The sequence below is a fragment of the Pelodiscus sinensis genome, chromosome 29 (genome assembly GCF_052426305.1).
Source record: "Pelodiscus sinensis isolate ZL-2025 chromosome 29, ASM5242630v1, whole genome shotgun sequence".
Lineage (NCBI taxonomy): Eukaryota > Metazoa > Chordata > Testudines > Trionychidae > Pelodiscus > Pelodiscus sinensis.
Window position 1 is genome coordinate 8,166,325 of NC_143080.1, and position 60,948 is coordinate 8,227,272.

Genomic DNA, 60,948 nt, shown 5'->3' on the forward strand with positions numbered 1-60,948 from the left:
ACGGAGCCTGCCTCAGCCTAATTTTGAGGCTTCCCTGTACAGGCGGCCCCTGACTTGTGGCGCAATCAGTTCCTGGGGAAGGGTCGCAAGTCGGGGGTGTTGCAACACGAACCCTTATTTACGACAGGCGTCGTGCTCCGTCGTAAATGCGGGCCAAGGATGTAAGTCGGGGGCTTTCAGCCCCTTCTGCACTTACAAAAATGGGTATAGGTGCATGGGGGAGTCACAACTTGGGCAGTCACATCTTGGGGGTTTCCTGAAGTGTGGACATGCCATTTTGATTTTGTTATTTGGGGAGTTATTAAATCAATTTTAGTTATTTCAAAATAGTTTCCTACTGTAGACATGCCCTGAAGGCCCCTGGTCTGCTTCTGACCCTACACAATCACACAGCAACACACACACTGGGAGAAGATGGATAGGAGCTAGCACTTAATCTCAAATATTGCTGCTGACTGTTCTGTGAAAACTCTACTGCGCAGCAAAGAAACAAGCCCTCCACTGCAGATGTGTAATGGAAACAGGTACCGCAGGGAGCAAACCTCCCCCAAAGCTTTCTGCACTGGACAGGAAGGGAAGCTTAAACGGTCATTATCCAAAAAGGAGATGTCCTCTCCAGACTGCGAGCCAGGAGTTTTGTGTGGTACAGCTCAAGTTCAGGATTTCCTATTATGAGGTATCCCAGACTTGAGGCTGCATTGCAAAAACATTGTCTAATTTCCTTGTCTGAACAGCTCTTTGAATGCTGGGCCCGCATCTCTGTGATAAAAAGAGCCATTGTCCACCTCATGAAACTTTGGCATCCATTCCACAGAATAAACGGCCAGAGGAAAGGGAACTCAGGAAGGGCAGGTAATTTAATGTTGTGTCATATGACTGTAGCGTGTCCAGACTTATTGTGCTGAGTAGGAAGGGAATAGTTATCTGCCCCAGAAGGATCACAAATTTACTTGGATAAAGAACAGTGGTTCTGGCTGAGTGGATGCTACGGATACACTCCCCCTCCCCCGCCCATCCCGGCACATTTTGTCTTGCTCGCTAGTCTTTAGCACCTTATTCCTCCCTCCCTTGCAGGGTCCTCTTGGGAGGATGTGTAGAAGACAGCTCAGCTTTCCCGCCGCTCACAGCAAGCAGGTTCAGACAAGTTTACCGTTGTGGAGAGGGAATTCTGTCTGAGATCTTCGCCCCTCGCGCTGTCAGGGAAAAGCATGAGCAGGTGGGCTTAAGAAAACACCAGCGAGGCTGTGTCTTAGGGTTTAAAAAGTGTTTGACGGGAAACGGAGCTGTTACTTTCAATTTTTCACTCGCCCGCCTCCCTGATGACATTCAGTCACATCCACTTAAGTAACGCCTGGAGGAAAAGGAAGGATCGTGTTTTTATTGGACACCTTTATTACCCGGCTTGGCGAAGAGTGCGGCGGTGAGCAGGTATCCGTTCCGCAGGCTTTTCACCAGCTTGCAACCTCCCTCCGAATGCGGGAGTCTGAGTTTCACAGCAGAAACGATGGGCTGTGGAAATGGTTTAGGGCCGTGAGTGGCAGAGGAGGAGTTACAATGGAACGTACCGTGCCTTGGCACAGCCCCCCCCATGACATGAGGCCCCCCAGGGAGGGCAGTCCAGCTTTGTGGGAGGGGCAGTGCCCCTGTAGAGAGGGCTGGGGGGAGATGGGCTTACCTGTAGAGCTGTCAGGAGGTGGCGAGCAGCGCAAACACAGGTGGAAAGCTTCCGAATAGCACCACTTCTCCTCAGCCACCGGCTGTGTGGCTATCCAGAGCTCCTCTGAAGTCTTTCAGCCCGTGTTCGTGCTGCTGGCCGCCACCTGGCAAATGGGCGAGGAGGAGAGCTTCTGGGAGATGGAGAGCCTGGGGCAGGGGGTGGGGGAGAGGCTCATGTGGCCAATAAAATTGTGCCCCCCCCCCCCGCCTTTAGGTAGAGCACATGTGAGTCTCTGCCCACTTCTCTAGGCCAGGCAGCGCAGGGCCACTGGGGCACCTGAGTAGGATTGCCAGGTGTCCCGTATTGAACCAGACAGTCTGGTTTTTGGACTTGGTATCCGGTAAACAAATTGAGAAAATACCAGACATATAAATGTCCGGTATTTTCTAATTAAGCAAGTGTGACGGACCAGGCCGGGTGTGGGCACAGCTGAGGGCGTCTGCTCAGGGCGAATTGCTTAAATTCAGGGCTCCTTATAGCCCTCAGACTGGAGACCTTCCCAAACAGGCCACAAACCAGTCCCACAGAGCGCTTCAGCTGCCTGCCTGAAGCCTCACGAGCAAAACCTTCCGACATCCCAGCAATATCCGTGCCCCAGATGGCCCCAGGCCTCATACACTGGTGAGGGATCTTACAACCCAGTCTCACCTACCCCGAACAAGTTCTGTCCGGTTCCAAGAAACCAGCCACAGATCCCTGGTGAATTTACCCTCTGGACCTTACCCATAAACCACGCTGAGCCAATCCTTTAGCATCTAACATCTAAAGGTTTATTGCTGCAAGAAAGAAAAGCATGAGAGTAAGTTTGCTAAAGTATCATACATTACATGCATCAAATCTCCCAGTTTTAGATGCAGGCTCTAGCAAAGATGTTACAGCTGCTGGCTTAAAAGTCCTTGTTGCGCTGGGCAGGGGTGGCACCACGCATGCTCCGTGCACCCAGGGCGGTGCCACGCATGTGCTGGGTGCCCAGAGGTGGTGCCACGCATGCGCCACGTGCCTGGGGGCAGGGCCACGTATGCATTGCACACCTGGAGCCGTGCATGTGCTGGGCGTCTGGGGACGGGGGGGCGCCGTCCTCCCAGGGGCGGGGCCACGCATCTGTTGCACTCCTGGGGGCGGGGCTGTGCCCCCGGGGCCCGGGGCTCATGAATAGCACGGGCTGGCCATGCTCCCGATTCCCACCCAGGTCTCCCTGGTTACTCCACGTGATTTTTTTTTCTCATCGACAAATTTTTATTAAATTTTTATCCAGTATTTTTTTTTAAACCATCTGGCAACCCTACAACTGAAGCTGTCCTCCATGGCCATGGAGATTATGATTTTTTTTTCTACAAAGCACTCTTCTCCACAGCACTTTCCAATAGTTAGGTCATGCTACAAACCATATTTGAAAAGATCCTTAAGTGGTCCTTCAGCAATTTTCTAGTGGTCTGGGGGAAAAAAAGTTAGACTGCAAAAACAGCCAAGGCACCTCACTTTCTTTTCATTTACTTCTTATTACTTATAATCTAGAAGGAGGGTGAAGAAAAAAGAATGAAAAGGGGAGAGGCAGGAAGAGGGAATCTCCTTTGTCTTGGCTGAGTTCCCAGGAGGGAGAGGGGTCCCAAAAAGGAAGCTGAGCACAGGGCCCCCCTAACTCTAAATCTGCCACTGGTGAGTGGCCCCTCCAGGCCCAGGTATAATTCAGGAAGGCTGATGCTACAGTGTGTGCTTTTAGGGTACGTTTAGACTGCACTTTGAAATCGATTTTGATTTTATTTCAAAATAGGCTATCAAAATTTGGCATGTCTACACGGCGCCAAATGTCAAAATAAAGCATTGTTTCGAGACATCCCTTATTCCTCGTGGAATGAGGTTTACAGGGATGCCAAAATCGTGCATCCGTTATTTTGAAAATTATTTCAAAAAAGCGGATGCGTTCCTTGGACACGGGGTAGCTATTTTGGGATATGTCCAGTATCCCGAAATAGCCTTGCTGTCTCGATGATGAGGAGAAGGCTGGACATTGCTTGTATTAATCCACACTGAATAATAAATCTCTCCCGTGTTAGTCTGTAACTTTAAAAAATGAGTGGTCCTGGGGCACCTTAGGGTACGTCTAAACTACATGACTCCATTGATGGAGCCATGTAGATTAGTGTTCTCGAAAACGGGAAATTTACATCAAAATGGCTGCTGCACTGTGCGGATCACCTGTTTGGCGGCACAGCGCGGTAGTCTGGACACTCCGCGGTCGACAAGAGAAGCATAACGGAGGCATTGTACGAGGCATAATGGGGCAGTCGACAATGGCTTCCCTTGTCGACCGCGGAGCATCCAGACTACCGTGCTGTGCCGCCAAACAGCTGATCGGCACAGCGCGGCAGCCATTTTGATGTAAATGAAGCGGCGATTATTTAAATTGCTGCTTCATTACCCCGTCTAGAAACCTAATCTACATGGCTCTGTCGACGGAGCCATGTAGTCTAGACATATCCTTAGAGACTAACCAAAATATCTAGAATCATGGGCAAAACCCACTTCATCAGATGAATTGGAGTGAAAATAACAGAAACCACAATATATATATAACAGCAGAAGTACCTGTCAATTGTAGGACCCGTGTTAATGAGGCTAATTAAGTGGGCTGGATGTGTCTTATACATAACTTTTGATGTGGAAATGCAGATGTTAAAGGTGGGAGAAACGGGCTTTGTAATGCACCAACCAGTTAACCTTTTTGTTCAAGCCCAGGGTAACTGTGTCAAATCTGTAGATGAATTCCAGTTCTGCGTAATACTGGATAATAACAATCTCTTATTCTTGTACACAGAGGAAATTAACTAGAACTTATTTGTCCACTCCACCTTGAACAGCTTGTGTCTTGTTGGTTTGTTTGTGGCCAGCCTTGACCAGGGCAGTATTTCTAAGGAATGGATTGAAAACATTCTTTTGAATCCGGAATTCCAAACACAACAACACAGGTCTCTGCATGATAATATTATAGCTATCACCTCCTTAGAAATGCTTTTGCCGAGGCTGAGCAAGAGTTAATGATGATTCATGCAGGCATCATGACTTCTAGAGAGAGACTGTGCTTCATATTAGAGTAATAAACTCCCTGCTCTGGCCTAGACAGATTTAGCTACACTCTCTGGTAATTTATTACTACCCTTATTGGTAATTATTCCTGTGGCAGTCTAACAGGGACCCCTTATCGGATGGTGTCTTTTCTCACCTGAAACAAAAGCTCAGGCTGGAGATGGCCTGTGGGCTGGGAGTTTGTCCTAGATTGAGCCAGGCTGTGCAGGAGCAAGTCATCCGCGTGGACAATGAAAACACCGCTGGGACGTAGCAGGGAGTGCATTTTGGGGACTGCATTGACTCTGTTTGTATTCATTCTGTTTGCCTTTTGGTGGTGTGTGTGGTGCTGCTGTCCTGTGCTGTTCTGTAATAACTCTATGTGTGTGTGCCTCAGTTTCCCTGGGCATGACAACACTATCTGGACAGGGAGGGGGAGGTTGGGCATGACTCACTGTGGAGGAATGTGCAGGGCCAAGAGACAGCAGAAGCACCTCTGGCCCTGGAAAAGGAAACAAAGGGAGTAGGCGGGGCTCACTTCAGGCTCGGGGGACGGGGGGAGAGGGGAAGGGGATGAGTCAATATCTGCTGGTTTTAGGATGAGAGAGGGGGTATAGAGCAGAGGAATGGGCCCAGAACCCCTTCTCCCTGAGAGGAAAGGTACTAACGGTTCCTGGTTTCTGTGTTAACAGCGCTGTGCCCCTGGGAATCAATCAACCTGTGGAACTCCTTGCCAGTGGATGTTGTGAAGACCAGGACTTTAACAGGGTTAAAAAAAGAGCAAGATAAATTCATGGGGGACAAGTCCATTGATGGCTGTTAGCCAGGATAGGTAGAAATGGTGTCCCTAGCCTCTCTTTGTCAGAGGCTGGGAATGGATGACAGAGGAGGGATCACTTGATTCCCTGTTCTTGTTCATTCCATCTGGGGCACCTGGCATTGGCCACTGTCAAAAGACAGGACACTGGTCAGACTCAGTGTGGATGTTCTGATGTTCTTATGTTGGATGGAAAAGATAAGAGGAATATTGGTGCACATTCCTGAGCTTGGACGGAGATCTCCGTTCCTCCTGGGTCTCGTTGAATAGGCCTATTAGGGGAAGAAAGTCTCATTTCCCTGCCTGCATGCATTTCCTGGAAAGGAATCTAGACACCAGTCTCAGGCCTGCCAGATTCGTCCTACGGCTTGCGGGTGATTGTGCCGATAATTTACTGAGAATCAAGCAGGGGAAACTTTTCTAGGCATCCCTACATACTTCACTTCCTTTCCATGAGGAGAATCAATCCTGGTGTGTATTTCTCAGAAAAATAACTGCCGGCCAGCGCTTTTGCTCCCAAAGGACTGACTTTGCCTGAAAGATTCTTGGCACCAAGGGGCCAAGGGTCACACGCTTTGATGTCAGGAGTGAAATGTTCCTTCCCCAACCACTAAAATTGCAGCGTGAGCAGATGGTTTTGTGCGGAAGCTCCAGCGTCAAGTGGGGCTGACTCGCAGGTGACCTGTCCTGCATGTCTCACGGGTCACTCCACGGTGGGAGCTGTGATTTAGGGCACACACCAAGACCCCGTTGATGCAATTTATTGGGCTGGAGTATTGGAATCCAACCTACCACTGCGGGCTGCTCCTGCGTGTGGGAAGATTTACTATCCGCTTTGCTCTTTGGTTTGCCTTGCTCTGTCCCCAGGCAGCCCCTCCCCCCCAACAGACTTCAGCACAGAACTGGCTTTGGATGCAGTTTAGGAATAAGAACATAAGAACGGCCGTACTGGGTCAGACCAACGGTCCATCTAGCCCAGTAGCCTGTCTGCTGACAGTGGCCAGCACCAGGTGCCCCAGAGGGGGTGGACCGAAGGCAATGATCAGGCGATTTGTCTCGTGCCATCCCTCTCCAGCCTCTGACAAACAGAGGCCAGGGACACCATTCCTACCCCCTGGCTAATAGCCTCTTATGGACCTAACTTCCATGAATTTATCTAGCTTCTCTTTAAACTCTTTTATAGTTCTAGCCTTCACAGCCTCCTCTGGCAAGGAGTTCCACAGGTTGACCATGTGCTGTGTGAAGAAGAACTTTCGCTTATTAGTTTTAAACTTTCGCTTATTAGTTTTACTCATTAATTTCATTTGGTGTCCTCTAGTCCTTATATTATAGGAACTAATGAATTACTTTTCTTTATTCACCCTCTCCACACCATTCATGATTTTATAGACCTCTATCATATCCCCCCTCAGTGTCCTCTTTTCCAAACTGAAAAGTCCCAGTCGCTTTAGTCTCTCCTCATATGGGATCTGTATAAATGGTCCAAACACAGTTATGGGGGGTGGGAGTTGAGGCACATAAGTGCTACTGCCTTTGCAGCTTGTGGGGAAATAAAAAGAACATATGTGCACCATATGGCTTGTGCCTTTCCTTTGAGGGTATGTCTACACTGCAGAGTTTTTCCAGAAAAACAGCCGTTTTTCCAGAAAAACAATACGTATGTCCACACTGCTCTTGCATTCTTTCAACAGAAAGTCAAAAGAACGGAGAGGATTTTTCCGATGGTGGTAAACCTCATTCCCAAGCCTTTTTCCGAAAAAACTTCTTTGGAAAAAGGCATGTGTGGACGCAGAAGAGAGCGTTTTTTTGAAAGAAGAGACCTCCAGGAAAAAGCACAGGTGCCCTGGTGGCCACTCCATCCACAGTAATCACAACTGAAATGCGAGATAGCGTCCAATGAATGTGGATGCTATCTTTTGAAAAAGCACATCACTTTTTCGTTGCGCTTTTGCTGTGTGGACGCTCTCTTTCAAAAGACGTTTTTCCGGAAGATCTCTTCCAGAAAAGGTTCTTCCGAAAGAAGCCTGCAGTCTAGACATAGCCTGAATGAAGATGACATGTGTGTCTAAGGTCTGGGTCTTCACTACCAGAGGAAGTTGACCTCAGATTTGTAACTCTGGCTATGAGAACAGAGTTGATGTAACTTAAGTTGAATTTCTGTGATGTCCCCACTGCGGACAGTCGACAGGAGAAACTAGATTAAAAAAAGAGCTAGATAGATTCATGGAGGTTAGGTCCATCGATGGCTATTAGCCAGGATGAGTAGGACTGGTGTCCCTATGCTCTGTTTCTCTGGAGATGGGTGACAGGAGAGGGATCATGTGAGGATTCCCTTTTGTGTTCACCTCCCCTGGGGCATCTGTTATTGGCCACTGTCGGAAGACAGGTTACTGGGCTAGATGGACCTTTGGTCTGACTGAGTATGGCCGTTCTTATGTTCTATTGTTGACCTCACTTACTCCTCACGACCCGGTGCAGCGGTGGGGTCAACAGCGCCACCATCAGCAGTTGATTTATTGGGTCCTTACTAGGCCCACTAAATCAAATCCTGGGAGATTGATCTCCCAAGTGTCGATCTAGAGGTAAATGAAGATAAGTCCTATGGTACGGAGTTAAATAGCCCAAAGACCTGGACTATCCTCTGGGAATTAACCTCTTAGGAGAGTTTGTTAATCAAATGCTCACTGGACGTGGCATCATTAACCGGCACTGCCAAGCAATGAAGAGCCTTAAACAGAAAGAGCTTTCCTCTCAAGAATTTGTTGGGAGTTTGAGTTAAGCAGGTTGTAACTCAAACCACCTACTAAAAACACCTTTAAAAAGCCACCTGCTAAGTTTTAAGCAACCATGGAGCAGGACGGGCCCTGGACAGGTTACAAAACCAGCCCCTTGAAGCTGGATTAGGAAGCTCCCTGCTAACTTGGGTTCGCTCTTCATTAGTGAGTTCTTGTCTAGGCTTTTAAGCTGAGTCCTTAGCGCTGGTTTCTGGTGGTCTTTAAACCATCGGGAGCCCAGCTCTTTACTCCTGCGACATACAGTTTTCCGCCTACATGACAGAGACGTAGCCACGGATGGGCCTGAGTGGACAGGGCCCACCCACTTTGCATCCAGGCCCACCCTGCAGGCCCCCATGGCTCTTCTTATGCCCCGGCTCTTGCCCTGCTCCACTGGCCTTCTCAGCACTCCAGCCAGCGAAAGGGATGCAGGGGAGGAGGGGGGAGCCAGAGGTAACCCCACTCCCCCTGGCAATGCAGCTGGGGAGTATATAATCATAGAACACTAGAAATGGAAGGGACCTTGAGAGGTCATCGAATCCGGTCCCCTGCCCTCACAGCTGCACCAAGCACTGTCGACCAGTGTTTCTCAACCTTTTTTTTTTTTTTATAAAGTACCCCTTTAAAAAAATTATAGGTACCCCCAGTACCTACAGTTTTCAGATAGACAACATTTTTTTTCTACCATTGCAACACATTTGTTTAAACAAGTTAATCGTAGCTGGACGGGTGATGACATTTTTGGGTGTAAAAAGTACAAAAATAATAAAGCGCCGTAAAACTGAAAGCAAAAATTCCGTTCTCTCCAAATTTCAGTTGTGTTTACGTACCCCCGCCCCTCCCCCCGACTTCTCTCGAGAACCTCTAAGCGTACTCGTACCACTGGTGGAGAAACACTGGTCTAGACCATCCCTGCTAGATGTCCATCCAACCTGCTCTTAAATATCTCCAGCGATGGAGATTCCACAACCTCCCTAGGCAACTTATTCCAGTGTTGAACCACCCTGACAGTTAGGAAGTTTTTCCTAATGTCCAACCTAAACCTCCCTTGCTGCAGTTTAAGCCCATTGCTTCTCGTTCTATCCTCAGAGGCCAAGGAGAACAATTTTCTCCCTCCTCCTTGTAACACTCTTTTAAGTACTTGAAAACGGCTGTCACACACCCTCTCAGTCTTCTCTTTTCTAAACTAAACAAGCCCAATTCCTTCAGTCTTCACTCATAGCTCATGTTCTGTAGATCTTTAATCATTCTTGTTGCTCTTCTATGGACCTTCTCCAGGTTCTTCACATTTTTCTTGAAATGTGGTGCCTAGAACTGGACACAGAATTCCAAGTGAGGCCCAATCAGCACAGAGTAGAGCGGAAAAATGACTTCTTCGGTCTTGCTCCCAACACTCCTGTTAATGCATCCTAGCATCACGTTTGCTTTTTTGCAACAGCATCACACTGTTGACTCATATTTAGCTTGTGGTCCACTATGACTCCTAGATCCCTTTCTGCAGGACTCCTTCCTAGACAGTCGCTTCCCATTCTGTGTGTGTGAAACAGATTGATCCTTCCTAAGTGTATTTGTATTTGTCCTTATTAAACTTCATCCTATTTATCTCAGAGTAGGGTTGGGGCACTGGAGCTGACTCCATTGCACCCCGTGCTCCAACCAAAGAGCGGGGCCAGGGCCCAGCCACCCAAAGGTGGGGTTCAACCAACTGGACCCTTCTGTACCCCACAGCTACAAGATCTCAGGCAGGGTCTCTTCTCATAAATAGACAAACCATCCAACAACTAGTCCACACAAGCCCATCCGCAGGAAAGAAGTCAGAAAAACAGTGAAGCTGGTATTTCAGTTCAGGAGTCATCTGACATCAGAACCCGCTAGCTAGTGCAGATGTTCCCTTCATGGATAAAGATGCTAGTGGAGAAGACTTGCTGGTCCATGACTACAATATAAAATCCTTTTTGTGTCCTGTGAAGAGGAGATTTTTGGGGTGTGTGGCAAGAGTGCCTTGCAGATGGAGAATCCCAAACCAAGAATCTCCAGATAGATGCCGTTTGTGATTGGACATCTGTCCACCTGGCTGAGAAGTGACTTTGAACACCCCTCTGAACCAGGGGACTCACTGGGTGTGTTTGGGTAAGACTGGAGGCCCATGAACACAGCAGCACTCTGGGCCACAGAGTCAGCTCTGTGATGCTTTGGTTGTCTTTGCTTAGGAGGTCCGGGAATTGTGTGCATGGTACCAATAAAATGGACTAGGAAAGAACATCCTGAGATGGTCTTGGGATGTTAAATTTAGATTAATCGGCTAATCGAACAATCAGTGCAATTGACTAGTCGACAAGGGCATCTCCGCCTTTGAAGTATACCAGTAGCCCCAGGGCTGTTGCTGCATCTGAAAGGCCAAAGCACTGCAGAGAGCACGGTGCCAGTGGGGGATTCAAGCAGCTCCCCGTTGGGCCCGTGCTCCCTGCGGCATTTCAAAGCGGCAGCGCCGCATGGAGCCCGGGGTGAGCAGGAGAATTCCTCCCCCCACCCCCCGCTGGGCCTGTGCTCCCTGTGGCATTTCAAAGCAGCAGTGCCGCATGGAGCCCGGGGTGAGTAGGAGAATTCCTCCCCTCACCCCCCGCTGGCTCCAGACTGCACACGGTATTTCAAAGTGGCAGCACTGCGTGGAGCCCAGGGTCTGGCCCCAGGCTCCACGCAGCACTGCTGCCTTGTAGCCCCCCCTCCTCTTCTCCCACCCACCTGCCTCTTTCTGATAAAGGCAGCAAGATGAGGGAGAAGTGATTAGTCAACTAGCGTGTCGACTATCCGATAAGTGACTAGTCGACTAGTCGTTCACATCCCTAAGATGGTGTGCACTCAATGTCTCACTGGGCAAAATTCAGCCAGCACGAGGACTATATGCCACTTACATCCTCAAACCCGGGGGAGAGGGGGGAGGGGGGAGGGGGGAGCGTGGCGCCAGGAGATGTGGTCATACCTCCAGCTGATACTTTTAAGGATTTTCATGAACGCCTTGAGCATCCCAGGCCATTATTGTCGCGTGACATGCCTTTGTCACCTCTTGAAAGCTGGTGAGGTTGTCAATCATCTTCCTTCTTCAAGCATACAGGAGCAGTCTGGCTAATGGAAAGCATGCAACTTTGGTGTAGCCTTTTCGGTCCCAGGATATGGGAGAAAGGTAGGTGAGATATTATCTTTTATTGGACCAATTTCTTTTGGCGAGAGGGATGCACTTTCAAGCTTATCCAGGGACTGCTCTCTCCAAAGGAATTATCTCACCCACCTTGTCTGTTGATTAATGGAAAGGAAAGTTTTAACAAAATTTAAAAAGTTTTAAAGAGCTTTTCAAAGTGTTCAACATAAAAAATATCCTCTCACGTTTCTATACAGACCTATGGGCTTTATTGTCAGAAGAGGAAAATACTGTGTGTAACTTTTTCCCTCGCTAAGTTATTTTATTTGAAAAATCATTATGCACAACATTATACATGTTTTAGCTTTGGGCATTGTCATCCGTCATGCAAAAATCGGATCTGTTAAAAGAAAAGGGCGCTGAATGGGAGCCATGATAATTCTCACCTCTGGAAAAGGATCTCAGACTCTTTACTTTCACTTTTTTATTTCTTTTGCGGATCTTTTTTGCAAAGTGTAACATGGTTATAATTTTTAAAACGGATGGTCCGGATATGAAACGTGGTGTCCGACCATTTCTGCAAAGCGTATACACAGGGAATGGAGAGCAGAGAAGAGACTTTACTAGAAGATTTCGGGTCTGTTGTTAACAGTGCATCAGAGTAAAATCAAAATGAAAACCGTATGATACTGGCTTGCGAGTGTGTGTAAATAGCATGACACAATCTGTTAGCAAATAGTTACTGTCACATGTTTAAACATGAATTTCAGTCCTTTAAAAAGTCACCGTTTCATATATCATTCTAAGAGAGATTCTGTTACAATAGCAAAGCAGTACATTAGACTACATTAAACAAAAGGAATTGGACTTTCTAGAAACTGACACTATATTTGTTTCTAAAACTATTTATAAATTGCATATACTGCAAACTTTGGTGAAAAGGGGCCTTTTTTAGGTGGCAGAGTTGGGACTGCTTGGGGCTGTGGGAGCATATATGGATCCTGAGACAAAATCAGAAACGTGTATTGGCAACTTTAAGAGGATAACTTGGCAAAGACCTGTATGAAACGAGGAGGTGCTCAAAACATTGAGAAACACTTCCAGGCAGTTCTAGATGTGGCAGCGTTTCAAGACAGTTCTGGCTTGGAATTCGATTAGTACCTTTGTAACAAAACTGTTGCAACAGGTGTTTTATAAACTCAAGTGAATAAGGTCCTAGCCAGTGTTCCCTGTAAGCTGAGTGTTTGTGCATCCACTCAGGAGAGATTCCAATACCGCTGCCCACTGCTGGGTTTGTGTTTCTCCTGGTGGTGCACATTCAAGCACCCCTTAGTGCACATAACAACATTTATTCCACACATATATGGAAAAAATCTGCACATGGGTGGAAAAAATTAGAGGGAACATTGGCCCTAATCGCATCTGTTCGGGGCTCTGTCTTTGTACCCACAGACCTTGCCAGAAACGGCACCTTCTTCAAAGTGCCTGGCAAACCCAGAGCATGCTAGATGGACTGTGTCATGGTACAGGAAGGCAGCAGTCTCTTGCTTCCCTCCAGAGCTGGTCTTTGCTGATTAAAATGAGATGAAACAGGCACCACGGATGTCAAATTGCCGTCTGGTTTCTAGACGGTTTTGGCTGGATCCTGTCCTCAGACACATCCCGTGAGATCAGCTGGGTTCCTAGGGCTCCGTCTGAGATCAGCAGTGGTCACAAAAGGGGCCTGTTTCTTGCTCATTTTCAGTGTCTAACTGAGTGCTCAGATTGGTAATGGCGTTTAGCAGCCAATGTGTACCCGCCAGGCTGAGCTCTCTGCAAAACGTAGCTGCTTCTTGTGATGCCTAAAGAGAAGCTGGGCTTGTCTCAATTTCCTTTCACGACTGGCTCTGTATGGCACTGATGGGCAACCGAGGCTAGTGGGTGGGCCGTGGGAGTGGTCCTCCTTCGTCTCAGTGGGCCGCAAGATGGGCATTACCATGGCAATAAAGTAGCTTTGCTCACTGCCTAGAATTTGCGGGGGGGGGGGGTGTGGGGGGGGGAGGAATTGAACCGTAGCAGCGCTGTGATTGGAGGCAGAGGGAGCGCCCAGCTCACAGCCAATGCAGTGTGCAATCGGCACACACCTCACTTTGCGTGCTCTCACTTAACACGCGTGGCACGTAGGTAATCGTGAAAACAAAACAAAAACCCCACACAGATGGAACCCAGCAGAATGTGGCAACCTCGAGCATGGGCAGTGGTGAAGTGAATGTCTCGCGGGCCACACATAGGACCTGATAGGCTGCATGCAGCCCTTATGCCACAAGCTTCCCACCACTGTTGTATGGTTTTGTGGGGTGGGTAATAGACCTGGCTGAATACTGCAAAACAACGTTCCTGGACTTTCATTTGAGTTCCATGCCGGTGGTCAGCTTGACTGTCTTTGCACACCTCTTTATTCACTGTTGGTGAACATTTGTGCGAACAGTGTTTTGCTTGCATGGCTGTTCTTCCTACTAGCACCTGGATTCACATGCTGAAGTGGATATGCCCAAACAAGAGCATTAGTGATTCCATGTTTCCTTTTCTTCTTTTGTGCTTTGCTAGGCTCCCTTGTTTTAAAAAAGTTCTGTCATCTAGGAAGGAAGCAGACACAATACCATCCCACCAAGGCAACCAAGCACACAGCACCAATGGCATGTCTACACTAGAAAACTATTTTGAAATAACTAAAACCGACTTAATAACTCCCAAAATAACACAACTGAAATAGAATCATAGAATAATAGGACTGGAAGGGACCTCAAGAGGTCATCGAGTCCAGCCCCCCGCCCTCAAGGCAGGACCAAGCTCCGTCTACACCATCCCTGACAGATGTCTATCTAACCTGTTCTTAAATATCTCCAGAGAGGGAGATTCCACCACCTCCCTTGGCAATTTATTCCAATATTTGACCACCCTGACAGTTAGGCATTTTTTCCTAATGTCCAATCTAAACCTCCCCTGCTGCACTTTAAGCCCATTACTCCTTGTCTTGTCCTCAGAAACCAAGAGGAACAAATTTTCTCCTTCCTCCTTGTGACACCCTTTTAGATATTTGAAAACCGCTATCATGTCCCCCCTTAATCTTCTTTTTTCCAAACTAAACAAGCCCAGTTCATGAAGCCTGGCTTCATAGGTCATGTTCTCTAGACCTTTAATCATTCTTGTCGCTCTTCTCTGTACCCTTTCCAATTTCTCCACATCTTTCTTGAAATGTGGCGCCCAGAACTGGACACAGGACTCCAGCTGAGGCCTAACTAGTGCAGAGTAGAGCGGCAGAATGACTTCACGAGTTTTGCTTACAACACACCTGTTGATACAACCTAGAATCATATTTGCTTTTTTTGCAACAGCATCACACTGTTGATTCATATTCAACTTGTGGTCCACTATGACCCCTAGATCCCTTTCCGCCATGCTCCTTCCTAGACAGTCGCTTCCCATCTTGTATGTATGGAACTGATTGTTCCTTCCTAAGTGGAGCACTTTGCATTTCTCTTTATTAAACCTCATCCTGTTTACCTCTGACCATTTCTCTAACTTGCTAAGGTCATTTTGAATTATGTCCCTATCCTCCAAAGAAGTCGCAACCCCACCCAGTTTGGTATCATCTGCAAACTTAATGAGCGTACTCTCTATCCCAATATCTACATCATTGATGAAGATATTGAACAGTACGGGTCCCAAAACAGACCCTTGAGGAACTCCACTTGTTATCCCTTTCCAGCAGGATTTAGAACCGTTAACAACAACTCTCTGACTACGGTTATCCAGCCAATTATGCACCCACCTTATCGTGGCCCTATCTAAGTTATATTTGCCTAGTTTATCAATAAGAATATTATGCGAGACCGTATCAAATGCCTTACTAAAGTCTAGGTATATGACATCCACCGCTTCTCCCTTATCCACAAGGCTCGTTATCGTATCAAAGAAAGCTATCAGATTAGTTTGGCATGACTTGTTCTTCACAAACCCATACTGGCTATTCCCTATCACTTTATTACCTTCCAAGTGTTTGCATATGATTTCCTTAATTACCTGCTCCATTATCTTCCCTGGGACAGACGTTAAACTGACCGGTCTGTAGTTTCCTGGGTTGTTCTTATTCCCCTTTTTATAGATGGGCACAATATTTGCCCTTTTCCAGTCTTCTGGAATCTCCCCTGTCTGCCATGATTTTTCAAAGATCATAGCTAAAGGCTCAGATACCTCCTCTATCAGCTCCTTGAGTATCCTGGGATGCATTTCATCAGGACCTGGTGACTTGCTGACATCTAACTTTCCTAAGTGATTTTTAACTTGTTCTTTGTGTATCCTATCTTCTAAACTTTCCCTCTCTCTGCTTGTATTCACTACGTTAGGCACACTTCCAGACTTCTCGGTGAAGACCGAAACAAAGAAGTCATTGAGCATCTCCGCCATTTCCAAGTTCCCTGTTACTGCTTCTCCCTCCTCACTAAGCAGTGGGCCTACCCTGTCCTTGGTCTTCCTCTTGCTTTTAATGTATTTATAAAAGGTCTTCTTGTTTCCCTTTATGCCTGTAGCTAGTTTGATCTCATTTTGTGCCTTTGCCTTTCTAATCTTGCCCCTGCATTCCCGTGTTGCTTGCCTATATTCATCCTTTGTTAGTTGTCCTAGTTTCCATTTTTTATATGACTCCTTTTTTATTTTGAGATCATGCAAGATCTCCTTGTTAAGCCAAGCTGGTCTTTTGCCATATTTTCTATCTTTCCTACACAGCGGAATTGTTCACACTATGGGGAAGCCACAAAATTAGTCCGAGGCAGGCTCCGTTCATGGACACGTACTACCTCGGACTCAGAACCCCAAAAAACACTGGGGGGTAATTAGTTTGAATTACTCTAGGGAGTGGTTATTTCGAGATAGCAGCTCCCTGAGCGTCCACACGACCGCTATTTCAAAATAATGGCCTTGGTAGTGTAGACGTGCTGCTTATTAATTTGACCTAAGGGGGGTTATTTCAAAATAAAACCCTAGAGCAAACTAGGGCCAACAGTAAAAACAATGAGAAGTCCTGTGGCACCTTAGAGACGAACAAATTTATTAGGGCATAAGGTTTGAGGTGTTTAAGTCTCGGCTTGACAAAGCCCTGGCCGGGTTGATTTAGTTGGGATTGGTCCTGCCTAGAGCAGGGGGCTGGACTTGATGACCTTCTGAGGTCTCTTCCAGTTCTATGATTCTATGATTCTATGATAAGGTTTATTAGGGCATCTGTTTATCTTTAAGGTGCCACAGGATTCCTGGTTGTGTTTGCCGAGACAGACTAACACGGCCACCCCTCTGAGACTTTGCACCACCAGTGAAAGCGAACCATTTGCAAGCAGTCCACAGGCTAAAATTTATTTGCACAGACTGTTCAAACAATTGCAAACAGTGAATGTGTTCACAAAAACCAGCCCATCTATGGAAAGCTTGGAAACAGAAAAAAAGGGCTAAATTGGTTAGATATTTAATTACTAATTTGATTAGCCTGAGTACTGATTCGTGGTGCAGGCATAGTATGTTTTTATCCATAGAACATTACGGACACATATAGTCATACATAATTCACATATACATTCTTGCAGACCGACTGGAAGACAATTTGGATCCCGGGAGAAAAAGAAACAAGAAGTTAAGACTGATCGATTCAGCGCATCATTTCACAGGACATTGGTTTCAGCTCGGCCAGTCTGAGTTGTAACAGAGGGAAGAGCAGGTAACACTGAGAGGCATTCCAGAAACAATCGCGAGAAACACATCAGAAAGGAGAAGCGCTCTTTCAGAAAGAAATAACCAGCTATAGATCAGTGACCAGAGCAGAACAAGACGCAATCCCTAGCCGCCTTACACTCGGTTTGATACATGGTAGCGGTGGGCAGGAAAATATTCCCTGTGCGAGTCCATGTTGCTTCCCTAAGATTAATTCCACAAACCCGCCATCTCTCATTCCCACGGGCGTATCCGAGAGGTATCTGTCCTCTCGGAGCCCTCGCGGCAGAGCTCTTTGTCCTTGTGTCCAAAACTGGTGGCCAAAGGCCTATCTAGAATTTGGGGCTACAATTTGTTTGACGTGCCTGCGGCTCCCCCCCCCCCCGACTCGCTCATGACACAAGAAACGTCCGCGGATGCCAGAGCGGGCATTACGCTTGGCGTGATGCACGGAGAAAACCCGTCTTTGGCATGCTCGAGTCCTTTCTGGTTTGACAAGCGGCAGGGGCCGAAGGAGAGATGCTGGACATGGTCACAGGTTGGGGGCATTACTGCCCACGGAACCGGAACCTGGTGCCTCTAAGCTACATCTTCTGAGGACTCAAAGACCACTATGGGTTCTTTATGGCTCCAGCAAGCTGTATTGCTGTCTCCGAGTCAGTGGATTTAGTTACTGTTTGGAAGAAATACTGGCGAGAGTTCAGTCCAGGGAGACCCTGCTCTGGATTTTCCTGGGGGCCCTTTATAGTCCCCAAGGCATCTTAAGGCCCCCTGCTTCCAGAGTCACAGGAGAATGAGATGATTTGAGCCGGGCGCTCATGGTGCAGTGGCGGCGGCTCTGGAAGGCGTCAGTTCTCCGACAGAACAACCCTTCCTGCCTTCGACCGCCCGCGCATTACTGCGGGCGAGGAGCTATTCCGAGCTCAGAGAGGCAGCCGAGTCCACGTCTTCCGTGTCCTGCTCGGGGGGGGACACTGGCTGCCCGCCCTTCACACGCTTCCACTTCATCCGGCGGTTTTGAAACCACACCTTCACCTGGAGGAGAAGAGGAAGGAGTTAGGCCTCGGCTCCCCAGGAGCTCTGTCTCTGCGGGCACCTACGCGGCGTGGTCCTAGCTGCGTTGGTCCCAGGGTATAAGCTGGGTGGGGTCGTAGCCCTGGGCAGTCAGTGCAGCTATGGTGGAGGGAGACAAGCCCTCAGCCCCACCTACAGCCCCGCCCCCTCTGCTAAGGCCCCGCCCCTCACCACGGGGGGGGGGGGCGAGCGTGCCCCAGAGAGGGAGGAGGCCGCGCGGCCTGAGCCTCCTCAGCCCCGGAACACCGGGGAGGGAGGAGGCCAAACGGCTCCAATCTTCCCAGCCCAGAGCACAGGGAGGGCAGGCGCTGGGGGCAGCAACACTCCTCCCCCAGAACACCTCCATTGGGTGTTCTGGGGGTGGGACCAGGCCTGGCGGTTTGGGAAGGCAAAGCCTTCCCCCGCCTAGGATACAGGACGCCTGTGGTCATAGCTTTTATTGGAGCAACGTCCGACAGCGAGAGAGACGCACTGGGGCTCACACAAAGCCCTTCTGAGGAAGACGAAGGCCCGAGGAAGGACTCTGTGCAAGCTCAAAAGTGTGTCTCTCTCCTGGACAGCGGTCGGGCCAGTAAAAGGTGTTATCATAAGAATGGCCAGACTGGGTCAGACCAAAGGTCCATCCAGCCCAGAGTCCTATCTGCCAACAGTGGCCAATGCCAGGTGCACCAGAGGGAGCGAACCCAACAGGTAATGATCAAGCGATCTCTCTCCTGCCATCCATCTCCACCCTCTGACAAACAGAGGCTGGGGACACCATTCCTTACCCAGCCTGGCTAATAGCCATTAATGGACTTAATCTCCATGAATGTATCTAGTTCTCTTTTAAACCCTGTTATTGTCCTGGCCTTCACAACCTCCTCAGGCAAGGAGTTCCACAGATTGACTGTGCGCCGTGTGAAGAAGAACTTCCTTTTATTTGTTTTAAACCTGCTGCCCATTAGGTTTCATTGGTGGTCTCTAGTTCTTATATTATGGGAATAAGTAAATAGCTTTTCCTTATTCACTTTCTCCACAGCAGTCATGATTTTATAGACCTCTATCACATCCCCCCTTAGTCTCTCCTCTTTTCCAAGCTGAAAAGTCCCAGTCTCTTTAATCTCTCCGCATATGGGACCCATTCCAAACCCCTCATCATTTTAGTTGCCCTTCTCTGAACCCCGCCCTCTGTTTCTCTCTGCATGCACCTATCCATTTCCCGCTCATATTTCTCATAGGCCTAGCTGAGCCAGCTACGTACATACCATCCATGACCAGGTGGGCGGTTGTATTTGCTCGGTTCGCGTTCTTATACTGCATGTGATTTCTACTGTCCTGTACTGTTCTGGAGTAACTCTGGGTATGCCTCAGTTTCCCTAGGCACTGCACCGGTGCCTGGATGAGGATGGGACCACTTGCTGAGTGTGTGAGTTTCTGCTGGCTTAGGATACAGGGAGGGGGCCCAGGGCCTTGGCTCTGGGCCCCCTTTTCCCTAAGATGGATGGTACTGACGGCTTCTGGTTCCTGTGCTAACCAGTTTGTATCCCTGTGAACTAAGAAGCCTCCAGTTTCCCCACTGGCTGAGGGTGACATCTGGCTGCGGAAGAGGGTGCCGGGCCTGGTGATTCTCCCCCCCCCCCCCCAATGACACCATGTATTTCCCTTTCTTTACTTGGTTAATTCCTTTATTGCCCACGGGCAGTCGGTGAAGGCAGGGTTGGGGGAAGCAAGCCCCATCTCCAGTTCCGCCCCTTCTGCTAGGCCCCGCCCCTTCCCCCGCCACCGGGAGGTGGGGCAGCGTGCTCCCTTCCAACCACAGGGAAGGGAGGGGAGTCGGCGCGCACTCACAGCAGCCTCTCCCGCCTTGGTGGGAGGTGCACAGCACCGTGAAGCCTAGCCGAGTCCAGCCCGCTCTCTGGAACACCAGGGGAGGGAGGAGGCTGGGCCGGGCCGGGCCGGGCCAGGCTGCACGTCACTGCACGTACTGCCTCCTGCTCCCTCCAGTGCTCTGGGGCTGAAGGGGCTGGACCGGGCAGCATGGAGCACCAGGGAGGGAGGAGCCAGGGCGTGCTGTGCCGTACGGCCTGGCCTGGCCCAGCCTCTCCAGCCCTGGAGTATCCCCAGTCCCGGAGCACCCGGAAGGCAAGCGCCGAGGGCAGCAACATCTGCCCCCAGAACGCCTACAGCAGGCGCTGTGGGGGCAGAGCATGGACGGTGCTATGCCTGGCAGTTTGGGATGGCGCCTTCCATCCCCCACGCCCATGTTATTAGCCAGGCCTTGATAGGAGAACCTTCCTAAGAGCAGACCAGGAAGCGGAGCATAGTGACTCTCAGAAAGTCCTCTCTCCCCTCACTTCTCTCCTCCCTCCTTCGTTCCCACCATCCCCTTGGCCTGAAAGAAGAGCTCATCAGACAAGACTCTGATATCCCCTTGTTTCATCTGGCACAGCGCTTGTGGGCCTCGAAGGCTTAGCTCAGTCCTGATTATCAGGCCCTAGGAGGTGCCATGCCACCCAGCCTCTCCGCTTTTTGGTTTGTGGGAATGAATGGGACCAGTGATCGGAAAGCACCCAATCACTAGCCATTCAGAAATGGTTTTTGCCGCTTAAAACTGCTTTGATCCATGTATCTTTTTAACCAAACACCAGAAACCAGCCTTTTGATTATCTCCAGGTTAAAATGCACGTGTTGGATTTGCGACCCACGTTTTTTTTTTCAAGTTGTGTACAAATATTTGCATGTTTGCCAATGTAGAAACAGGTGCAGTGTGACGATATAGTGCCTTTACCCTGCACTCCTCGCAGGGATAGCCCCAGTGGGGAGGGACAGCTGGAAAGGCAGCTATTCCAGAGGTACCTGTCTCTCAGTGAGGTCCAGATTCACAGCGATCTCGTATCTCCGGAGCCTTGTCAAGTAATTGTGGTGAGCAAATTCCGCTTCTAACTCCCGCAGCTGCTCCTTGGTGAAAGCCGTCCTCTCCTTCCGGGCTTTGCTGCCGGCTTCAGGCTTGCTGCCGGAGTCCTGGGTTTCTAAGAGGCAAAGGTACTTTTTGGGTCAGTTGCCAACACAGCGTCTACCTCAGAGCGTCTTGGTTTAGGTCCCCAGTGAAGGTCAGTTTCATGGCCCGGTTCCATTCCCCTCCCCCTTGCAGCATCTGTCAAGCGGTGTGAAACTAGTGTCAGTCCCAGGCTATGTCTACACTGCCAAATTCTTGTGCAAGAATTTTTTATGGAAGAGATCTTCTGCAAAAATTTCTTGCGCAACAGCGCATCCACACTACCATGTGCCTTTGTGCAAGAGATGTGCTTTTGCGCAAGAGCATCCATGGCAGTGTGGCCGCTCTTTTGCAGAAGAAAGCTCTGATGGCCATTTGAACCACAGGGGTTTCTTGCGCAAGAAACCCCTGTTGCCTGTCTACACTGGCCTCTTGTGCAAGAGCTCTTGTGCAAAAAGGTTTATTCCTTTAGAAAGAGGAATAACTCTTGTGCAAAAAGCCCTGTGTTCTAACGATTTACTGTACTTTTTCTTGCACAAGGACACGCTTGTAGTGTGGACGCGCCGCAAGTTTTTGTCAAAAACAACTGTTTGTGTGCAAAAACTCTGCAGTGTAACATAGCCCCAGGCAGAGCACTGTTGGGAAGTTGGGTGCATTGGCTGAGGGTTGGGAGCACCGGGCTGGACAGCACAGGCTGGGGGACAGGACTGGGGGGCATTGGCAGAGCTGAGTGGAAGAAGCTGGCAAATCCCTTGGCTGCACCATGTCTAACTAGTGCCAGGAAACCTTCCCTTTCACTGTTTTTTTTTCAATATGCACTCATAATCACCTACCTAGGCTGCTGTTGCCCCATCTCCACCCCCATGCTTTCAATAGGCAGTGACTAGGAATGTAAAAGAGTCGCCGATTTGTCAATTTTTCTGTGCAGTGCCCAAAGGCAAAGGCCACACCCCTTCAGATGGGAGCTAGTTGTATAAGTCCGAGCACTGAGACGGGAGCTGACTGGGTTCAGTGGAAGCGAAGGAGGTTTTGTAGCCGGCAGGGTGTTTTGTCTGGTTGTAAGGGGTCAGTGGTTTTTTTTTAAATCTATAATTGTTTAATGATGCCATTTTCCCATTGTATTTCCATCGCTGCTTGGAATGAACAACTCCACACATTAAGGAGCATCTGGTTACTTTGGGGGGAAGACCAAAATGCTGGTCATGTTGGAAGGATGAAGAGGAGGGGAAGGGGATGGAGAGGGGTGGGGCTCAGGGCAGGAGGTGGGGACAGCCAATGGCTGCTCCCCATGGTGAACCCAGGACAGTGGGGGCCATGCAGCATGCCTGCCAGCGTCTCCCGGGTCTGGTCCAGGACAGAGGGGGCTGTACAGTCCTCTCACCAGTTGCTCGCCAGGGCAGCAGGGGCCACATGAGCTGACTGGTGAATGCTCCCTGGAGCTGGGGCGCTTGCTGCCCTCTGTGGTCATTCTGGGGTATAGGCAAGGCTCGACAGTTACGGCAATCTACTCGCCCGTGGTGAGTAGATTTTAGCCCGGCACGGCACCATAGTGCAATCAGCGCATGTGCAGCATGGTCTGCGCATGCACAGCGTGCCAAACCGTGCAGCTGGCAAGCGGGGCTTGCTGCTGCTTGTCAAGCCCTGGGTATGTGTCCCCTGTGCATGCTGCCCCCTGTGGTCATTTGGGAGTATAACTGTCCCTGCTATCACACCCCTCCCATTCCATTTGCTGAGAAACAATCCCATTCCACGCATAGCCCAAACACACAGTCCTGGCACAACCAAACCCTGACCTTGCTGTAAGTTATGATAAGAGGATGCTGCCTACAAATTTACAAATAATAGACACAATGGATGTATAATGCAACAGCATTTGCCAAATACTTCATTTGTTTGTCAAAGGAAACCAACTGGAATAAGCAAAGAGGTTTACATTTAGGTTTCGTAATGTGTTCGCTCTTACGACTGCCCATCAGAAATGGAGAAATGTTACACACCTCCCATTCACAATGATTTCTGCCAGGAACTGCCGGTATTAACTGGCGAAATCGTCTTGGCTACCTTTCCAAACAACGGTTTTCATTTGTAATGATCAGTTCATTGTAGTTTGACCTTTAACCTGCCTCCCAACCAAATAACAAAGTAAGGGGGAAAATCACCCCCTTAATATTCCATCCAACAAACACCAGTGCAGAAGGATCCTTCATTTTGGCAAGTCCCTGAGTAAACAAACCAGTCTGACATCATTCTCAATGGCCAAGTTTGGGGGTTGCTGGAACAACAGGAGAAGGCAAGTTTTATAGCTGAGGATCCCTGCTGAGAGCAGCTGGCCACTAGCTCCTGAGAGTTTCCAGCTCAGGGGATTCCCAACAGCTGTTTGCTCTCTAGGGGTAGCAGCAGGAAGCCTGCAATCTCTACAGTGGCTCAGACCCAGTCATGCTAGGCTGTAGGGACTGACTTCAGTTACACAGTTGCATCTGGAAGCAAATTAGTAGCCAGCGGAGTCTAATAAGCAATCAGAGAGCAGCATTCTGCACTAGCTGCTGTTTCCCCATTTGCTTCAGGTGGGTGCATCTTTTCTAAAGGTGATTTCACTGTTTTTTGTTTGTTTTTTGGTGAAGAAACAATTTCAGTCGGTTTTGATTATTTTAACTCCTGCCCTCGGGCTGATTATCTTGGAGAATGGAATAGGTGGAGTCACTTGGAGCTTGTGGCACTGGCCATGTGCCGCCCAGAGCTGCTAAAGGGACTGGCTGCTGCATTGTGATTGCGGGTTTTGTGCCTTTCCAAAAGGGGAAACTGGCTCTAATTTGCTTAGACGTTTTGGCCATAGGATGTGGAAAATGCAGACTGCACATGAAATATTACGAGTTCTTGCTTTAGAAAGGATTTCCCCCCCCCCTCTGGCACAAACCATAAAAAGAGCCCAACCCAGAAAGTCCTCTGGCACCACTGGGTAAGCAATGGGTGGCATTTATCGCAAACTGAACATTTTCACACCTCTGCCCTCTCCCCCTGGCTCTCACATCTCTGCCAGACTCACATATGAGCTTCATCAAACAAGTTTTCTCCAAGGGGTCTGTCGTGCATCAAAGACATGTGGGAACCAAAAAGTGCTTCTGACTTTGTGCCATCTGATTTCCAAGACAAGATCTGCACCAGCCTTCACGCACGGAGTTAGGGATGTTAAATATCGGTGAATTGAATAGTCAAGTAACCTCATGAATTCTTATTGGTTAGTCAACTATTCTACAGTTCCCAGGGGAGGGGTCAGCAGCCAGCACACTCCAACCTCACTCCTGTGGAGCCCTCTGCCACTCTGTGCGGCTGCCTCTGTATCAGAGGCAGCAGTGCAGGGTGCCAGGCAGGAGCTTGTCTGCAAGGGGATCAAGTTTAAAAACCAGCTCCCCTCACAAACCAGCTGCCTGTCACCCTGTGCTGCTGCCTCTGATACAGAGGCAGCAACACGGGGTGGCAGCAGCACCTGTCTGGAGGAGGGGGGGTTCTGAGCTCCCGGACACGGCATGAGCCAGAACTGAGCTGGGCTGCTGGCCAACTTGCTAAAAATTTACTGGCTGGTAGGTGGGGGGGAGGGAAATGCGTGTTGTCTATAGTATTAACCAAAAAGTTTTGGCTTCTCGGTTAATCAGCTAATTGACTCCACTATTGCATCCCTAAGACAGGGACAGAGAGGGGCGGAGATGATTCGTTATGAATAAAAGGCTAATGGGCTGGTTTTTAAACTGGATCCCCTTGCAGACCACGCTAACCATCATTCCGACAGCAGTTGGCTGTTTAGTTTGATTTAGCATAATTGCAGCTGGCATCATTGAGAACCCAGATTAATGACTAAAGTAAAAATTTGGATGTAAATGCACATCCCAAGCCTGTACAAGGCTGGGGCAGTTAAGTGTGCCACCTGGTGGCGTTTGATGTTTTCCTCCTGCCGGAACTGAACTTGTATGGACAGTTTACTGCCTGCAGGAAAAGGCAGTTACATTCAGCTGGTCAATGTTATAGGGCCAAAGAAAGAGATGCAGGAAAAGATCACTATGGAAGGTGAAAGAAAAGTCATTCCCCTCCCCCTTCCTTTCTGCAGGTTCAGGTCAGAACTATTCGGATAAGTGCACTGAAATTTGGAACGGAGACTCACAAACGTATCACACAAGATCTCACACAGAGATTTCCGCAGCTTCAGCATTTGCAGAGCAGGGTGGATCCTTGGGATAGATTTGCTGTTTGTATGGCACCCTCAGCCTTTAAAAACAGCTGAAACAAATACGACACCTGCCCCCAAAGCCCTGCAATCAAAAGGTGCTCAGGAGTCAGGGGAGCAGGTTGGGAGGAATGGGGCTGTATCTTACCTCCACCCCACCTCCTGCTGCCCCCATGGAGTTATAGTTGTCTCTGGCCCTTTTCTGCCCCCCTCTGGTCATTATACAGCATAACTATCCTTGCAAGCAGAACCCACTCTTTCCGTGTTATGAGAAACAATCACATCCCATGTCCTGGTACAACCAAACCCTTAACTCGCTGTAAGTTATGATAAGAGGAAGCTATATACCAAATGTGGTGGTCCTAGTTCTTATTGTTTAGGAGGCATTCTTGAACAGACAGATGGACAGACTTGCTTGTTCACATACAAACTCTCTCACATACACAGTAGATTAATACGCTGAAAAAATGGACTGTATTAAGTGAAAAGTTCATTGCACTGTCTCTGAGTGCTGTATCGTCCTCTCAGCAAACACAGGTTGCTGACTGCTCTTTCTTCTCATGCATGTCTGGTACCTCTAATATGTTTACAAATCAGTCAAAATTGCAGCACATTCCCCCCAGAACATTTGGATCTTCACCTCTCTGTGTGGTCCCATCTTCACTTATCACAGATGTGGAAGCGAAACACCTGTCTCTAATTTGCTAGCCTTTCCCCTGCCCATGCTCTTGGGATTTTTATTTACATCTCAGGTTGTGACTAATTCTGACCTCAGCCCCTGCTAACAGGCGTGTTAGAACCTACATGCTGTTGAGGGCACCGTGGAGTGACTGCCAATGCAGATCAAGCATGCAAAATGCTCTGTGTTTCTCCGTAATCAGCGGTACGACCAGTAAAAGCTCCCATGAGAGAGTCTGTTGGAAATCTGAGGGTGGATTGTAAATAGGGTTAAGGTTTTACTCAGGCAGAAGTCTAAGGCGTTGTGTGTTCTTTGAAAGGTAAAAGAAAGTATCAGAGAACCGGGTCACAGATGTATTTGATCTTCTTCTAGGTATCCTGCATCAGACATGTTCTTATTTGCTATTTGTATTGCCTATAGAAGCCCCAACCAAGATCTGAGACCGATTATGATCCATGCGGCATGTGCCCATTGCAAGAGTCCAGAAAGTTTACATGCTAATAGAAAAGGGATGGGGGGAAGACACAGGCACAGAGCAAAGACGTGACTTCCCCCAGTCAGCTATAGAAGGCAGAATAGTTCCAGAGATTTGTGAGTCCCTATCTAGAATACTGAAGCTTCAGGGGGTAGGCAAGTTAGTCTGTATAGGATAAACTTAAAAAACAACAAATGGTCTGATAGTACTCTATAGACTTACAAAACATGTAGATGGTATCATGAGCTTTCGTGGGCACAGCCCACTTATATAGTTCATTATACCAAATGGCTTCTCAGTTCATTATACAGATGTTAATTACCAGTTTGTTAAAGGGACAGCTGGGCAAGTCGCATATTTTTAGGCAGATTTCCTTACCTGTGTTATTGCATTAGTGAGATGAGAATAGAATTTACTTCTCACTGTTCCTTTACTCGGCACACTTCATTGACTATGAAAAGGAGGCACAGGCTGGTTGGCTAGTTTCATTTATTCCTAACTACTTTCACTTTCTGGTTTGAATGCACCCGCACAATGGTGTAAGTTTGAAGCGGCAGCCACTGCAGGCGGGGTGCTGACGTCCAAATTTAAGACTCTTTTAATTGGGTCTGCGGACTATTTTAATTGATCCTCAGAATTATAAATCCTTCTGTTTTGCATCTAAATTGATCTGACACTGTCCGTGGGGAATTTTATAACGTATTAGGGGAGTTTCCAGGATAAAAGGCACCATATGAACATATGATTTTGTAAATGAATCCTTACACACTGTAATCAGATCTCAGATCTGCTACACCTCCGCTTACATTCTGCATGTTTCCATGTATAGGTTGAATAAGAACATAAGAAAGGCCATACTGAGTCAGACCAGTGGTCCATCCAGCCCAGTATCCCTCTGCCAGCAGTGGCCAATGCCAGATGCCCCAGAGGGAGAGAACACAATAGGTAATGCTCACGTGATCCCTGCTCTGTCACCCACTTCCAGAGAAACAGAGGCTGGGGACCCCATTTCTAGCCACCCTGGCTAATAGCCATTGATGGACGTAACCTCTATGAATCTATCTAGCTCTTTTTTGAACCCTGTTAAAGTCCTAGCCTTCACCACATCCTCTGGCAAGGAGTTCCACAGGTTAACTGTGCACTGAGTGAAGAAAAACTTATTTTTGTTTGTTTTAAACCTGCTGCCTATTAATTTCATTTGGTGATCTCCCCTAGTTCTTATATTGTGGGAATAAGTAAATAACTTTTCCTTATTCACTTTTTCCACACCTGTCATGATTTTATAGCCCTCTATCATATCCACCCCCCCCCCCCTTTGTCTCCGCTTTTCTAAGCTGAAAAGTCCCAGTCTTTTTAATCTCTCTTCATATGGGACCCGTTTCAAATCCCTCATCAGTTTTTTTTCTCTTTTCTGAACTTTTTCTAATGCCAATATATCGTTTTTGAGATGCCACTGGACCAGAGAGGTCCGGACTAGAGAGGTTCAACCTGTATATAAAGGTAATAGACCAAATTCTGTTCTCAGTTACTTCTATGCAACTCCCCCAAATTCAACAGCATTTATCAGTGGCTCCTCCAGCGATAAACATTTTGTCATTGCTGATGAACAGAAGAACAAAATGTGACTTTCTGTTTCCTATGTTCAAGTGTTCCAGCTACACGGTTTTCTAGTTTGTTGAGTGGCAAAAACACTGAAATATCTAAACTGTCCATCAGGAGGTGCTGGGTTTCTGCCAGGAGTCTGCGTTTTATTTGTAAATGTTTGTGGAGAGACCTGACATGTCTTCTGGTGCTGCTGTCATCTGGAAAATGCTTCACACCGAAAGGCTAAAATGAGATGACAGAAGGTCTGTTCAAAGCTTGCTCGGGGTCTCCTATATGTCCCACCCCCCATCAGTGCCTGCATGGGTTTATTAGTGACTCCGACTCTCGGGCCATTTGGTGTTTTGTTGTAGAACTTAAGTGCCTGGGGCATTGTTTGTTTACTTGGTCACTGTCATTTCATCACATGGAGAATGTAGAATATCATACGTTAAACATCATTATAAAACTCCTTGGCTTTTGTAACTGCAAGGTCTCATGTTAGAGGCGTTTTAGTAGGAAATGGGGGTAACTGTACAGTATTGACAATCTGGAGAAATCTATAAAGACAATCATTGAAAATAAATAGTAGTCCTGTGGCACCTTGGGGTACGTCTACAATGCACAGCTATTTCAGAATACCGGAGATATCCCGAAATAGCTACCCCGTGTCTTCACAAGCTGCCCATTATTTCAAAATATTTTTCTAAATGCGCTATTTCGGCATCCCAGTAACCCTCGTTCCACAAGGGTTAAGGGATGTCTCGAAATAGCGCAATTTTTCGAAATTTGGCGCTGTGCAGATGTACCAAATTTCGAAATAGCCTATTTTGGAATTCAATCAAAATAAGATACGTCATTTGCGTAGCGCAAATGACATATCTTATTTCGAGTTTACGGTGCTGTGTAGATGCAGCCTTGGAGACTAACAAAAATATATACGTAGCATCGTGAGCTTTGGTGAGCAAAACTCAAGACTCTGCCCATCTCAGGAAGTGGGTTTTGCCCAAGAAAACTCACGATTCTCTCTCTCAGTAAAAATTCATATTTCTGTGACTTCTGCGGCCTGTACTAGGCATTTTTATAAATATATTGAAATATTGCAACACTTTGATGAGGAATTTAAGGATTAAGGAGAATGGCCAATCTTTCTTTTACACTGGCAGGACACCGTGGGCATGTCTACACAGCAGGGCTAAAGCCAAAAAAAAGCTACACAAATTGTGCAGCTTAAGTCGAATAGCTTATTTCGACTTTTGGCGCTGTCTACACAGCAGGAAGTCCGAGGAAGAGCACGCTTCCTTTGACTTACTCTAACTCCTGTAACCCTCATTTCACGAGGAGTAAGAGAAGAACTCCTCCAGCTCAACATTATTTTGACATTATGTTGAAATAACTGCTTGCTGTGTAGACGCAGACTATATTATATCAGAATAATACCAGTTTTAACTGCTGTGTAGACTTACCCTGTACATCTCCCTCTTTTAATCACTGAAGCATCCTTGTTTTGGACTTTTTGGGAATATTACATTAGCAAAGGGATCCAATCCCTTGGCTGAATATGGACCAAGAAAACATTACAGGATTTGGCACCAAAACAGGTAACTGAAAAGCAGTGGCTGTGCTGACGTGCACCAAAGACAGCCCCGTACGGCATGGTGCTGTATAACAGAGAATTATCTGGCAGCATGTGGGAGGGGTTTGCTTTTTCACTGAGTGAACAACTTCTGAAGAGACACTTGGATTTTGCTCAAGCAAACTGGAGTCTATTGCCAGGAGGAGGGAGAGGAAGCCCGTCCTGCTCCAGCTGCATTTCAAGGACCTGCCGTTCGATTTCAGGAAATTGGAAGGTTGAATGCGATAGGCCTCTCTCCCTGCTTGTTTTATTGTGTTTTATGTAGAGAGGAGGGAAGGTGTGTGTGTGGGGGGGAGCGGGGAGTGGTGCTATTTAACTTGATCTGCTACTGGATCAGCACAGACATGAATGCAAAGAAAGCTGTCATGGGATCACCTTTGGGACACCACAGGGTGTTAAACTGGAGGAGGAGGAATAATGAAACCAGCTGGCCAGAAGGTAGAGAATTGTCGTCATGTGTAGGGATGTTGGCAACAGCTCCTCGCTCATGACAGGCAACTGGGTGGGCAAGACGCAGGAGGAGATGGTGTCAAGCTTGCTCAGAGCAGTAAGAGGGTGAAGGGTGTCTGGGGTTATTTGTCACAAATTCCTACATTGGGTTCTGCATAGGAATCCCATTAAACTATTAAAGATAAAGAGATCCATGATAGAATCATAGACTCACAGAACACTGGAACCGGAAGGAACCTTGAGAGGTCATCAATGCCAGTCTCCCACCCTCACGGCAGGACCATACACGGTCTAGATCAGTGTTTCTCAACCAGTGGTAGGAGTACTGTCAGGGGTACCCGAGAGACGTCTGGGGGGGATGTCAATACAACTGAAATTTGGAGAAAACTCAATTTTTGTTTTAAGTTTTACAGTTGTATTATTTTTGTACTTTTTACACCCCAAAGTTTCATCACCCGTCCAGCTATGATTAAGTTGTTTAAACAAATGTGTTGCAATGGTAGAAAAAAAATTGTGTCTGAAAACTATAGGTACTGGGGTTACTTTTTTTTTAAAGGGGTACTTCATAAAAAAAAAAGATTGAGAAATACTCCTCTAGATCCTCCCTGATTGGTGTGTAACTAACCTGCTCTTAAATAGCTCCAGTGATAGAGATTCCACAACCTCCCTAGGCAATTTGTTCCAGTGCTTCACCACCCTGACAGGAAGTTTTTCTTAATGTCCAACTTAAAACTCCCTTGCTGCAATTTCATAGAATCCTAGGGCTGGCAGAGACCTCAGGAGTCATTGAGTCCAGTCCCCTGCCCAAGGCAGGACCAACCCAACTCAATCAACCCAGCCAGGGCTTTGTCAAGCTGGGACTTAAAAACCTCTAGGGATACAGATTCCACCCCCTCTCTCTAGGGAACCCCTCCCAGTGCTTCCCCACCCTTTAACTTAAGCCCATTGCTTCTTATCCTATCATCAGAGGTCAAGGAGAACAGTTTTTCTCCTTCCTCCTTGTAACACTCTTTTAGGTATTTGAAAGCTGCTATCCTGTCCCCTCTCAGTCTTCTGTTTTCCAAACTAAATAAGCCCAGTTCTTTCAATCTTCCCGTATAGGCCATGTTTTCTAGATCTGTAATCGTTTGTGTGGCTCTTCTCTGGACCATCTCCAATTTCATTAATTGAAATGTAGTGAGATGTCCCAGCTACCCTTAAACCCACGCATTCTTTTTTTAAATGGCCTGCAATATTGTTGTTCTGTTCTGGAAAAAAACATTATATATTATGTGTATGGCATTTTGTTGCCTGAAAATCCTTGAGGGGTTTGGAGGGCCACAAATTCCCTCAAAAGCTGGGTTTCCAGGAATGATAAATATCTAAGGGAGTCAAAGAGGTTTGGATTATTGTCTGTTTCAGATACACGCAGGCTTTGTCTCCACTGCCGGCTTTTGCAGGCAGAGAGTATGCAAATGAAGCACTGATCAGCATTTTGTAACGCTTCATTTGCATAATCTAGTCGAGCAGTTTTTGCGCAAGGGGTTTTTGCACAAAAACAAGCAAAGTGCTCAAATAGATTATGCAAATGAAGCATGACAAAATGTTAATCAGTGCTTCATTTGCATACCCTTTGCCGGCAAAAGCTGGCAGTGTAGACATAGCCACTGACTGGGGCTAACAATGGCATTGACAGAACAAGAAAGAAAGAAGATGGCCAGGGAGTTACAGCATTGGGCAGACCGTCCGGAGATCTGGCTTGAAAGTCTGGCTCTGCCCAAGCAGCCCATGTAGCCTTGGGCAAGTTATTTAACCTCTCTGTCCCTCAGTTCCCAGTCTGCAAATTGAGGATGACATTTTCCTATTTCCCAAGGGTGCTGGCGAATAAATCCATCAAGGTTAGGGGTGGGCACAAATGAGGGAGACTCCTCCTAAATACGTAACTCAATAGCTTCTTTGGGAGAAACTTCCAGCCCCTCCATGTATTTCACACCGACAAGCAGCCAAGGGTCCTTGAGGTCCCTGAAAACTAGGAGGCGGAAAGTGTTCATTTTGCAAGTGAAAGCCATCTGCTTTCTTTTCCCGGCTGTGTCGAATCGCGGGCAAGGTGCTCATTTCAACTCCACCCCTGGTTTGGGTTGGGATTGAAAGGACCCACCGTGCAGCCAAAATGACCCGGAGGTGAGATGTGTCTCAAAGGGGAGGAGGCATCGTTGATGGCAGGCAGCTGAAAACCACCGATGGTTGGCGGCATTTAACCCGCACTGCACTACAACGTGGCTTCCTGCGGTGGGCAGCTGCAGATAGCACCGGGCGTGGCCTAGACTCTGCATTTGCAATGCAGGTGGCGGGATAGGTCCATGCTATTCTGCTCTCAGGACACTGTAAAATGAGTTACATCATTTTCCAGGGAGAGTCTCAGCACCTAGCAATAGAGATCCTACCTGAGGTGTATTTAGAGGGCAGAATGAGTGTCCTTGGGGCTAGCCCTTGGGATAGGCTTGTGGCAGAAGCATGCCTTTAGCAATCCAGCAACCGTGATGCCTCCTCCTTTATGAGTCAGGGTGGGCGATCTGTGATTGCTCCCCAGTGACGTTTGTGTTCCCTTGCAGGGTCTGGTTCCTTTTAGTGACAATCATAGAACTGAAAGAGACCTCAGGAGGTCATCAAGTCCAGCCACCTGCCCAAGGCAGGACCAACCCCAACTCAATCATCCCAGCCAGGGCTTTGGCAAGCCGAGACTTAAAAACTTCTAGCTATGGAGATTCCACCCCCTCCCTAGGGAACCCATCCCAGGGCTTCCCCACCTTCCTAGGGAAATAGTTTTTCCTAATATCCAGCCTAGACCTTCCACACTGTAACTTGCCCCTAACCCACTCGACACCTGTTTGGCTTTTTCCCTGTTTCCAACACACTCCCACAGGCAGCCTGTTTTGTGACATGCCCCCCCCCCCCCATCATTTGACAAATGGAGACACGCAATGTGTCTGCATGGCTGCCGTCCCACCACATCGGCCGCCACCTGAGTCTGGCTGACACTTACAGAAAGGGAGCCATAGGGGAAAGTAGCTAGTTCAGGCCCACGACATGGAAAAGCAAACAGAAATGCCAGGGCAAACACAGCAAGCATTCTAGGTCAGTACTTCTGTGCTGCCGGCTAGACTTTTCTCGAGGCAAGAACTCTAACATGTTTCCTTCCCAAATCTCTGCCGCCGAATCTTACAGATGTGCTGCTGCTGCACACTTTGTGACCCCCCCTCCCACCTCCCTGGGAACATGCCACCTACCTGAGGTTTCCTTTTTCCGTTTGGAGGACTTTTTCTCCGTTTCATTTGTCGTGGTTCCTGTGACTCCATAATCTTCATTCACACCCCCTGCAGCAGCCACTAGGTTTGGGCTGCCGCTTTCTAGCTCCCGTGCACCCAAAGCCACACCGGGATTTAGCCGCTTCCTGGCCTCAGACGCTGCAAAGTGCCAGTCCGAATGCTGGAAGGAAGGGTGCTCGGCGAACATGCGCTCCTCTCGGGGGAAGCTGTGAGGGGCAGTGGCCAGGCAAGAGGCTGAGAAATCGGAATACACCGCAAAGTCGGGTTTTTGATGGAATGAGAATGGTGCTTGTGAGTAATGATGCGCCCCTGCTCCCGGGCTGATGTCCGAATGGGCATTCCGCAGACACCCCCACAGTGGGGGAGTGGGACAGGGGCTTCGCATGCAGCTGCTCCCGGAAGGATTCATTTGCTGCCTCTATGCCGCCCGAGCTGCAAGATTTGCACCTGAATCTGGCGCAGGCTTCAAGGATGCAAACTGGGTTTACAAAAAAAATACAGGTCCAAACTTCTATGGAAAACCACAATTGGATCTCCCACACCGCCTTCCCTAAAAAGTGGATTTTGTCCTATGGCAAATTTGTTTGTTTGGAAGCCCTGCGAAACTTCCACATAGTCCCAGCTGGAAAACACCAACCAGATCTCTGCCGCGATTGGCCTGAATGGTTTCCCAAGGCCTGCAGCTGCTTCCCTGAGAAATGCTGGGCCAGGGCGAAACACTTTTTAAATACGGTGCTGGGGAGCGAGTGACAAGTTTGTGAAGTGAAATGTGAGAGAGGGGAAGGAGGAGCAAACTTGCATCCACTCGGCCCCTCCAACCAAAGCAAAGCGGGCAACTATTAATCATCCGAAACCTTATACGCACGTCTAATGGGATTTGCAGATGGAGACTTTTAAAGAAACATTGTCTGTATTTTTTTTTATAAAGGGAGAGAGCAGCACACAAAAAAGGCTTTAATGTTTCCCTGCACCACTATGAAGTTATTTTTATTGCTCTGTTAACAAAATTCCCCGAGTCTTGGATTTGGAAAAAGCCCTAAACCAGATCCAGAATTCAACAGATGTCAAATTCCAGGGACTAAAACAAGGGAGGGAAAGCAAGAGAGAACTTCACTGATTGCATTTGATTTAAGGGCCGATCGTAAGATAAAAACAAAGTCAACCTGAGATTGTTCTCCAGGGTTTTGCAGATGACTTGTGTCAACGTTGTGCAAAGAGGGACTTGCGGCTCACAGCATAGAATCACCCCCTCGGGTGTCCCCCTTTCCAGCGGATTGTCCAAATGCCACTTTCCTCCAAAGACGTCTCTGGTTTTCGTGCCAATGGGAGACACATTTTTCATTTTTGGTGTTGAAAGTTTTTATAGGTTTTGTGAACAGAAAACAGATCTCCAGACCTTACAGTCGTCACAGTTGAAAGGATATTAGCAGGGAATCTGCTCTCCATCTCTTTCCCAAAGAGTATGAGGTGGCAGAGAAGGTTTAGGATGTGTCTTTCTGGACTATTACCAGGGAGGGGAGGGATAGCTCAGTGGTTTGAGCATTGGTCTGCTAAACCCAGTGTTGTGGGTTCAATCCTTGTGGAGGCGATTTGGGGCAAAAAATGTGACTTGTCTTGTTCTTGTTATGTATAGAATAGTTCCCTCATCCTCTCATGGGTTTCCCAGGGCCTTGCTAGATGGTTAGTCTAAAATAGCGATGGGCAACCATGTGTGCCCCTTCTCTGCTCCCCTCCCCCATACTGCTCTCATGCATGGGGACCCTTGGAGCCCCCTGATTGACGCCATGTCCCTGCTCTTCCCCCTCCCTCCTAGCATTTGAACAGCTGATTCACAGCATTCCAGCTCGGGGGAGGAGGGTGCAGAGTGTCAATCAGTGGATTCATAGCAGCACGAAAGTGCTGGGAAGCAAGGGGAGGAGTGAGAAGGGCAGGACTCCTGTGCTCCTGCGGGCGGGCGGGAGGAGAGTAGACCAGGAGGTCCACAAGCCACAGGTAAAGCCCCAGCAGGCCACCTATGGGCCGCAGGTTGCCCACCTCTGGTCTAAAATGTTAGTGACTTGTGACTTGCAGAAAGAAATAACATTTATCAGGTGCTTGGTCTCAGAAGGGATGTTATAGAAGGGACGTTATAGAACAGTGGCAGCATTCTGTTGCCTTGGGCATGTCACTCAGTAAAGGACAAGGCACGTTACATGACATTATCTAGGCTGTGGCATGTCTTCCACCTTCCTGAGAGATCACCAAATGCTGGATTCCTTTGGGAACCCCACCACTGGTGAATGTGACCTGGAGAGCCTAGCTCCAGTGGCATATGCTTTGTGGCTTGCTTGTGATATGTCACGTTGGCAGGGGAGCTGACAGAGTGGCTGGGTGTGTAGGCAAGGGGGGGGAGGTCCAGTTCTGTGCTCCCAGAAAGGGGGGGGCCTTGTCTGGAAGGGGCGGGGCCAGATCCCAGAACCTAGATTCCAGCCTGAGCCTACGCTGCAATTTTACAGCCCTGCAACACAAGCCCAGTCTGAATCAGCTGACACAGCCCTCCCCCGGGTGTTTTATTGCAACACAGACACATCCTTTATCATCTTGCCTCTCTAGACTGTGACTTGTCCAGGGACTGTATCTGCACAATGGGACCCTGCCTTGGTTTGAGGCTTCTATTAACTATTATGATCTGTATCATTGGGTATATCTACACTACCACCCTAGTTCGAACTAGGGTGGTTAATGTAGGCAACCGGAGTTGCAAATGAAGCCCGGGATTTGAATTTTCCGGGCTTCATTTGCATGTTGCCGGGCGCCGCCATTTTTAAATGTCCGCTAGTTCGGACTCTGTGCCCGCGGCTACACGCGGCATGAACTAGGTAGTTCGGACTAGGTACGAACTAGGCTTCCTATTCCACGAGGAGTACCGGTAGTTCGGAGTAGGAAGCCTAGTCTGAACTACCTAGTTCGTGCTGCGTGTAGCCACGGGCACGGAGTCCGAACTAGCGGACATTTAAAAATGCCGGCGCCCGGCAACATGTAAATGAAGCCTGGGAAATTCAAATCCCGGGCTTCATTTGCAACTCCGGTTGCCTACATTAACCACCCTAGTTCGAACTAGGGTGGTAGTGTAGACATACCCATTCATATTAAACATTTGAAGATGTGAAAGTTATGCCAGGCAGACAAATGCAGACTCTGGCTAACTTGTCTGATGTTCTGGACAAGGTATCTTAACTGGGGCTCACATTAGTTCATGATTTAGTACCGCCGAGAGCAAACTAGACAAGCAATTTCAACCCCTTACACCTCCAGCATCTTAGAACTAGCAAGATGATGTCAAAGGCAGTTGCTCGATCTTACTGCTTGTATGGTGCATCCTGTTCCCAGTCTGTATTTTCAATATTTGGATGTATCCCCCTCTGGACAGAGATCTTGTCAACGTACCTGTTTGTGAAGATCCGTGGTTGTTTGGCATCATACACATACATAGTTTTCTGAGGAAGCGGCTTTTACCAATCTATACCACCTTGACACTGGGTCTTAAGACTGTAGGTTCAGAAATTAGAAGCAAGTGATTGGAATGTCTGGCGGTCACCTTCTGAGATTCTTTGGCATTTTCCATTGGGGTTTTTTTGGAGTGGAGGGGATTGAGTTTTTTGCAGTGCATTTGCTTTTCGAGGTAGTGTTTGTGGGTTGTTTATACAATCCTTGTGGCTGTGTCCAGACTCAGGGGTTTTTTCGGGAAAAGTAGCCTTTTTCCGAAAAAACTTCCCCTGCGTCCAGACTCAAGCCGCGTTCTTTCGAAATTAAATCGAAAGAACGCGGCTTTTCTTTCGATGGCGGTAAACCTCATTTCACGAGGAAGAACGCCTTCTTTCGAAAGTTCCTCTTTCGAAAGAAGGCGTTCTTCAATGTAAATAGGGCTTCTTCAAAAGAGAGCATCCAGACTCACTGGATGCTTTCTTTCGAAAAAGCAAGCCGCTTTTTCGAAAGTTCAACGTGCAGTCTAGACGCTCTCTTTCGAAAGAGGCTCTTTCGAAAGTATCTTTCGAAAGAGCCTCTTTCGAAAGAGGCTTGCAGTCTAGACATAGCCTGTGTAAATATCTCAAAAGAGCCTTATTGGGATAGCTGACATTTTAATCAGCAACCAAAATGTGGAGCCACATTTTCAAAACACTGTGCCTACATGTGTCAAGATCCAGTCTTTGGGGGACAGCTGTGAGCATATGAAGCAATCAAAATTTACAGTTGCAGAAATGTCGGTGCACAGTGACATGTTAGTACATGAAAACTGGGAGCCCGTCAAAAACCCCTTTTAGCCACGGGAGTTTTCTTTTGAAAGGATGTTATAATGTCTTGGCTAGATAGCGCTGTGAACCTGTGGAAAGCGGATTTCTCTCACGGTAAATCAGAGCTGGAAGGCTGGTGCCTTCTGGAATTTTTCCGTGAATATGACAGTCAGCAGTTCAGAAACTGGGCATAAAACAAGAAACCAGAGACTGTTCCTTCTCCACTATTATTGCTTATAATGTCGGTGAGATGATTCCTGCCTGGGCAAACAGTTTCTCCCCCCGCCCCCCAAGATTTAAAAGAGCCAAAGGGACATCATAAACATGCATTTCTCTGTGGGGGTGTGTGCCACACAGTTATCTTGTTATAATGCATCTACACAGGAGTTCTGTTATTTCGAAATAATTTTGAAATCATGGACAGCTTATTTTGAAATCTGTAAACCTCATTCCATGAGGAATAACGCTTATTCCAAAATAGATGTTTCAGAATAGCAGTAGTGTGGACACTCCAGCGCTGCTCTTTTGAAATAGCACCTCCCTAGGGCCATTCAAAGTCATTACTCCCCAGAGCCTCCTGGGGCTCTAATTCGAGGTAGCATGTCCATATTCAGGGTACGTCTAAACTACGGGGGGTTTTCCAAAAGATCATATTCAAATTCCACGGGAATTTGCATGTCTTCTTCCAATCACTTTTTTTAGTAAACCTTTTTTTAGGAAGAGCGGTTTTTTTTTCAGAAAAAAAGCTGGCCAGACTACTTTCACTTTCGAAAGACCCGCTTTAGAAAAAGCGATCGGAAGAAGATATGAAAATTCCCGTGAAATTTGCATATCCTCTTTTGAAAACCCCCCCACAGAGTTTAGACGTACCCTAAGGGAGTCCGCCTTGGACTCATTTTGAGGCTTCCCTGTAGTGTAGTCATGCTCTTTCGAAATAAGCTATTTTTGTGGAAAAAATCCCAAATAGCTTATTTTGAAATAAGCGTGCAGTGTAGACATAGGCCTAACTCACTGTTCTAGGTTGGCTCTGTTCTGTGCGGCGCTGGTCTGGGACCTGAATCAGGTGATGAGACTGACATTCAGGGTACGTCTAAACTACATGGCTCCATCGACGGAGCCATGTAGATTTGTTTGTTTGGCAAAGGGAAATGAAGCCGCGATTTAAATAATCGCGGCTTCATTTAAATTTAAATGGCTGCCGCGCTGAGCCGACAAACAGCTGATCAGCTGTTTGTCGGCTCAGCGCGCTAGTCTGGATGCTCCCCGGTCGACATGAAAGCCTTTTATTGACCTCCCCGGTAAACCTCATCCTACGAGGCATAACGGGGAGGTCGATAAAGGGATTTCAGGTCGGCTCGGGAACGTCCAGACTAGCGCACTGAGCCGACAAACAGCTGATCAGCTGTTTGTCGGCTCAGCGCGGCAGCCATGTAAATTTAAATGAAGCCGCGATTATTTAAATCGCGGTTTCATTTCCCTTTGCCGATCAGCCTGATCTACATGGCTCCATCGATGGAGCCATGTAGTTTTTAGACACCCTCAGTGAGGAAGCTCTCCTCTTCTGGTTCATTTGCCGGGAGTTTGATTGCAGGACATGAACTCACGTATTACCAGGAATTGCCAAATATGTTATAACACACTTCTTCCTGAGGGCCTTTTCTGGGCCTCTGAATTACATCCAAAGGGAATTATTTTAAGGAATCAGAGGAAAGGGGAAATGTGCATTCACTTTGGTTTCTCCTCATTCCTCAGTCCTGGGCCTGTTCCAAAGAACTAGGCTGGCTTAGTGCAAAATGCGGGGCTTTCCAACCAATAGCATCCAATCTTACTCTGGGTTTGTGTGACTCTTGACGTGCAAGATACTAAATATCTGGTCACTGACTCATCCTTTCAGAAAAGCTCTTCTGACTCAGGGAATCTGCAGCTGTGTTGAAGCTCAGGGCTAGCTGACCATAACGGCCGTCTTTTTCCACCCGTCAGCGAGCACTAAGCAAAATCGTGTGTATTCCCGCAAAGCGAGTGCCAGGACAGGACTCTGTGAATCCTTTCAGAGGGGTAGCGAAGTTAGTCTGCAAGTGGAGAAACTTACAAAACTCACAGTCTGGCAGCACCTTAGAGATTAACAAAACATGTTGATGGTATCATGAGCTTTCGTGGGCAAACTTCAGATGAATGAAGTTTAAGAGGTCAGTCTGGTTTTCAAATAAATAGCCCAGAGACAGGATGGGAGGGGAAGAGGAGGAAAAAGAAAAAAAAGGGAGAAAGAAATTGACAATTACAGTGTCCATGCAAAATGAAGCTGGCACTCTAATTGACTATTTCTTTCTCTTTTTTCCTTCTTTTTCCTCTTCTCCCTCCCCCCTTCTCCCCTCCGCCATCCCTTCTCTGAGCTCTTTATTTGAAAACAGGACTGACCCCTTCAACTCCATTCATCTGAAGTGGGTTGTGCCCATGAAAGTTCATGATACCATCGACATGTTTTGTTAGTCTCACAGCACCTTAGAGAATATGTATCGTTTTGTAAGTTTTTCTATGAATCCTGTAAGGGTAAGGCTAGACTGCGAGGTTTTTTCTGGATACCAAAAAAACTTTGCCACATACAAGGAACATGTTTCCTCTTCCACTTTTTTTTTTGCGGAGAGCAAACACACTCTTTCGGAAGCCCCTGTATTCCTCATTCAACGAGGAAGGGGGGGGGGTTCGAATGAGGGTTTATTTTCCTGAAATTTGGCCCAATCTAGAGCCAAATTTCGGAAAAGCCTCTTCCAACAAAAGTATTGGAAAAAGATATGCAAAATGCAGAGCACATTTTGCGTATATTTTTCCAATAAATCCGCGCATTCTAGACGTACCCTAGGTGTCAAACATGATATTCGTTGAAGTTTGCAGATTTCAGAGGGAAGGCAAACCCAAAGCCTCTGCTTCCTTCCAAGCTTCCAAGCTTCCAAAGCACCGTCTGCAAACCTCAAGATACGATTTTTGGAGAAGAGCTGTGAGCATGCAAAGAAACCAGACTTTGTTGTTGTGGAAATGTCGGTGCGCTGTCTGCACAGTCACTGTTTGTGTGCGAAAACTGGGAGCCAGTTACAAACACTGGCAGGGCAGCAAGGAAGACTGCATGTAACAGCTACGCGACTGTCCATTAAAGCTTTCCCTGGTGAGTGCAGAGGCCTAAATTCTGTGAGCTTAATTCAAAATTATGGTCCTTATCTATGATGGTTGTCTGATAGTGTGAGTGCCCCACAATCTTCAACATATTTATCCTCACAACCCCATAAAACGTGCATCCCTGTTTCTCAGGCAACAAAACTGATTAGGGGTTTGGAACAGCTGTCACATGAAGAGAAATTGAAAAGACTGGGACCTTACAACTTAGAAAAGGGGAGGGGGATATGATAGAGGCCTATAAAACCATGACAGGAGTGGAGGAAGTGAATAAGGAAAAGTTATGTACTTGTTCCCATAACACAAGACCTAGGGGTCACCAAATGAAAGGTTTAAAACTAACCAAAGGAAGTTTTTCTTCACTCGCACACAGTCAACCTGTGGAACTCCTTGCCAGAGGATGTTGTACAGCCCAGGACTTTAATGGGGTTCAAAAAGGAACTAGATAAATGCATGGTGGTTAGGTCCATCAATACTTATTAGCCAGGATGGTGTCCCTAGCCTCTGTTCGTCAGAGGCTGGAAATGGATGACAGGGGATGGATCACTTGATGATTCCCTGTCCTGTTCACTCCCTCTGGGGCATCTGGCATTGGGCTCAGTGGACCTTTGGTCTGACCCAGTATGGCCGTTTGTATGGAGAAGTGAGGCCTGAAAATTAGGCCAGGATCCCAGAGGGGGAGGTCTGGGGAAGAGTGGGAATAGAACTTTAGGCCTACCCAGTCTGGCCCCCTTATCCCTCCCAGGATAAATGGCTAGATAAGAGATGTACCCATGGCCGGGCCGTTCACCTCAAAAGGTGGCCACAGGCGACGTGCTATTCACAGCGGGACAGTCACGAAGGAAACAGTGTTGAAAACAGCGGCCTGGCTTCCAGTGGCTCTTGGAAGAGGGCACATCTCCCGCACGGCTGGTCGCTGGAGCGATCAACCGAGCTGCCTTGGCCCTGGCTCTGAGCTGGCACATGGGGGCGGATGTTTTATTTGGCTGTTTGCCTTTTTCTCATGTGCCCTTTCCTAGGGAGAGGGGAAACGTCAGGTGCCCCCCGCGGGTCCCACCTCTGTGGCACGGAGGCCTCGGCCGTTTGTGGAAGCCTTTTCCCTACGGGCCGAGCTCAAACAGAATAGCAAACCCGGCACCCTTTTGCCTTGGATTTCTCCTCCTCACCTGAAGCACTCTGGGTGAAACCTGATGGGGGCAGGGGGAGATGTTGCCTTGATTTCAGTGAGGCTCGGGATTTCACCCACAAGTCCTGGTATCGACGCAGGGGAGAGAAGAGAAAGTTTGAGCTGTAGTGGGGAGGAGAGGGGCCATCCTTGTCCTTTGAGAATACATGTGGTCTGGAGGGCTGGAAGGTTAGTTGCCTTGACTGAGCCAGGGCTGGAGTCAGAAGTCCAGGGCTGGGACCCCGAGCCTGTCCTTGATGCTCTGGGTGGCTTTGAGCAGGCCATTGGCATTCCCAGGGATCAGCGTAACTCTCTCCCGCAGGCTGCTGGTTGGGGGCTATAGCTGGAAGGGGCGCTGTACTGTCACACAGGGGCAGATCGTTCTACTGTGGATCCCCAGGATCCTAGGGGCCCCCGGGAAGAGGTTTAGATTGTCCTGCTGCCTGCATGATGCTGAGTTTGCAGGATCAGGCGCTGTTCCTGCAAGTCACTCAAAACAGGCGCTAAATCGCTGTCATCCTCTAGCTGTAGATATGCAAGGGGAGGGGGAGGGCTGCCTGTATTTCCCAGGGAATGAGAATCACTGGCCCAGCATCACCACCACCCCAGCACCCTCAGCAGCTGGTGTTGTCAGTCAGCTTCCCAGCGGGGGCTGTTTGTCCTCTACATCTTCCTGACACTTCCCTCCCTGAAAGGAGGAAAAACAACAATCCTTCCCTCCTGCCAGAGTCCATTTGTTAGCAGGAGCAGCCACCTTTAACCTCCGGCAAGCTAGCATCTCCCTTGTCCTGCTCCAGGCTGGGTGGGATGGAAATCAGGGCTTGTAACAGGAGCTGCTTTAACCAGTTGCATGCAGCCTTCCTGCAGAGGGAGGCTGGGGGTTGCTTTTTCAAGCTTTCTCCTGGAGAACTACTGGGGGTTGGGGGATTAGGGGTGCCTCTGTGTATTCACAGTATCTAGGGAGTCCCTGAGACAAAGGCTGAAGAGCACAGATTGCCTGGGGTGCGATGTTGCCGCTCATTTTTTTTCCTCGTCCCTGTGCAGAATAAATTTTGTGATGTGCACCAAGGCATGTGCAGAAGTGCACCACCCATATAAACCCATGGTGCAGGCTGTGGGTACCCTGCTAATTAGCTGGGCAGCCTTTGAATCTCTCCTGGGTGGCTGCCCAAACACCCAGTTTATGTTGTCAGCCCTGCTCCCCATTCAGAAGAGTCAGAGAAGATCCTCTTTTCCAAAGGAGCCTCCCACACTTTCTGGCTTGGGGTCCAGACCCTTCATGCAGAACCAGAAAATCGTCAACCCCTTCCGCATTCCCTGCAGGGATAATTCCTTCCTAATGTAGCCAACCCGGAGGCTTGCATGAAGCTGGGGTTACGTCGGTTAGCACGCTGCCCTCAGTAAATGAAGATGTGAAAAAGTCTCTCGAAATGTTTGGCCCAGGTCTACTGAGAGCAAACTGATGGTGCTTTCTGGAGATTAGCCCACGGGGAGAAGGGAAAAGCCACCTGTAAAGAACAGATCCGTGAAACTTCCCTGGCGCATCTGAAACTGGCGTGCAAAGTGGGACGTCTGAGATTAAAGAATTTTTTCCCTGTGTCCTGCAATTAGGACAGATTTAGCTGGCTAAAGATTTATCTCATCCGGAATCAGGGCCAGCCCACATTTTGGCACCTGAGGTGGGGAGATCAAATGAAACCCCCGTGCCACCTTTTCTCCTGCCTGTTATGTCTTTTTGTGCCCTCCTTCCTCCAGCACAGCACTCCACCACCTCTGAGCATCTAGAGCAGAGAGAATACATCTGCACCAGCAGCAAACACAATTGTCTACACTCTGGGTCCTAGTGGCGCCCACCCACAGTCTGGCACCTGATGCGGCCACCTCAGTTCGCCTCATGGTAAGGCCAGCCCTGTCCCGAATAAAAACAATGCACCTACGTGGCATGAAGAAAACTCAAGGGGTGCAGATGATTCTGTTAAATTCTATGACCTATTAACTTGCAACTTAATAAGCATCTTTCATTTAAGAAACAGCACCACACGGATTTGCAGCTCCGTGGCTAGGTGTCCTGAGGTGACGCCCACCAAGGCGAAGGGATTGGGGGAGAGACCCTTGCTTCTGGCCCCACTCTGCACCTTTAGTGCTTGTGGGGTGAGAGCTGAGGAGAAATAATAGCTTCTCTTTTTGGCACGGCTGTCCAGGAAGCAGCAGCTCCCCAAGAGAGTTGCAGAATTGAAAGATGGAAAAAGCCCTACCGGGTCCTTTAGATTGCTCCTCATCGATCTTTTTCTATGGTTTTGCCCAGTTCCATTTAAAGTGTCCTGAGTAATGAGTTTCCTGCCTGCCCATTGTGTGTGTGTGTTGGGAATTCTACTCCGGCGGGATGTTTCCAAACAGTTACCCTCACTTTTCCTTCATACCGTCACCCCGGCTCACTCCCTTTTGCGTAATCGTGGATAGCGCCCCGCCCCCGTGAGGCTGCAAAAGTTCAGAGGCAACTGCTCAGCCTGCTTGTAACCAACCCACATCTATTTAGCTCGTTTAGTCTCACCTCTTAAATAAATCCCTCTCGCCTCTTAACCAGATTTGTGCTTCTCTGAACTCTCTCCAAGCTGCAGTGCAGGGACCACAGATCAACCCGTCTGGTGCCAAGTTCTATCACCGGGATAGAAATGTGACGTTTTGAGAGGTAGCGCCCATTGAAGCAAGAAATTCAGAAGGAAAGTTTTCACGGTGATAAATGGCTCTCAGTTAGGGTATGTCTAGACTACATGCCTCTGCCGACAGAGCCATGTAGATTAGTTTACTAGACATACCCAAATGAAGTGGCGATTTAAATAATCGCCGCTTCATTTAAATTTAAATCGCTGCTGTGCTGAGCCAATCGGCTGTTTGTCGGCTCAGCGCGCTAGTCTGGACGCTCCGCAGTCAACATCAAAGGCATTTGTCGACCGCCCCGGTAAACCTCATCTCATGAGGCATGACGGGGTGGTCGACAAATGCCTTTGATGTTGACCGCGGAGCGTCCAGACTAGCGCGCTGAGCCAACAAACAGCTGATCGGCTCAGAGCGGCAGCCATTTAAATTTAAATGAAGCGGCGATTATTTAAATCGCCGCTTCATTTTCCTATGCCGGGTAGCCTAATCTACATGCCTCTGTCCCCAGAGGCATGTAGTCTAAACGTACCCTTAGGATATGTCTAGACTATATGCCTCTGCCAACAGAGGTATGTAAATTAGACATACCGACATAGTCAATGAAGCGGGGATTTAAATACCCCCCGCTTCATTAGAATAAAAATGGCCGCCGTACTGTGCCGGCTCAGCTGTTTGTTGGCATGAAGTGGCAGTCAAGACAGGGATCAGTCAACAAGGAAAGCCATTGTCGACTGATCCCTTATGCCTCGTGCAACAAGGTTTACAGGATCGGTTGGCAAAGGCTTTCCTTGCCGACCGATCCCTGTCTTGACTGCCACTTCGGGCCGACAAACAGCTGAGCCGGCACAGCATGGCGGCCATTTTTATTCTAATGAAGTGGTGGGTATTTAAATCCCTTCTTCATTGACTATATCAGTATGTCTAATTTACATGCCTCGGTTGGCAGAGGCATGTAGTCTAGACATACCCTAACTGACTGCACCAACTCTTCGGCCTCTCATCAGGCTCACTCTTCCCCTTCTTTACAGCCACAGACCCGTGGTCAAGGATCCTTGCTTTGCTCTCCTGTCCTTCTGCAGTGTGTAATCAGTTGCATTGCTTGACTGCAGGTCTTGCCCCGTCTCTCATGAATGCGGAATACCTGCCCCATCAGGTGGAGCCGTGAATTACACAGAAGAAATTGGATGGTCAAACTAAAACAGAGTCTGCAAATTCATTCTATGGCAGAGTTTTCTTAAATGTTTTGGCTCGTGGCCCCCCCCCCCCCAATGCAGAACTTTCCGCACACCACCAGTCAACCATCCAGGATGACAAAATGGATGCAGGAGGGGCTGGGGATAGGGGTCTGGCCAGGAGCAGGCTGGGGGTGGGTGGGAGGGAGGGTGCAGGCGCAGGGTGGGGGTGGGGGGTCTTGGCGGGAGGGGTGAGTGTGAGGGGGATGGGGTGGAGAGTCTGGGCATGAGGAGAAAGGGGGGATTACCTGGCTACGTGCCTCCCACTGCTTCCGGGTACTGCCCCCTGCTGCTCCCATTGTCCATGATTCAAGCCAATGGGAACAGCAGGGAGAGCTTCCAGGTGAGCAGTTTCCTCTGCTGCCATTCCCCCAGCCAGGGGGGACAGGGAGTAGCAGCGCACAGAACCAGTTCCTTCCCCCGCAAGTCGCTTTCTTCCTCCATAAGCCCCCCCAGCAGGAAGCCAACGTTGGTGCTGCAGCTTCACAGAGGGGGGTCGCAGGGCTGGATTGCCAGCGCAGGCTACCTGCTGTGGAGGCGGCGGGGGGAGGGCGAACCTCCCCATGTGCAAGATGGTCGCGGAACAGTAGTGGCCCACGGATCACGCTTTGAGAACCGCCGATCTTCAGGCAGCCATGGCATTGTGCAAATCACACACAGAAAACACCCTTCTGGTAGGAGGAACTGTCCCGGCTGCAGCATTTCCTCTAGAGGAGGAACCCAACAGAAGGTGAGGTGACCGAACCATCTGCAGTGAGTAGCCCCGAGGCGTGCTGCAGTGGATTGCCATGTGGCAAAGAGAAACGTTGACAGAGACTTTCACAGCGGACTAGGGATTTCGAGATTAAATTAATGGTGTTTCTAAATCCCCCAGTCACCCAGCAGTTTTCCTGCTCGTAGCTCCTGGACAAAGTGTTCAGTTTTATAGAGAGAAAAAAAAAAAGCAGCTACTGGGAACTGAGACAAAACCACAGAGATTTATGAAGTGAGGGAACCTTCAGACCACTTGAGGAATCCGCTCCGTTCTGGGTGTTGTGAGATCCGAGAGAGTTTCTGTTCAATAAATGCTTAATTGTCTTGCTAATGAGCCCCAGCCAGGAACCTGCGGCCAACGCCATCTCCAGCAGCCTGGATTCTTGGGCAGGGAGCTACTGAACATCTGCTGGGCATTTCAGATGAACACCCGTATCCACTAGAGGAGTGACCGGCTCGCAGCTTAGCCAAGCTTTCTTCATCCAGCCATTCCGAGGACGGAGTGTGGGAGATGCGTTTCCGTTGAGTAGAGGCTCAGAACCTCCTGTTTCCCTCCAGGGTTCTTTCCTCTGAAGGCGACGTGCCCCGAGGAAACTGGGAGCAAAGAGCCCAAAGCTACTTGGAGACTTTCAGGGGTGAGGGAACCTTTTTTTCGGGTTGGGGGGCCACCAGAAAAATCGGTCGGGAGCCGCAAGTGAGAAGAAAAAAATCAAATAAATCCCAAACCCTCACTGACATGACCCCCCCAAAAGGGGAGAGAGACCTAGGAGCCAGTGCATCTAAGGAAAAGAAGACCCGGTTCAAATTTGCAGGCCTGGGCTGCTGTGAAAAGGGCAGGTGGGTTTTCCTGAGGCAATAGATGAGAAAGTCTTTGTATTTTTTTTTATATAAAAAAGGAGCATGGCTATTAGACAGGTCTTTCAGTTTCTTCTCCCCTCCCGAAGAATTGGCCTTTCCACAGCATTTGAAGATTATTTCCTTAGTATTTTGAATTTTTAAAAACTTAATATTCCATTTATTTGAACAGAACCGAGCCGCCCCTTGGGGTCTTTGCCAAGAACCCGAAACATGGAATTGGCAGCGAGTCCCACGTTTTGTGGAGCAAGCCCAAGGCTTATCTGTCTGAAAGGAGCACCAGGTAGCCTTTTAAATGCTCCTGTAACCCATACACCTTCTGGGTGTGGTTCACTGTCCCCATGTAGCGGCACTTAGACCACATCTTCTCTCCATGGAAGTCCAGCACTGCCACAATCGGTCTTCCAGAGTTTGATTTAGCGAGTCTAGTTAAGACTCACTAAATCAAACTCAGATGGTACCCCTCCCTGCGTCCAGTACTACTGCTCTTGCGAGGAGCAAGGGAAGCTGATGAGAGCATTTGCTCCCGTTGGCCTCCCACTTGTGAGGATGCAGCCAAGCGTGGCTTAAGATAAACCGACTACAGCTGTTTATACTATATTGTTGGAGTTGTGTACCTTAAGCTGAGCTGCTGGGTCTTGTGTAGACCTGGCCTTACAGAGCGAAAGAGTGAGTTTGTTCTACAGCCTTAGCTGACAACCAGCTGCCTTTTTGCTCAAGCAGTAGAGGTTCATTCTCTAAGCTCCAGAGATCCTAGGCTTGGTTCTGCCTTTCGGTGTTTACACCACCATTTCATTCAGCTTTGAAAAGCAGCCTTTCAAATCCCTAAGGATTTGTCTGCCTCCTCCGGAGGTCGATCTTCTAGTATTCGATTTAGCGGGCCTAGCATAGACCCCCCCAAATTGAACACTAAGGGCAGCCCCCATATGCATGGTGTACTCCACATTCTGTGAGGAGTAAGGGAAACTGAGGAAAGCGTATTCCCCCATTGGCCTCCCACAGTGGTGGCTCAGCTTAAGGTAAGCTGAATCCAGCTACGCATTTTGCATGGCGGGATGGCATTCCTTAAGCTGACCTGTCTGGTCTAGAGTAGACCTAGGCTGAGAGAGACAAGGGACATGAGGGAATATCTTTTGTTGGACCAACTGCTGTTGGTGGGAGACAAGCATTGGAATGACACAGAGTTCTTCCTGAAGAGTTCCTGTGAAGGTCAGGACTTGAAGGGTATGTCTACACTGCACACTTATTTCGAAATAAGATTTTCCAGAAGAAATACTCCGAAATAGCTTATTTCGAAAGAACACGTCTACACTGCAGGAAAGTCTCAAAATGAGTCTGAGGCAGGTTTCCCTAATGTGGACGGGCTACCTCGAATTAGAGCCCCAGGAGGCACTGGGGAGTAATTAGTTTGAATATCCCTGGGGAGGAGTTATTAGGCTTTATTCCTCATGGAAAGAGGTTTACAGAAGTAGGAATAAGCCATCTGTTATTTCGAATTTATTGTGAAATTAGGGAATTGCCGTGGAGATGCTCGCGTTGTTATTTCAGAATAACGGCCGTTACTCTGAAATAACGCTGCTGGGTAGAGGCACCCTAAGAGGGTTCAAAAAAGGAGTAGATACATGCATGGCGGTTAGGACCATCAATACTTATTAGCAGGGCTCGACGATCGTGGCAAAAACCACTTGCTAGCCCCGCACCGTGCATACACGAGACCCGCACTGCGCATGCACGAGACCCACACTGCGCATGCACGAGACCCGAACTGCACATGCACGAGACCCGCACTGCGCATGCACGAGACCCGCACTGCGCATGTGCGAGACCCACACTGCACATGCACGAGACCCGCACTGCGCATGCGCGAGACCCACACTGCACATGCACGAGACCCGCACTGCGCATGCACGAGACCCGCACTGCGCATGCGCGAGACCCACACTGCACATGCGCGAGACCCGCACTGCACATGCACGAGACCCGCACTGCGCATGTGCGAGACCCACACTGCTCATGCACGAGACCCGCACTGCGCATGTGCGAGACCCACACTGCTCATGCACGAGACCCGCACTGCGCATGTGCGAGACCCGCACCGCCATGTGCAGACCGCCAGTGAACGGGGCGACCGGCTGAAATCTACTCGCCACGGGTGAGTAGATAAGAGTATTTGTCAAGCCCTGCTTATTAGCCAGAATGGGTAGGAATGTGCCCCCAGCCTCTGTTTGCAGAGGCTGGACATCGGTAACAGGGGAGAGATCGCTTGATGATTCCCTGTTCTGTTCACTCCCTCTGGGGCACCTGGTATTGGCCACTGTTGGCAGACAAAACACAGGGCTAGATGGACCTTTGCTGTGACCCAGTACGGTCGTTCTTAGGTTCCTCTGGTCTTTGAGAGCACTTCCTATAGCAGCTAGGGCATGGGGGAGCATTTCGGAGCCAGCGAAGCTTTGGGAAAATGAAAGCCGACACTCCGCTGATCCGTGCCGAGAAAAGCTGACCCAAAGTCAGCATATTTTTCACAGCTCCCATCCAACAGGCCTTTTGGGGGGCGGGGTGGTCTGCCCAGTGCTGCTGTGATAGGGCTCATTTAACATGACACAGCCCTCCCCTTGCCCCAACATGAGGGCGTTACGGCCCAGCACAATAAGAGTTAAATGGTGATTGAAACTCCTGAAACTGAATCTGAGGCATTTTTTTAATCCACATCTGGTGTCAAGACAGCCCCCGGGCTCCATTGTCCGGTGCCAGTCAGGTCCATAGGATGTCTGTCAAAAAGTGGATTTCCATGTTTGCAGCAAAGCTTTTTTAGCAGGAAGAAATGACTTTAGCATACGGTGCAAGAAGGGCGACGCTTGAAGGGAGCGCCAGCAGGGACATCCTGTGGTCGGAAACGGAACTGCGCAGCAAGGTTGGGCCACCTGGAACAATGCCTTTGTTGTCCCCACAGAGCAGTGGAAGCCAGGGGTGAGTCTGAAAGTTGCATTACGGGTCACCCGCTGCAGCAACCACTTTCCCAGTCAAAGGCGGGGGTCACAGCTTCCCAAAATACGTTTTCCTCACGCTACAAGTGCCTCAGACCCTCCCGGCTTGTCTTTTCTCTAGGCGAAGCTAAACCCGCTCCCCCAAACAGCGCTTCTCTCTTCCCAAGTCAACTCATCTTCAGTAGATGAGCGGAGCTTATGTCTTCGCCCAGCGGCTGCCGCCCAGATAATGGGCAAGCGCACGGTAATCCGGCTATTTGAGAGCTTACAGGGCAACCCTCGGAAAAGAGTATAAATGACGGGATGTTCTAGAGCAGTGTTTCTTAACCTTTTTTTTATTAAGTACCCCATTTAAAAAAATTGTAAGTACCCCCAATACCTTCAGTTTTCACACATACAACTTAATCGTAGACAGGCGGGCGCTGATATTTTTGGGTGTAAAAAGTACAAAAACAATAAAGCGCTGAAAAACTTACAACAAAAATTCTGTTTTCTCCAAATTTCAGTTGGGTGATGTACCCCTCCAGACTGCTCTTGACACTGGTCTGGAGCACGGGTGAGGAACATAATTCCCGCTAAGGTGGGCGCCTGCTCAGCTTAAACCCGCCCCCCCCCCCCTCCGCCCGGCCACCTCCTTCTGGAGAGCTGCACAGTAGCGCTCGTGAGGCAGGTGGCTGCTCCAGCAGGCAGGTCCAGCTGAGATGGCGAGGTGATGGAGCCACTGTGGTGGGGGGCCATGACCTGCCACGGCCACATGGCGGAAGAAGGAGGCTTGCTCCAGTGGCCAGGGCTGCCACGTGGCAGGGAGACTGGGGCTTGTTCTGGCGGCTGGGGCTGGGAATGGGTCCTGTTGCATGGCCATGGCGGTGGGGTCTGCTCCGGCAGCGGGGAACGGGACATGCTGCATGGCGGGGGGGAGGGAGGAGATGCTCTGGCAGTCGGGAATGTGTGTGTTAATAAATTGGGTGCCACAGTGGCGCACATCCAAACCAGCTCACGTGACCTCGATATTGGTGCACGAGCCAAAACTCTTCCTGCTCATGGTTGGAAAATCTTAGTGGGAATTCTGGTGGGGAACCTTTTAAATAATCAGTGGGAGGCCTCACACCAGACCTAGGGAGGTCCAGGCTAGTAGATTTTGTGAGCTGCCCCCAGGCTCTGGGGTGGGGCCAAAAATGAAGGGATATATGTGTGGGAGGGGGTTTACTGGGATGTGGGCTGGTGGTGAGGCATCTAAGCTGGGTGGGGGTGCAGGAGCGAAATGGAGGTGTGCAGTCTGGGAGGGAGGTACCGAGCAGGAGCAGTCGGGTTGTGGGACCGGGGCAAAGAGGTAGAGTGCAGGATCCAAGGGGGGGGGGGTGTAGTCTGGGTGGGAGGGAAGGTGCAGAAGCAAAGTGGGGATGGGGGAACTGGGCAGGAAGTAGGGTGCAGGAGTAAACTGGAAATTGGAGGCTCTGGGAGGGTGGAAGGGTGCAGGAGTGGGCTAGGGGGCTGTGGGATCTGGGAGATACTGGTGTGGGGTACACAGTGCTGGGGGAGGGATCCCCCAAGTCTTGGGGCCCAGATCCAGGCAAGCTGGGAGCCAAATCCGGCCCCCGGGCCTTCGGTTCCCCACCACTTTTCTAGAGGGTTGATGGAAATGCTGCTGTACACAAGGATTCCCTCTAGGTTGGATATTAGGAAAAACAATTTCCCTAGCAGGGTGGGGAAGCACTGGGATGGGTTCCCTAGGCAGACGGTGGAATCTCCATCCCTAGAGGTTTTTAAGTCCCGGCTTGACAAAGCCCTGGCGGGGATGATTGAGTTGGGTTTGGTCCTGCTTTGGGCAGGGGGTTGAACTTGCTGACCTCCTGAGGTCTCTTCCAACCCTAAGAGTCTATGATCGATCAACTTTCTCAGCTGGCTGACATGCTGAATAACCTGGCATTTATTTGTCAAGTTTATTATAATAGCATGTAAGGGCCAACCAACAATGGGGTCCCATTGCATAGGTACTGCGCAGAGAATGAGTTCTCTGCCCTGGAAGATTTACAGTCAAAATAGATAAGCCAGACAACAGATGAGGGAAAATGGAGCGGACACATAGACAGAGGGAGAGGAGAGAAGTAAGTGACAGATTTAGCAAATGGAAGGGACTGAGGTTGTGTACACTGGGTGGGTCTGGCAACAAAAGTGCTGTCGACATACAAATGTTGCCAAAAGTGAAAACCGGTCAAAATGGTTTTTCTGCCTCCCGTTGTCAACATTTCATGGCCACGTTGCTAGCTCCCCTCTTGACAGATAGAGCAAAGCAATAAGGGGAAGCTTCCAACAGTGCAGTGTGATAGGAAGGCAGAGTTGATCCCTGCATTTCTTGGGATTCCTTCGTAGCTCTGAGCTCTCCGTGCTGAGGAATGTCAAAACAACACAGCAGATTCTCCTGCCCTCCCCCTGCAGCACCGGCCTGCCTGCCCCTGTGTTCCTAGCAGGGCAGAACAGAAGCATTCCAATGATTTGCTCTTTGTTTGTTCCCCAAATGCAGCAGGTCACTCAGCTGTCAGATACTTCCTGGAGCCTTGAAAGGGGAGGAGTGCAGGGCAGCAGAGATCTCAAAACACTGAGGAGAGCCATCAGGGCAGGCATTGTGGGATACTGGCGGAAGTCAGTTCTCTCAGCAAGGGTGTATCTAGACTATGTAGAATGGTCAAAAGAGGATATGCAAATTCCGTGGGAATTTGCCTATCTTCTTCCGATGGTACTTTCGAAAGCAGAGCTTTCGAAAGTGAAAATAGTTTAGACACGGCTTTTTCAGTGAACCACCCCCTTCATTGAAAAGCCGCTCTTCCTCAAAAAAGGATGTTTACGTGGCTTTTCGACGGGGGGGCTCCGCTTTCAAAAGTGCGATCGGAAGAAGATATGCAAATTCCCACCGAATTTGCATATCTTCTTTCGACCGTTCCCTGTAGTCTAGATGAGCCCCAAAACAAACAGAAGAGTCCACACTGGCTCTTTGTGGATGATAAAAGGAGGTGAAATGACAAAAGTCTCTCATAGGGGTGGAACTTTTTTGTTGCCAAGACTAGGTGTTTTTCCCGACAAAAGTCGCATTGCAGTATAAATGCTCTCACTGTATTGTCACCAAAAGGCTGTTTTTGGCAGCAAAACATGCCAATGTAGGCAAGGCCTGAGACTCAGGTACTCAAGTGCTTCACTGAATCGGGACCTAACAGAAACCAAGTGGGGCCATTGTAAAGGAAGGTCCCTTGCAGAACAGTGGATAAGAGGAACTGTTTCAGGGGAGCGGAACAGAGGGCACCGTCTACAGGGAAGAGGGGGCGAGGCGATCGGGGAGAGCTAAGGGAGCTTTAAAGAGGAAATGCCAAGGCCAAAGATGGGCTCATTGAATCTATCTGTCATTTTTATAGTTATTTCAGCATCCTTGAGGAATATAAGGAGAGAGAAAAGTGTAACGCAGACTAATAGAAGCAATGCACATAGAAGGGGAAAATGATCTCTTAGCAATGAAAGTTAAATAGCCGTGTGGTTAAGGAGCAATGTAAAAAGACATTAGATAGTGGGCAAAATGTCAGGAAACATTAACTTGCCTTTTGCTGTAATCCCATGTGACAAATTAGTCCAATTTCAGAGGCTGATATTTGCAGCAAATTAATGGGGAATATTAGGGTTTGAGGGGAAGAGCATGTGAGCGCTGGGACCAATAAGATACATTTACAAAGACTGTGACAGCTATTTTGTAATAGCGGTATCACAGTTATATCATCCACATGCATCTCAGCACCACCTGGTACCATCCCCAACCCCCAAAAAAGAACAGAAAAGTTCTATTCACTTCAAAGGTATATTTTCCATAGAGATGGGTGTAACTTCAGTGACATGAAGCTCCTGAGCAGCTCTTTAAAAGTATGATGCGGCGCAATGATTGTGTGAATTGAAAGGGTTATTTAAGGCTTTTAGTCTGAGAGGCCACATATCCTACGTAGAAGTTTGATGTTCCGGCGTTTGATTTAGTGGGTCTACTGAAGACCCACTAAATCGAACTCAGAGGGCACCCCCTTTGGTGCTGGTATTCCTGCTCCTCATGAGGAGTAAGGGAAGCCGAGGGGAGTGTTTACTCCTGTCAACCTCCCACTGTGTGGATGGTGATTTAAGATGCATCGACTCCAGCTACGTCATTAAGATACGTAGCTGGAGTTGTGTATCTTAAGTCAATCTTCCGCTCTAGTGTAGACTAGGCCAGAGAGTTTTCTCAAAGGAACACATTACAGCTTAAAGCAAATCTTTCTGTTTCCCCTTGTCTGTTGACTAGGTTTCCATATCTGAAATTCAGCAGGATTTACTTCTCTTTGGCTGTGTCTACATTGGCCCCTATTCCGTAATAGGGATGCTAATGTAGCACTTGGGAATAGGCAAATCCGCGGGGGATTTAAATATCCCCCGCGGGATTTGCGTTTTCATGGCTGCCGCTTTTTTCCGGCTTGTAGATAAGCCGGAGAAAAGCGCCAGTCTGGACACTTGAAAGTGGGAATAAAAGATCGTCCGGAAAAGAGCTTATTTTCTGGAGGATCGCGTCCAGACTGGCGCTTTTCTCCGGCTTATCTACAAGCCGGAAAAAAGCGGCAGCCGTGAAAATGCAAATCCCGCGGGGGATATTTAAATCCCCCGCGGATTTGCCTATTCCCAAGTGCTACATTAGCATCCCTATTATGGAATAGGGGCCAATGTAGACGTAGCCTTTGTGTTTAACATCATCTGGTTTGTTCCATTTTTGGCATAAAAGGATATTTGTTGACTGGCAGCACATGAGGGTTTGTCTTTGTGCAGGAGATACCCCCCATACAAAATAATTCTTACACTGCAGCCACAGAGCTCAGGAATAGATCAAGTTAAACTTCTGCTTCTCTCTCACAGCTCAGGATAGAAATTTGTGGGTGCTTTGTTGCACCCTGCAGCTCTCTTGATCTATTTCTCACCCCTCTGGTGAGCAGCAGGGATCCCTGGAGCTAGGAATATGCCCCTCACTTGTGCATCCTTAACACATTGCAGAATCAAGAACAAGAAGGCCCTGAAGAGCGATAAGAAGCAGAAAATACATAATTGATCAAAGGAAGCAGCAAATAGTTAATCCATGGCATTCACTGCCTCACAGGTAAATATTGTGGCTGTTGTTTTTTTTAAGCTCTTAAAGTTTTTTAATGAGCATGCCCAGTGGCATACCCTACAGCAGTGCTCAAACGTACATCTCTCTAGTCCATCTATGAATACTGTATCAGCAAAGCTGTATATAGAGTGCTTTAAGGTAAAGATCGGCTTTGTAATAGAAAGCACTGATGTCCATGGGATTTTTTTGTGCTTTTTGGCTACCCTGTCGTAATTCATGGAAATGATTTCTTTGTAAAGACTAACCAGCATAAGATTTTGGTGGGCAATACCCCACTTCCACATGAAGTGGAAATTACAGAGGCAGCCATAAGTATTTCTTACATTTGTCTCTGTACTTTTGTAAATAAATGTGTATATTTTATGCTCGCCTCTGTAATTTCCACTCCACGTGTCTGAGGATGTGGGGTTTTGCTCATGAAAGCTTCTGCTCAAATGAATCAGCTGGTTTCTAAGGCCATGTCTACACTAGGAAACTATTTTGAAATTACTACATTCAACTTAATAACTCCCAATTTAACAAATGCAAAATAGCGTGTCCTCGCTATAGGGAAACCTCAAAATTTGTCCGAGGCAGGCTCCGTTAATGTGGACGTGCTATTTCAGATGTAGAGCCCCAGGAAGCGCTGGGGAGTAATTAGTTTGAATTACTCTGGGGAGTAATAGCAGCACTGGAGCGTCCACAATACTCTGATTTCAAAATAATTATTTCAGAATTAACACTATTCCTGATGAAAAGCAGGATACAAATTTTGAATCAAGCGGCCTGTTCTTTCAAAATAACCAGCTTGGTCATGTGGATGCTCCACTAACACCTAAGGGGGGGTCATTTTGAAATAAATCCTTAGTGTAGACCAGGGCTTAGATGCCACAGGAATCCTTGTTATTTTTTGCAGACACAGACTAACCCAGCCGCCCCTCTGATAAGGATGAATGATGTGCCTGCCTGGACACACTTTTTTAAAAAGAAATAGGCTCAATTTTGTGGCACTTCCAGGGTTTTCAGACATTTTCCCCCCTCCCCCATTTCCCTTGGATGTCTGAATCTGTAAATCAGGGGTGGGGATGCTCAGGCGTGTGGGCCGGACGTGGCCCCTGGCTTGCCCGGATTTGGCCCTCGAGGCTTTGGGGAGCCCATGCTGGCTCACCAGCCCCCTTCCTGTCCAACTGCGGGGCAGGAGCACACAAAATCTACTAGGCTGGACTCTAGTGTGTGAGGGGAATGTGTGGGGAGTGTCTTTCTCCTTCAGGGACCACATCAGTGAGTGCTGGGAGGGGGTTGGTTTTGAGGGGTTTTTTTTGCTTCTCTCGTGTGCGGCCTCCACTGATTTTTTTGTAGGTCAGCGGCCCCCGACCCCAAAAAGATTCCCCAGTTCTGCTGTAAATAATAAATAAGACTCCCGAAATCAGCAAAACTCAGCACTTTCATTAATGGAAACAAGCAACATCAGTTCATTGGCTATGTGAGATGCTCTGCACACGCCTCTGTTAATCAACATAAGCGAGTCCGGTTCTAGGAGGGAAACAGAGAGGAAGGGTGCTTTTTTAAAGTGAATAGGTAGCAGATCCCATTTGAATTCCTCAAGTCCTGCAATTAAAGCAAGAGTTCTTTCTTGCCCTTGGTTAGCCAGATGCAGCACTTTGAGCACAGAGAGAGATGGCGAGGTCAGAGCGCAGAGTTGTGGGACAGCATGGAGGAAAACAAAACGTCTCATTCGGAGACACTTGTTACAAAACCTCATTTTTTCCCAATCTTATTTCAGTTTCTAAACTACACCGAAACAGTGTGGCTGTGAGACCACTCTCCTGCTTGGCTAAGGGTTTGCACGCTCTGGCTACGTCTACACTGGCATGATTTTTCCGAAAATGCTTTTAACGGAAAAGTTTTCCGTTAAAAGCATTTTCAGAAAAAGCGCATCTAGATTGGCAGGATGCTTTCCCACAAAAGCACTTTTTGCGGAAAAGCGTCCGTGGCCAATCTAGACGCGGTTTTCCGCAAAAAAGCCCCGAGCGCCATTTTCGCCATCGGGGCTTTTTTGCGGAAAACAGTACTGTGCTGTCTACACTGGCCCTTTTGCGCAAAAGTCTTTCGGAAAAAGACTTTTGCCCGAACGGGAGCAGCATAGTATTTCCGGAAAAGCACTGATGATTTTACATGAGGTCGTCAGTGCTTTTCCGGAAATTCAAGCGGCCAGTGTAGACAGCTGGCAAGTTTTTCCGCAAAATCACATGATTTTGCGGAAAAACTTGCCAGTCTAGACACAGCCTCTGGGCCACGACCCAGTACTGGGGTGTGGAATGTCAGGAGCTGGGTCTCCAAGCTGCAGAGGAATTAGGGGAGTGCTAAGGTGTAGGAGAGCTCTGTACATTACTCCTGCCCCGAGCACTAGCTCTGCACTCCCATCTGGAAATCTGTTACTGGCTGCTTCAGGGGCGCAGCCTGGTCTGCGGTGCCAGGAGAGGCAGGAAGCTGCCTTAGCCCCCCCACTTCACCGCTAACCAGGAGCCGCTCAACGTAAGCCCCTCCTGCCCCCCTCCCAAAGCCAGAGCTGCCTCCTTCACCCCACAGCTCTCATCCTCAGCCCCTAATCAAATTCTGTTGGGTCGCAGCATCCAGTTTTCTTCAACTGGGTCATGAGAAAACCCCTTGGCTGGACAGTGACGAGGAGGAAGACGTAGCGATGCCCCTTATACTCTGCTAGCGTTCTCCATCTCACAATGCAAAGCAGAGTATCTAAATAGCTTCTCTCACATTCTCCTTTCATCCCCCACTTTTCTGCCTCAGTCCATCCATCCATCCAATTTATTCTTCTGTCTTCTACTTTTTATCCCTCCTCTCCTGCCAGGATTTTCACACTCTTTACATTTCTTCAGTCCCCCCACTGCATTTTCAAAGCTTTGGGCGTGGTTTTAGCCACACAACCCCCATTCAAGTCAGCAGGGCGTCATTCGAGTCCACAGGCTCTGTGTGAAAGTCAGCGTGAGCTGTGCCGTTAAACCGCTCTGCAGAGAAACAGAGCTTTTTCCCCTTTGTTCAGTAGGTTCATTTGAGACTTGACGGAGGTTTAGTGTCTGACTCGCTCTGCAGCTGGGCGCTGACATCACTATCTCAAGAATTCTAATTTAACGATAATGTTTCTCTTAGAACTAAGTCAATATTTCCGGTATTAATTAGATTTGATGGCTTTAGACTAGTGGGAAACCAGTTTCAAGTACAGGAAACACCAAAATGTGTTCAGAGCAACGGTGATGACAATGTATCTCAAGGACAGATAGCATCAGCAGCCAAAAAGAGAAGGAAAAGTGGGAGATTGTAAATATAGTTTGCTTAAACTTGGGGAAAATATTATAAGGACAATAATTCTGTATGGGGGGAAAAGAAACATCCATTGGAAACTTCCTAATCATATTACACAATGAAAGTGCTGCAAGATTTTAGTGGTCTGAGCCCAAGTCTACACTAGGGAGTTATTTCAAAATAACCCCCCTTAGGTCGAATTTATAAGGGTAGCACCCACACTATCAAGCTGGCTATTTCGAAATAACAGGCTGGCTAATTCAGAATCTGTACTCCTGCTTTCCACAGGGAATAACGCTAATTTTTAAATAGTTTTTTTGAAATAGCATGTGTGTGACATTGAAATAACGACTCCCCAGAGTAATTCGAACTAATTAATCCCCATGCTTCCTGGGGCTCTAAGTCGAGGTAGCACATCCACGTTAACTGAACCTTCCTCAGACTAATTTCAAGCCTTCCCCGTACTGTGGACACACTATTTTGATTTTTTTATTTCAGGAGTTATTAAATCGATTTTAGTTATTTATTTAATTTCCTAGTATAGACATGCCCTGAAAGAGACCAGGCCATTATATTACTATTGTATTTTCAGCATAATGGATTAGGAATTTTGGGTAGTGGTGGGAGAGACACTACCAATGAAAAATTAATCCTTGCTCTAATTTTACTGGGCTCTACACTAAACATGAATTAGGTCCTATCTGTAAGAATGAGTGCTTCATCATAACATCAATTAACTGTGATTAATTATTATATGGAACAAATGACCAAATATTGCAAGGTCATCTCTGTTTGGTCTTTCTCTAGAACTTCTAGAAACAGAAGAAGAGAGCTTCTGTCATTAAGAAGAGGACCAAAGAGGAAGTATAGACCAAAACAGCCTAACATCAATGTATGGAAAGATGCTGTAACAAATTATTAAATAATCAATTCAGAAGCACCTGGCGGATGATAGCTTTATAGGCAATACCCAGCCTGGGTTTGTCGAGAACAGATCAGGCCAAATACCTTAATCTCCTTCTTTGACAAAGTTCCTGGCCTAGAGAATGGGGGAATATGTGATATATGTTGATTTTAGTAAGGTTTTTGAAATAGTCGCACATAATAGTCTTATAAGCAAACTAGGGACCTATGCACGGTGTTTTTCAACTTTTTTTATAAAGTACCCCTTTTTCAAAAAAAATTATAGTACCCCCAGTACCTACAGTTTTCAGACACACACATTATTTTTCTACCATTGCAACACATTTGTTGAAACAATGTAATCATAGCCAGGCGGGCGATGAACTTTTTGGGTGTAAAAAGTACAAAAATAAGAAAGTGCTGTAAAACTTAAAACCAAAATTCAGTTTTCTCCAAATTTCAGTTGTGTTGACATACCCCCTCAGACTTCTCTCGGGTACCCCTAAGGGTACTCGTACCGCTGGTTGAGAAACACTGCACTAGATGAAAAAGGTCTGAATATCATTCCTGAGATGAGGAGTATTAACAGGAGTATCATATATAAGGCATAAGAGATCATTCTCCTGCTCTGCTCGACACTGGTACCAGATTTGCCCCACATGTTGGGAATGTGGTGGACAAATTGGAGAGAGTCCAGAGAGCAACAGAAAAAAACCTGACCTATGTGGGAAGTTTAAAAAATGGGACATCTTTAGTTCTAAGAAAAGAAGTTGGGTTGGGGGATACCTGATCACAGCCCTCCAATATGTTCAGGGTTATTATAAAGAGGATGCTTATCCATTGTCCTCCAATGAATGCAGGATAAGAAGTGATG

General features: G+C 48.2%; 1 protein-coding gene and 1 long non-coding RNA gene across 2 annotated transcripts; one reads left to right on the forward strand and one right to left on the reverse strand.

Moving 5' to 3' along the window:
- Nucleotides 1-16,876: 16,876 nt before the first annotated feature.
- On the reverse strand, nucleotides 16,877-34,375 carry MEOX1 (mesenchyme homeobox 1). The gene is made up of 3 exons (XM_006125782.5): nucleotides 33,595-34,375; nucleotides 21,153-21,325; nucleotides 16,877-18,278 (listed from the first exon to the last, which is right to left on the reverse strand). The coding sequence occupies exons 1-3, from the start codon at nucleotides 34,040-34,042 to the stop codon at nucleotides 18,156-18,158; spliced, it is 744 nt and encodes a 247-aa protein (XP_006125844.3). The 5' UTR covers nucleotides 34,043-34,375; the 3' UTR covers nucleotides 16,877-18,155.
- Nucleotides 34,376-49,623: 15,248 nt separating this feature from the next.
- LOC102447007 (uncharacterized) lies at nucleotides 49,624-60,699 on the forward strand. Its single transcript, XR_332244.5, has 3 exons — nucleotides 49,624-50,699; nucleotides 55,760-55,862; nucleotides 59,979-60,699. It is a non-coding gene; the product is annotated as an uncharacterized LOC102447007 (long non-coding RNA).
- The last annotated feature ends 249 nt before the right edge of the window (nucleotides 60,700-60,948 follow it).

Coding starts and splice junctions, on each gene's coding strand:
- MEOX1 (XM_006125782.5), bottom strand. CDS start 34,042: ATGAATCCTTCCGGGAGCAGCTGCATGCGAAGCCCCTGTCCCACTCCC. Junction 21,326..33,594: donor ACGGAAAAAGGAAACCTCAG/GTAGGTGGCATG, acceptor TTTGCCTCTTAG/AAACCCAGGACTCCGGCAGC. Junction 18,279..21,152: donor TGGACCTCACTGAGAGACAG/GTACCTCTGGAA, acceptor CTTCTCCTCCAG/GTGAAGGTGTGGTTTCAAAA.